At 43.7% G+C, this 72,089-nt stretch overlaps 1 protein-coding gene across 1 annotated transcript; it reads left to right on the forward strand.

Moving 5' to 3' along the window:
- Window positions 1-1,371: 1,371 nt before the first annotated feature.
- ETV3 (ETS variant transcription factor 3) lies at window positions 1,372-40,035 on the forward strand. The gene is made up of 5 exons (XM_040333844.1): window positions 1,372-1,515; window positions 17,064-17,127; window positions 20,001-20,238; window positions 35,498-35,613; window positions 38,606-40,035. Exons 2-5 carry the CDS (start codon window positions 17,082-17,084, stop codon window positions 39,784-39,786), a joined length of 1,581 nt encoding a protein of 526 aa, XP_040189778.1. The 5' UTR covers window positions 1,372-1,515; window positions 17,064-17,081; the 3' UTR covers window positions 39,787-40,035.
- Window positions 40,036-72,089: the final 32,054 nt, after the last annotated feature.

Consider the following 72,089-nt stretch of genomic DNA (forward strand, 5'->3'; position numbering starts at 1 on the left):
CATACTGCCCCCATCATACCCTCTGCACTCCTCCTCTCCTGTACATACTGCCCCAGCATACCCTCTGCACTCCTCCTCTCCTGTACATACTGCCCCCATCATACCCTCTGCACTCCTCCTCCTCTCCTGTACATACTGCCCCAGCATACCCTCTGCACTCCTCCTCCTCCTCTCCTGTACATACTGCCCCATCATACCCTCTGCACTTCTCTTCTCCTGTACACACTGCCCCCATCATACCCGCTGCACTCCTCCTCTCCTGTACATACTGCCCCCATCATACTCTCTGCACTCCTCCTATCCTGTACATACTGCCCCCATCATACCCTCTGCACTCCTCCTCTCCTGTACATACTGCCCCCATCATACCCTCTGCACTCCTCCTCCTCTCCTGTACATACTGCCCCCATCATACCCTCTGCACTCCTCCTCTCCTGTACATAATGCGTAGTGGGTGGATCTTCAGGGAAGTGAGTGTGGTAATTAATTAATAGCTGTGCTGCAAAGTGTCCCTGGAATTTTTTTTCAAATGTTGGCAACTATGCCAGAACCTGTGTAATTACTATGTGTTCGGGTTTAAAGGGATGAGGTGGCAACCCTAACCCGGACACATGATTCAAAACCCAGACTGTCGGGTAAATCCTGGACAGGTGGCAACCCTAGCTGTGGCGGGTGAAATCCTTGCTCTCTATAAAAAGCAGCAGACGGTCCAACACGCTGCTGGACCCCTTCAAAGAGACTACTGCTTCCATACTGTAGCTACAGGCAGGGGCAGGTTTCTTCAGCTCTTTTAAGGCTTTGCGTTTTCGTTTTATTCCCTTAAAATGTACCTACCCGACTTCGAATGAAAGTTTTATTGTTCTTTGGTAAATTATTAGATTTTTTTACTTTTTAGACCAATGTTTTACTTCACATTCATTGGAGGGAAGACACTCTCCTTCTGGGGGTGACTGGGGACCCCCATCACCTCACAGACTATATTTGTTTCTTGCCATTGCTCAAAATGGCGCCAACGCGGCATTTACTGGCAGACATTCTAGTGCCCTCACGTGCCGTTCTGCCACGCCCCCGTGTTTGCGTTACGCACTCAGACGTCACCCAAAAAGGGAGGGATCCCCTCGCTAAAGCACCTATGAAGGGGGGGGATTTCTCGGTGACGTGACCTATAACGAAAGCCAAGGTGGGAGGTAAGAAGCGAGGCGGGGGCGGGAAGATTCGCGTGACGCAAAGCTAGTTTTGTGGGAGAAGAAGGTGGAGCTTCGGACGGGAGCGCGTTTGAACGTCCTGACGTCCACGGCGTGTGTTTTGGAGACGTGATGCGTAGTAGGCGGGGCCTGCGGGTGATTTTGCGTTTTCAAGGCTACGTCCGCCCGCGGAGGGAGGGGCGGAAGCGTCAACCGGAAGTTGGATTAATAAGGCGGCTGGTACTTCCTGCTCACTCGTATGAGGAGACTGGAGGCGGCCGAGGAAGGAGGAGAAGAAGCGGAGAAGCTGTGATCGGAGCGGCTGCCACTGGTAGGTGCCTGTGTGTACACCGTGCCATGTACATTCCTTCCACAGACCGGAGCGGACAGGCCTCACCCTCCTGCGGGCCTCAGCACCCCTCCGGCCCGGACCAGCCCAGCACTGGAGATATGTGGCCCATACCAGGGCTCTGTGGAGTCAGCCTGCCCTCATTGCGGTGTATAGGGCTTCACCCTGCTGATACAGCCCACCCTGGGGCCCCTTGGAGGCTCCTCTCTTCCCCCAAAATGCAGAATCTCCGCCCCCTAGGGGCCCGTGAGCCTCACCTGTGTAAACATCTGGACTCTGGAGTGAAGTGCTTGATTTCTATTGGAGGAGACTGTATTGTGGTGTGACAGTCGGGGGGACTTGCCGGGTACAGCCTGCTTTACACTTGGGGGGACCGGTGGGGGTAACAGACAGCTGAGCTATGACTGTGGCGCCCCTCGCAGGCCGGGTTCACTTCTGCGCACTGTTTTTGTTGTGCTGCGTTTTTATGCGATCTTCACACTTGTTTTTAGGCGCACTGCCATTGGTCCCCCCCCTGTACCGAGCTGTACTGTCTGCCTTTTTTGTTAAGCGCGGCGCACGCTGTCGGCGCTATATAAATCTTGAACAACAATAAAACTGAGCGTAAAATAAAAAACGCACCAGAGATGCGGCATGCTGGTCTTGGAATGCGCTTTTGTGAAAATGTGCGTTGTAATACTCTTCAATGGTAGCGTGCCAAAAAATAAATTAAAAATAAAGTGTAAAAAATACTCCACGCCAAAGACGCGGCGCATTCACGTAAAGCTGCAAAGGCAGACGCAGTGTGTTGTGCCCGTCCCTGCAATAGTGACCCCCCCCCCCCCCCCAAAACTAATGAGTGTTTAATAGGTTTGTACAAATGTTACTATGTCTCCAAAATAGGTGATTTATGGAAAACATTTTGTTTACTATAAATGGTGGCGGTCATAGATATATAGATAGATATAGATAGATAGATATATCTATATATTGTGGTTGGCTGATCGGACACTTAACAAACCATGACACTTTTGTGAACCAGTGACATTACAGTGATCAGTGTAAAATATGCACCATTATTGTACTAATGACACTGGCAGGGAAGGGGTTAACAGGGGTGATCGAAGGGTTAACTGTTATAACTGTATGGGGGGCGGGGCTCACTGGGGAAATGCAGAGATTTGTCATCCTGCATTGCATGAAGACAGGATCTGTGTGATCTCTCCTGTCATCGGAACAGAGATTTGCTTTTATTTACACAGGCAGATCCCCCGTTCTGTCGCTGCGGGGAACGATTGTAGGTTGGACGTCGAGTCCACTGGACCCGCTGATTGGCTAACCAGCTGGCCAATGGAAGCGCACGCCCACAGATTGCCGCGTGCCGAGCCCTGGGTACACCTATGGCGAATTTGCCCAGCCGAACCAACCGGCTGCAGTTTAACGGCGGCAAGTGGTTTTCGTAAATGAGGCCGTCCTGCAACTGCATGCAATCACTGATGTGGCCTTTAAGGCCCCATGCACACGAGACGCTGGTAAACTCGAGTTCAGAGGCATTTGCGCATTTTTTTCGACTGCCCCTGAACACATTTAATGTTATCCTATGTGTCCATGCACACATTCACGTTTTTGGCGTTTTCAAGCAGTTGAGTTTAGGCTAGTTTTTCAGACGCAAAATTTTGGGTTCAGACGCAAACGTTTTTGCGTTTCAAAGCTTTTGGAGGGTCTACAATGTCTGTTATGAACGCTGATAGCCGCAAATGCAGCAAAACGCGGCTTTTTGCCTTTGAAAACTTGAGTTTACATGTGTTTGCATTTGCTTCTCGTGTGCATGGGGCCTAAGGGGGTTAAAACAGTGAGGAGCTGATATCCAGTATCCACTCCTAGCTGTGTCAGCCACCCTCTGAAGTGCTGTCATGGATTGCTCTTCAGAGGGGGGATGTTGGTGTAAATGACACCTAGAGAGAGAGATGACGGTCAGGAGAGTCGGGCACAGCAGGGGGCTGTAGTGTATCAGTCAGGTGGTATGGGCTGCTTGTTTATAGGTTTCGGAAGTACAACTATTATTGTTATCATCATTCTGCACATGTTGTATAGCGCGAACGGGTTGCACATAACGTCTCCCTCAGATGGGGGATCAAGTCGGTCCTCTGTGCGGATGTGTGTGACCACCTCAGACCTGCAGGCAGTCCATAGAAGTGGATGCACAAAGATTACCAGGCCCAGATCCGTTCACCGCCTCTTGCCTGCATGTCAAAGGGCCCGTGGTGTTTGTGCTGCATGTGCATTGAGTTCTATGGGCTGCTTACACACATCTCCGAGGTGGGGGGGCTCTGTACAGAGGACTGGAATAATTTTCTTATCTGAATGAGCCCTAAGTGAGCACAACAGCTGCAGTTCAATACTAGAGGTTATATGGACCCTACTGTATTGTCGCCATGCCCATTGAGGAGTTTGGCAGCCCATAACATTCATCTTTATTTAACCAACTGATGTGGGGGGGGGGGTAGGGGGTCCCTGTGTGTGTGTGTGTGTGTGTGTGTGTGTGTGTTAGAAATGGAGCAGGGTGCCCTCTGTGATACTCCCTTCTATATCTCCTGCTGTATTGAAGACCCTGTGATGATGGTGATGACAGGCTCTCTGCAGAGTGAGGAAAGATGGAATTTATTTAGCATAACATTGATCAGGACTGGACAGATCTCAACAGGCGGGCCTCAAAAATGCCAGGATTTTTTTATTTAAATTTTTTTGCTCCATTGGCATTTTGTGAACCTCAAAAATGCTTTTTTTAATTTCTTTTTATTGATGTGTTTTGCATTGAAACATACAAAGTATTGCACCTGGACTGCCCAGCAGAGCTTGGTGCCAAACACAGCAATGGCAGTTTTATTGGTTGGCTCCTAAATTGTAGAATGTCTTCCCCTGGAATAAGAGGGGCTTCTACCTGCGTGGTGTCTATGGAAGTAAATATCTTTTGGGGGGGCTGCAAATTGTTGCAAGGTGTGTATGGAGAGGATGCTTCTCCCCATCCTATGTATGAAAGTAGAAGACCTGGAATGTCCCGTGTTGTGTTTGGTGGGGGGTTTGAGCTCTGGGTATCTTTTGATGTTGATCTTGTATTATGGTGTGCCTGAGCGCACAGGATTTTGCTGACATGTTTTTGGAATAGGATGCTGATGCGGATTGTAATGTCTGCTTATGAGTGTGCTGCAGCTCTATTTATAAATGTATTCCGAACTAAAAGTTCCATTATGCCAACTCTACAACAGATGGAAGAACAGGCGATGCTCATAGAGCTGCAAGCTCGGGACACATCACTGAATCATCTCGGATAAAACTCTGGCACTTTGTGGTACATCTCCCAACATACCTGATATTTATCGCCATGTCTGTTCATGTACCCGCCATGGCTGATGAAATACCACTGAATGGTGACATGCACAGATTTTTTTTTTTCCACCAATATTTTTTCATTTGCTGTAACCACAAGCGCCAGTATGTCAGTAATGCCTGGTGGGACTTGTTGCACATTGTATTTCCATACTTTGAATGTTTTTTGATTTGTTGTTTTCATAAATTATTTGCTCTTGTTCCATCATATGTGATACTATATTTCCATATAGTCCAGTATCCAGTATGTTTCCTGCATTAAAGTGGAGGTTCACCCAAAAACTTAATTTTTAACATTAGATTGAGGCTCATTTTGTGAAGGGGAATCGGGTGTTTTTTTTTTTAAATCGAAGCAGTACTTACCGTTTTAGAGAGCGATCTTCTCCGCTGCTTCCGGGTATGGGCTGCGGCACTGGGCGTTCCTATTTGATTGACAGGCTTCCGACGGTCGCATACATCGCGTCACGATTTTCCGAAAGTAGCCGAACGTCGGTGCGCATTTGCCGTATAGAGCCGCACCGACGTTCGGCTTCTTTCGGCTACTCGTGACGCGATGTATGCGACTGTCGGAAGCCTGTCAATCAAATAGGAACGCCCAGTCCCGCAGCCCATACCCGGAAGCGGCGGAGAAGATCGCTCTCTAAAACCGCAAGTACTGCTTCGATTTTTAAAAAAAACACCCAATTCCCCTTGACAAAATGAGCCTCAATCTAATGTTAAAAATAAAATTTCCAGGTGAACTCCCGCTTTAATCTTAAGTATGGTTCTGTGACCCCTATTTTTTTGCATCCTCTGTGGAACTGGCTTTGCGATGTTGGATCTTACACCTGCATCAGTATTTCTCAACTTTCTAAACCTAGAGCAGTGGTTGTCAACTCCTGTCCTCAGGACCCACTAACAGGCCAGATGTCAAGTATTACTTTGGGGAGATGCAGGTGAGAATACTGCGATCGCTGAGCAGCAAATGATCTCACCTGCCATGTACTTCAGCTATTTTGCAAACCTGGTCTGTTGCTGGGTCCTGAGGACAGGAGTTGAGAACCACTGCCATTAAGGAACCCTCTGAATATGTTTAAGATCTTACAGTAGGGCTTAGATTGCAACCTTTAGCCCTGGTTCACACTGCTGCGACTTATTATACGACCTGTGACACATAGTCGCTGAGGCTAACAAAAAAGGTCAAGTTGCAGTGACCGTTTCCTGCGCTTTTGGTGTGACTTGCGTGCCATGTTGCAAAAGTTGAAAGCAAGTGGCCTCACCCGAGCCTTACATGCGGCTAAAATAGATCTTTGACCCTGGAACTATGTTGGTACCACCAAATCGGATTTTATTTGGCCACATCTCAAGGAAACTCTTGCAACTTATAACCTCAAAATGTTATCTGTAGTTGGTTACTGAGGCAAAATATAGAAAATGTACGTGGTAAGAAGAGTTTAATATCACTTTAGTGTGTATGCAGTTTTGTATGGTGTGGTTATCACTTGTATGCAATTGTAGCCACCTTTTTGTGTTTTTGTTTCCCAATCTATTGATTTTGGGAAGTGTAAGGGAGAGTCTCTCTATACTCCTTATTTACTGAAAATAGGGGACTGAGCTGGTCAGACGCATTGTCTGTGGCATAGGGAAGGTACTTGTTTCATTAACATTTTTATAGACTACAGACCAAAGTAGATTTGTTTGTTGTGTGTCTGCAATATAAAGGAATGTTGCTGATTTCTCTAAGACTTGCAGAGGGGATGTGTTTTTGTTTTGTTTCAGTTGCTAATTTCCTCTAGCGAGTTTTTTTGTTTTGCCTGACTGATTAGGTGATTTTATGGTTCTTCTCTTCCTTGTTGCATGCCTCTGATAAGATGTTACTTTCACAGCTGTTTGACATTACAAGTCTTTGCAGCGGCTTTCATAATCGGTCAGAAAAGTTCTAGGATCTAAACTGACATTAATGTGGTTCTTGTATTTGTTCTGTCCTTGATTTTCACTTACTTTAATTACTTTAATTATAGGTATCATTTAACTTATAAAATTAACATATTTACATAATGTAGTGTAAACTGTTTTTTGGTGCATTTTTTTTTTTTTTTTTAATGCTTACCCTGACAATGAATTCTTATTTGCTCCCGATTTGTTCTGTTAAGCCCTGGTTCACACTGGGCTGCAGGAGTGAAGCCGTGCGAGTTCAGCTGAACTAGCACGATTTCACTCCCGCCGGCAGTCCCGATTTCGGCCGCGTTTTAAGAGACATCTTTGCAGGTTTCTGCACAGATGTCTATGTAAATCGCGGCCCGAAATCGCAAAAAGTAGTACAGGAACTACTTTTTGAAATTGGTGCGGCGTCGCACCGATTAGGACAGTGTCATTGGCGGCAAATGCCGCCGATTTGAGATGCGATTTCACATGTGAAATCGCATCTCAAATCGAAGGAAATCGTACCCAGTGTGAACCTGGGCTTAGTGTTCATTAAGTCACCTGCTACAAAGTGTAGCGGCTGGCTTTTAATAAACAGATGCTTACCTCCTCCACGGTCCAGCGACTCACCCACCCCTCCAGCCGACGCCTCCATAGTGTGGGCACCTGACCATGACGGCTTTCGGCTTTACGGCCGGGCACTCATTGTGCATGCACGAGTTGCGCTGCGTTCTGAGTGGACAGGCGATCTTCTGGGACCTGTCGCGTGTCCCTGAAGATCGCCTAAAGGAAGGGGCTCTGGGTGGAAGGAGGAAGTGGGACAGGAAGTCCCACACCTACCGAAGCCCCCCCCCCCCCCCAAAAAAAAAACTTACACGGCATGTAAGGGGGCGAGGAGTGCTTAAAGAGGAAGTTCCATTTTTGTGTGGATCTCCACTTTAATGATACTTTTAAGTGGTTTGCTACAGTATGTCTACAGGACAGGTGAACGGAGAAGTCCAGACTAAGCTTGTCGCCATCCTGACAATGACAGTCTGGATCCGCCAGGTGCCTGGACTGACACCCATCCTAGCCTCTCAGCGAGCCACTGAGAACCTGAGACTGCCCACCCCCGCCCCTCCACAGCTCAGCGCTCCAGTGAGGAGGAGCAAAGTGAAGAGCTGCTGATTGACGGTCAGCAGCTCTCTCCTCAGGGGAGCTGTGAGAACCAAGCCATCAGTGATATTCATTTGCTCAGTGTAGAGGCAGCATCCACCTAGGTAAGTATGATGGAGGAACAAAACCCAAAGCCATGTAAAAAAAAAAAAAGGTGATCCTGCCTGTGCCGCACTCTTATCAGTTACATTGTTCCAGCTATATGAAAAAAACTATAGAACTCCTCTCCTCTATTATAGAGGAGAGGGAGGTGTTTGTAGTCCAAAACAGGAGATCAGCTTCGGGTGACAACGCTGCTGCTCCATAGATGGATGTGTAAGTGTTGTCACTCTAGGACAAGGAGTATTTCACAGGCAGTTTTACCAGGTGACAAGGGGGGAGGGTTTGATGAAAGCTAATGCAGCTGCAATATGTTACCTTTTTTTGCTTGGGACACGGATGCACATGCATACTCAATTGGACAGAATGGGTTTATTCCCCAACAAATTGCTTTTTTCATCAGTGAGAGGTTACTGCCTGTGGCACACCCAACCTTGGTAGGCAAAATCATGCAAGTATGTACAACAATCGGGCATGAAATCGATCACTAGGCCAAAGAACAGCTCATGTACAGCCAGCTGCATTCTGCTGTTGGCAGATGTGTTTTTAGATGACAGGTAAAGCGGCACAACAATCCTCTTTTATGGCCAACCTGCTGTCCACTTCCAGGTGTCACTTTGTTTTTCACTACAGGCCCACTGTGGAGTGTTGGTGGCATTTCTTCTATTAACTTGGTGTATGTTGAGGGGAAACATTTTCTGGAATTCCTGCCCTCCTTCACATAACACAGCTCTGAATTTTAGAAGCGTACAGTGTCAGCCCTGCCTACTCTTGTTTCCGATGAACAGAGACCCCTTATCTCCTCCCTCCTCTCCATAACCCTTCTTTGTGCACCGAGAACATGGGACGTCCTCAGACTATACCAAAAACACCTCACACATCAACAGACTTCAAAATATCGGGAGCAAATAAGTTCTACGTTGGGATTTACATATACTTTATATATACTTTATACCTGAGCCGAGTTACAGCTCCCTGTCCACATTCAGACGTGGAGCCATGGCTGGGCCCTGCTTCACCCCCTGTCTCCATTGGCTCATGACTTTGACAGCAGCTGGAGCCAATGACACTTTGCTGCTGTCTCGGCCAATGTGAAGGGAGCGTCCCAGGCAGCCGAGTTGCTCATACAACATCGCTGGATTGAGATGGGGCCCAGGTAAGTATTAGAGGGGCTGGGGGGGGGGGGTCGCTGCTGCACATAGAATGCTTAATGTATAGAATGCACTAAGATAAAAAAAATCTGCCCTTTTAACCACTTAAAGTGGAGGTTCCATCAAAAAAACAATTTTGCTTTAAACTGTAGCTTACGACTAAAGTTTTTTTTTTTTTTTTTTTTCCCCTCATCTGGAAATGCCTGTTGCTATGCGGTCCCACAAAATCTGCCTTTGAAAGCACCTAGGATTCTGACATCATCTCCCTCTAATGCTCCTGGGAAATGTGTCATCATTTCCCAGGATGCAGTGCGCTGTCCAAATATCACTCCCCATCCAAGACTTCCAGGAAGTAAGTGCTTGTAGGCTTTACAATGCCCACAAGCAAAATGACAACGGTGTAGATATAGTTTTATAAAGTATCTTTTTTGAATATCTATGCGGATCGGCGGCGGATTGTAAAATAGTAAGGGACCGGATTTATATTATAAAAACGCAGGATGAAAGGACATGCATTTAAAAAAATGCTAATTGTGGTTGGACCAAAATGATTTACCCCCTTAATGACCAGGCCATTTTTTTATATACACCACTGTCGCTTTTAACTGACAATTGCACGTTCATGTGCACACGGGAGCCACTGTTCATGGCACAGGGCTCGCAAAGAACTGCACCCGTGGCTGTTTCTTCAGAGCCAATGTGCCAGTGATGTCCATGACTGCATGCAAAGTAAATATTTCCTAAACAATGCATGTTTAGGAGATGTTTACACTACCTATAGGTAAGCCTATAGGAGGGTCACCAGCAGAGGAAGTTTACTTCCTTGTTTAATAAATAAAACACGTTCTACTTGCCCGCCCCCCACAGGATTTTACTGACAGAATCGGGAGCCAATGACTCCTGCTGCTCTCAGTATAACCCGTGAATGCTGGAAGAGGAGCTACCAGCGGGGACAGCCCTGGATTAAGAGAGGTGGCAGGTAAGTTTGGGGGGGGGGGGGCGGCACACAGACCTGGGAATGTTTTTACCGGATTGCATTATGGTAACAAACCCTTTTCCTATAGAACTCCATTAAATGAGAATGCCTTGCAAAACTTTTTGTTTTTTGAGCAGTGGGTAGGGATGGCTTTGACCTCATCTGTGGCAGTTCAGCTGCTACAGAAAAATGTTTTTTTTTTTTTTTTTAAATCAGAAAAATGGTTTATTGTGCCAAAAAATAAAATTCAGATACAAACAATATAGATCTACATACATGAGAAGTGTACAGAATACCAGTACATGAAGACAAGTTCCTTACACACTGTAGCACTGAGGCACAAGAAATATACATAAACCAGATATTTTTTAAAACTAAAGCAGCAAAGTGTCGGGTGGGCGATAAACCGCCTCGCCCCCCATTAAATCAAACCTTAGGCCAACGGGCCACATCTGAGATTCTGCCTTCCACAGTCTGCCCGGATATTCATAATTGCTGCCCATCAGTAATGCAAACTCTCATATCCAAAGTATAATGCCCATTGAAGTATAGAGTACCATATACAAACAGAGTCTAGACCCGGGGGGAGAACATCACCTACATCTGCAACAACCGAGTCATAATTAGTCTCGGAGGTGCCAATCCAGGTGTCTCCAACCAGGGCTGCCAAATGGATGTAAATTTTTTAGAGGCATTTCTGTGCTGATATGTATAATGTTCCCTTACAATAATAAGGTTCACTTGGTCTATCCATTGTTTCTTGGTTGGAACATGTGGGGACAACCAGAATCTAGCTATTTGTTTCCTTGCTAGGTATAAAAGCCTGATCACTGCAATATTTACCGGAGGAGGGTATACCTCTTCGTCTACTGCACCCAATATACATACTATGGGGTCCAATGGGACCCTGACCTGGAACACCGAGGAAACAACCTCAGTGACACTCCTCCAGAACCGGTGCAGTTTGGGGCAGCGCCACATTAGGTGAATAAGCGATCCCTCCTCCCCGCAATGTTTGGGACACAAAGAGGAGTCCCTCCTTCCCCAACGGAACAATTGAATGGGTGTGCGGTAGACCCTGTGCAACAGAAACAGGTGAGACAGTCTATGCGATTGTGAAACTGAGGTCAAAGGACCTGCCTGTAAACAGGATTCCCATGTCTCCCCGTCAATGTCCCCCAGGTCCTCCGCCCAGCCCCTTCTACATGGTAAAGTCGCTGAATTCTGTATGGATGACAAAAGGGTGGAGTATATCTGAGAAATCATTCCTTTTTTATCTTTGCCAGTGAATACATCTGTGAGCAGCCTATGACTGGTTAGTTGAAGGACAGAAAGCCGACCCTGGGCCTGAAGGGCGTGCCTGAGCTGCAGGTATCTGTAAAATTGGTGTCTAGGTAGATCAAATTCATTTTGTAGGTCCTGAAACGACTTGAGTATATTGTTATGGTAGATCTGGGCAATATTTTGAATCCCCGCCGTTTTCCAAGACATGAAGCCCTCAAGCCTGAGGACTTCTATCAAATTCAGGTTGTCCCACAGAGGAGTGTCCGCTAAAAATCCCGAGATACCCAAAGTTGATTTAACCATGGCCCACAGCTTACCCAAGAGGATCACCGTGGGCGCCGCCCGTGGCAGATGCGGAAAACCCGCCTCCAGACACGCCAAAACCGACGCATCCCCGGATCCCACTCGTAACAGCGTGTCAATGGAGTCCTTATTGTTTACCCGTCCCATGCCACACAGATGCTGTAATTGGGAGGCCAAAAAGTAGAATTTAGGATTGGGAACCGCTGCCCCCCCTTGGTCTTTGTCATATTGCAATGTGGACAGTCGAATGCGAGCAACCTTCTTTTTCCAGATCAGTGATCGAAACAGGGAGTCTATCCTGGTAAACCAGCGACGAGGTATCCATTGAGGGGAATTGTGCATGATGTATAATAGTTGGGGACCCCATACCATTTTAATTAAATTAATTCGTCCTATCACTGATAACGGGAGTTTACACCAGGTATTACATGTTGATTGCAAACGTTTGAAAAGGGGCAAAAGATTTTCCTCTAAATATTTCTGTGGGTTGGCTGATACTTGGACTCCCAAGTATTTGAAAGAATTAACCACCTGTAGGGACCCTGCAACAGAAAAATGTTTACAGGTAGTTGGGGAGGGATACATACCCCTGGGGGCATTCCCATTGCTTCTGTTCATGTAATCTCTCATCAGGAACGCATCAATAAAAAGCTGGGTTTGTACCTGTCTCCAGCCAAAACATTGTGTTCTGGTAGAGTGTCATATAGGCATTTGTATTTTATTTTTCTCCTTGTGCTTTGGCCACCTGGCTTCTGCAATTTGTACAGCATTACAATAGAAGGCACAATCACAAGAAGAGGATGTGAGCTGTGATTGAGGGATGCTGGCACGAAACCATTTTCTGTTCTTCACATTTGATCATTTTTGTCATTGTCTTTAAAGTTCAGTTATTTCCTGTTTGTGGCTTACATAGCTTCAAATAACAAACCTCGGCAACTAATCATTTGTAGCTAAACGCTCCTAGTAGCAGCTTTTGAGCATTTTTGTCTTTTTTTTTTTTTTTGGCTTCCGAATCTTTAGAATATAAAACTCTTAATCAAGCATTGTCTTTTACTAAAGCATTTTGTTCAAAACTCTGCAGCTGGACAGGCAGTGACCTTTCAGTAAATTGCTGATGTATCATCATTGGGTAATGAGGGTGCAGACTTCTTCGGGTCTCTGTATGGGATATGTGAAAGTATGGCTTCCTTCTTTCTTTTTGGCTTCCTTCTTTCTTTTTGGCTTCCTTCTTTCTTTTTGGCTTCCTTCTTTCTTTTTGGCTTCCTCCCTTTCCCAAATGCAGTCTGTTCATAACTGAGCATTGTAAACTGTGTTTACGATGTCTCAGTTTATGAATGGAGAGGAGCCACTGTCTCCTCTTCATTCATCATCAGTGCAGCTGAGGCTACAGAGAGAGGGACTGGGGAATCTGGTATCCTCAGTCCCTTTCCCTCTTTCAAAGGCGAGATGTCGGGGGTCTATTTAGACCAACAGGGCGAATAGATTAAATAAACAATTTTTAATAAATATTTAAAAGTTAAAATGTGAAGAAAAAGAACAAAGGCTCCATCCACTACCCCCTTCCAACAAAAAAATAAAACTTTGTAAAAACAAATACAAATTTTTATAATTAAAAATAAACTGACATAGTCCACGTGTCATGAGTGCTGCATAGTAGTTCCACTGTCGCATGACATTAAAAAGAAGTATCAGTACTTGTACTCGGTCCTAAAGTGGTATCAGTGCAACGCTAATGAAAGGAACAAACTATTTGTAATGTATACCGCAAGTTGAAACCATTAAAGAGAACCGGTCATCAGATTACTTGACTCAAGGAAACATGCTTGATATGCCATGTACTTTTACTATGATCTGATGGTGTTCTGTTCGTCGTTCTGCCTGGTGTCCCAGCATGATCTATGGTTAGAAGGCTTTTTTTTTTTTCATTAAAAGCAACCATGTCATGTCTTTAAAAAGGTCTTTGACATACAGCATTTTTTAAAGTGGTTATAAACCTCCAGACATGAAATATGAATAAAGCGTATCTCTCTATAGTGTGTTCTTGACTCAATTAAGAGTGCCAAGTGTCATTTCTGTGTGCTGCTTCATTCCTCTATCAGCATGAATCCTTTTTTTTTTTTTTTTTTTTTTTTTTTTTTTCTGGCAAGTTTTCCTGACACCAGGAGAGAAAAAATTACAGGGAAGGACTCTCCAGCAAATTGACAGCCTCAGCCCTGTACATGTATGGAGGGGGTGTGTCTCTTTCCACCAATCGGCTCGCAGAGCTATGGGGACGGGTGAAGGAGATTTTTTTCCTTCAGTCTCGTTCCCAGTCAGCAGCCGAACGGTCCCGATCTCCTCCGCCGCTACCGACGGCTCCGCATGGAATCCGCCGCGGAGACCGCCGTTATCGTTAACAGAACCGCTGACACTAAAGATGGATACCTCGGTTGTGGCAGCAGCTGCTGCCGTTACATCCATCTTTAAAGTTAGGCCGTATAAAGACGTACGGCGGTTTGGAAGTGGTTAAAGCAGACTTGACGAAGGTCATTGCCATTAAATATCTCCTGAGCTTACCAAGTTCCTCCTTGGTTGCTCCTATTAAAATGGCATTCATTGGTTGTACTGGAGTTCTGGCACCCCCCCCCTGGTGGGCCAGAGCCTTCACATTATCTGCATTATAGTACACCTTGAGTTTTGAGAAAACTGACACTAATGAAAAATGCAAGGATTCAAGCAAAGAGCTGGAGATGCATGCTCTATGGACCTATGCAGATACATCGATAATGTGCAACATCCTGTACATGTTCTTGGTGAGACTTGATTCCTGGCACTAAACTCCTAGATGGGTCCTTCTGTGAGATAATAAAACATTTTCTAGTGCTGCTGTGAGGTCATGGCTTGATTGGTAATCTGTTTGTCACCACAAGCTGAAGGGGGGGGGTGGGATGTGAGGGTGGACGGCACAATGCTTTTTGCAGCTATAACCACAAGGAAGGAAATGCGTAAGCCATTTCCTTTTGTTTGTGAGACAAAAGGGTCACCCACAGATCTCTCGGCTTGATTTTCTCACCTGTGTAGTGGGGGTTCGAGTGCAGAACTTGTGTGTTTGTGGCAGACTCTATTGTTTCTAGACTTCGGTTGTTTTTCCTTGTATTCCAGTCTAAAGTGGAAGTGTATGAAGGCATGGGTGTAAGATGGAAAGACAGTGACAGTAAAATTCCATAAACAAAGTTAGGCTATGATGCTATGGGAAGATGATTGTGGGTGAGCAGAAGCACTGGAGTTTAATGGATGATGAAGCTCATTTTATTGCCTTACCAACCAGTCATACTGTCCAGACTTGATTGTGAGGATCTAAAAGTAACCAAATGTGTGTTTGTTGGTGGGATTGATAGATAAAATCTCTTTCACTTTCACAGAGCTTTTTTTAAATCATTCTTTCAGAGCTTGCTAATAGCAGGATTGTGTTATCTCTAATGCTAGCCATACAGGCTGACTGGGAGACATTTATTGGCTTCCTCCATTTTGCGCTAAACTGCATGGATGAAGGAGGTTTCACTGTTTTTTTTTTTTTGTGAGCTGGTGCCATCTGGTGGTGAGCCGTTGGTATTACAAGTTATTACCACCAGATGTGTAAGCTGGCGCCATCTGGTGGTGGCCGTTGGTATTACAAGTTAAGCATTACAAGTTAAACAGCAATTCTAATGTCATTTTTCACTATTTTCACTGCCATCTTTTTCCCTCTAATTAGAACCCCCAAACATTATATATATTTTTTATCCTAACACCCTAGAGAATAAAATGGCGATCGTTGCAATACTTTCTGTCACGCCGTATTTGCGCAGCGGTCTTACAAGCGCAATTTTTTTTGGGAAAAAATTACACTTTTTTTAATTAAAAAAATAAGACAACAGTAAAGTTTTCCCCATTTTTTTTTTAATATTATGAAAGATAAGGTTACGCCGAGTAAATTGATACCCAACATGTCACGCTTCAAAATTGCGTTTGAACACCGTTTACATATGTGGGCGCTGCTCACGTATGTGTTCGCTTCTGCGCGCAAGCTCGTCGGGACGGGGTGCGTTTTCTGGCTCCTAACTTTTTTAGCTGGCTCCTAGATTCCAAGAAAATTTGTCAACCCTGGTGTAAGGGTCCTGCATGATTTTGGTCTGAATGCGATGCAAATTCAGCCATACGATCTGCATGGCTGAATTTGCATTGAACAGATATCGCATGTGATCTGTGCGGGAAGTATAACGTCACACGTGTGAACCAGCACTTAAGGTTATTTGTAGTTGACAGTTGACCCCCCCCCCCCCGCAGCTGAATGAATACCCAGATAACTGCATCTGATTTGGCTACACTCACCTTTCAGCCGGCAACTTTCCACTCTGCTTCTTCCCTTTTTAGGCCCCATTCACACAGGGAGATCAGCTGCATGCCCTGTGCAGGGCCATGTTTTACTAGCACAGATGTTGCACGCAACCTTGTAGCGACAGTTCCATAAATGGCGGCTGCACAGATACAGCTGCTATGTCCCAGTGTGACCTCTGTGCTGGTGCGGGACCCTGAACACATGCTGGGTGTGTTTGTGGCTGTGTATTGACATGAATGTCAAATTGGGGTTGATTTACTAAAACTGGCGCATGCAGCCTTTTTTTCTCCCCCCCCCCCCCCCCCCAAAGCTTAATTGAACAAGCTGAAGTTAGAAGCTGATTGGCTGCCATGGACCACTGGACCAGATTTTACACAGTTTTTATAACCACTACTGAGACCCAATGGCCTTGCAGCCCATATGTCCCAATAGATGTCTATGGGACTGCTGGCATTGGGATGCATGCAACAGCTGTGTATCACCCTGCCTGTAAAAGACTACACTGCATGGGACACACAGCTAATTTCCCCCGGGTGAATGTGGCCCCTAATAGAAGTTTGTCAGGTGGTGCTTATTAGGCAACCCATGACTCAAATTTTTGTTGATTCAGCAGAAATCTGCCAAATTTCAATTGTGCAAAGCAGGCTTTAGCATACTTTTTTTTTTTTTTTTTCAATGCCAACTGGCTTCTAAAATTTTAGCTGACTTACACCAGCCCACCAAAATATTGCCCATGCCCACTTTTTTTCCATGGGAGCTGTGCTCCTTTGCCAACACTTATTATTTTTTTTTTTTCTCATATGCTGGAGATAAATGGCTGCATACTGCTGTGTATGTGAAAGTAGTTATGAAGTTGTTTGTTCATGTCATGTGCTTATGTAGCTATTTTTGTTTGTTTTGTCAATTTTTTATGTTTTCCTTTTTCTTGTGTTTACAGTCAGCAGGAAGAGGAACGATGAAAACTGGTTGCAGTATGGTGGAAAAATCTAAAGGAGGGGGTGGTAAGTTGCATTTCTTTTCCTGTAGTAAAGAGTAGGCCAAGGTGTAAGTTGTCATTTCTATACTGTAATTTACTAGTTAGAATGACCCGCATTTGTTTACTGTCTGTAGAAACCCTGCGGACATCGTGACCTCTGTAAAATAACCTGTAATTATGTCCATTGAAGAGACGGTTGGGGCTGCAGGTGTCTTGTGCAAAAATGTGTCAGAATTTAAAGTTGTTTTGTATGTTTAACCCCAATTTTCTTACTATTGGTGCATTCTGGTGTTTACATACAACCATACTCTGAGACATATGTAGACTGACATTTCTTGGAATGGCTTGTCATGGCCATCTGTGGCTTCGATACTTTAAGTCGCAGACCTAGATTAGTTCTCTTTAAAAAAAAAAAGCTAGTTTCCTGGGTGTCATGATGATGTGGTTTTAGTGCTTTCTGACTATCCAGGTATAGAGATAAATGAAAGTCAGAAATTTCTGGATTTTTTTTATTTGCTGCATACTTGTTTTTGATTCAGGAGTATTGCAGTGGCAGACTCCATAATGCTACTTTCACACCAGCAGCTTGGTGAGCTTCATTTTGACAGGTCACCAGCGGCTGCAGCTATTCGCGGCTCTCTGCAGAGCCAGCAGAGTGCACCGCAGGTAATCACCGGCTGTGTGGATTGCTGCAAATGCCTGCAGCCACCGGCGACCTATCATGGCGTATTAGGCTGGCAGACACTAAGAACTGCAGCAGAAATCTTGTTATTACCACTACAATTTGCACCACCCCTATTCGCTGGTGTTAATGTAGCCTTTTACTCTAGCAGCAGGTGTAGTAAGGTTAGAAAAATAACCTTACAAAATCTGTTTCTCTTTTTTGTCCATTGACTGACACGGCTTCCTTCAATCTTGACAAAGTGGGTTATGTTCCGTCTATTAGAAGAGGTCCTCTCCTATGAACAGGAACGTACCCCACATGTCAAGATTTAAGGTGCTGTGTCCGTCCATGGACGACTGAGAAGGATTTTACGGTGAGTACAAAAAATCCTATTTTCTCTTTTCGTCCATGGAAGGACACGGCTCCTTAAATCTTGACATGTGGGTTACGTTCCTGTTCATAGGAGAGGACCTCTCCTAATAGACGGAACATAACCCACTTTGTCAAGATTTAAGGAAGCTGTGTGTGTCCATGGACGACAGAGAAATGTATTGTACGGTGAGTAAAAAAATCCTATTTTTCACAATCATTACTGACCCCGGACTCTGAAAGCACCTCAGAAGTGTTTAGTTTAGCATTGGTGCCTAGTGTAGGGTTGGTTCACTTAAATTTTTAAGAATGTATTCATAATGCAGAATCTACTTTAACAGCAACTGTGTGTACCTGTGCTCCTCCACCGCTTTTTGGTTTTTGTGTGCTTTCTTGCTGGATATTTCCGCACGTTGCCTCTTTTATGCTTTCGTTTTAATCTTCTCTTCCAGTATGTCTCCTTGCTCTGTTTCACTGTCTTTGATGGTGCAGCCTGGTGTTGGTGATCGCACTTTCATTTGTATCTTTTAGACCACAAATGTGATTTCATTAGTCATTACCAGAGCTACACAAATGAGGTATCCAGTCATTCTGTTCTGTCACATGATACTGGTTGGACTTTAATGGGGTTGTCTGCTCTTTAGAAATTTTGAGGTAAAGGTGCCTTTGCACATCAGGCTTTTTCTAGCTGTTAGATTAGGGAACGTCCTTCTGTGTATTGGCACCTTCGTTACCTTAGCTGAGCTTCCTTGGGTCCATTGGCTGGTATGAATTTTCCAGGATGTTTTTATTGTTTCTCTGGTGGTTAGTGGTCACAGGTGTGGCACATTGGATAGGTAGAAAGGGATAGAAGGCAGAAATACTTCAGTATCTGAACCAGACTACAGAAGCCCTGTTCTACTACTAGCCTCAGCTTGCCTATAGGAATAGGTAACCTCTGCTGTGGGGACTCTACGAATCCAAAGAGGCATTGTAAGACTCTTTGACAGCCACAGGCTTGACTCCCAGAAACGTGGTGGGATTTCTAGTTTTCAGGTGCAGTGCGGAGGTTCCCTACCCCTGGCCTAGAATTTTCAACCTGTCCAGTTGAAGTCACTATTTGTGCAGGATGACTTCAGTCTTCTAACCTCCAAAGCCCCATTCATCTTGCAACAAGTTGATTTTGAGCATTTTGTAAGAACTGGGTGCCTCAAAGTATCAGAAAGTTTTTTTTTTTTTGTTTTTTTTTTCCTTTTAACCGCAACAGGGAAAGCCATTTTTTTCAGATCCGTAGCAAGCACTCTGGGTTCATTCTTTTGTTCTCTCAATACATTGTGGGAAAATGAAAATATAGCTGCTTTGCAGAGTGCATTCTTCAGACTCTTCAAGTTACTGTGGTCCATATTTACGAAATCGCAGTCAGATCAGTATCCATGATGAAATCACTGGCCCTGTGAAGCCTGTTTGTCATATAGAGCTGTTTTACTTTATATATTGTTCATGTAAATTGTTGCTTTGTTCATCCAGATTCTGTGTTTAACAGCGCACCCTTAATGTCATACTTACCCCTCAGTGTATAATTCAGTTGTATGTACTTGACACTCTTCAGTCTTCTGTTGCTGGGGGGCATTGTCTGCAGGCAGTGTCTCCATGTTCTACTTATGTGTAAGTTGGTGCTTTTGTCTAATGCTGGCAATTCTAATCTATCTCTGCTCTTCTCTATTTTTTCCTTGTGTGTGTGTTCTGCTTAAATGTGTTTTTTCTTTTTAGTTCCCCATGTTTCTGTCTGATCATTTCTTTTGCAGTCATTTGTCCTGTGCATTTTTTTTTTTTTTTTTTTTTTTTTTTCTTTTTATCATTTATTTGATTTCTTTGAAAATCTTCAGGTTATCACTTCCCTGACTGGGCATACAAGGCAGAATCGAGCCCAGGCTCTCGTCAGATCCAGCTATGGCACTTCATCTTGGAGCTGCTGCAAAAAGAAGAGTTCCGCAATGTCATCGCCTGGCAGCAGGGGGAGTATGGCGAGTTTGTCATCAAGGACCCCGATGAAGTGGCCAGGCTGTGGGGCCGGCGGAAATGTAAACCCCAGATGAACTATGACAAACTGAGCCGGGCACTCAGGTGAGAAATGTGAGAAGGGGTGTTTTTTAAGCTTCCTTTAAGCTGAACTCTGGCAAAACTGAAAGTTCTCCCTTGCAGTGGGACTACCTCCTCAGTCCCAATGCATGGCTCATAGCCCTGATGCTGAGGCACAGTCCACAGTATAGGAACTCCCATCTGCCGGAGGAGCTGAGGTTTGGGGGGGAAAAAGTGCTTTTCTGTCCTCTAGAAAGCAACAAGCAGTCAGACTGTGCCTGCACTTCATGGGTCAACTGCTTGTTTTTGTCTAGGGGATTGGGGAAAAGCTTATACTCACCCGATCCTCCACGCCCCCTTCAAGCGGCACTCTCCCCACAATCCAGTGGTGGCTCGTACCTGATAACATCATGTTCAGAGCAGGTCTATGGGTGTGATGACATCAGCAACTCTCCGACCACAGGGGGCAGGAGTCACAAGGACCCATCTTATGCAGAGAGGATTAGGTAAGAGTTTTTTTGGGGAAGGAGTTTGGCTTTAATCCATGCAGTGTCATTAGAGCCCCACTACAAGGTAGAACTTGTGCTTTTTACCCTGAATTGGACTTTAAAAGACACTGTCACCTTAGTCATACAAAGCAAATGGACAGGAGCTCTGCCAAAGGCCTCCTAACCCCAACCCCCATATTCTCCTTACCGGCGCTCCCTCGCCAACTCCTGTTCCAGTGACCTGCACTAAAATGACTGCTGTTGGTGAGCTGAGGATGATGTCCTTTCTAGACTCAAACAATGATGCAGTGAAAGAGGACACACGATTCTCCTTACCTGGAAGTGCCTGGTCTTGTGAAGGAGTGATGAGCGGCTTGGGAACAATGGTAGGGTGCGTACAAGATGGGGGACCCTTTGCAAGAGACATTGTCGCTTTGCCCTGTGTGAAAGTGTCTTTTTAAACCTCTACCTTCCACTTTTGAGGGATAAATATTGTGAGTGGTGGGAAATCATTATCCTATATCTTTTATGGCTTGCATGAAATTCTTAGAATAAAAACGTTGCATAATGTGGCCCTGTGCTCATAGTGTTGGTATAAAGCTATGTTGATATGGCCATCCCATTAATGAGTGTAATTTTAAGAGGTGAAATATTTGCAGTTTAATAAAATGCTTTTGGAGTAAAAATCTAAAGATGGCTTTCTATTTAGGATGCATTAATCATTTAGTTTATTCGGCATGCAGTGGAGCTTAGTTATGTAACATGAGTCTGTATATCCTGCAATATTAAAATTTTTGGTAAACGCATTCAATGAATGCAAGCCGAGAGAACATGCACTGCATTGATGCATTCACGCAATGGGGTTGATTTACTAAAGGCAAATCCACTCTGCACTAAAAGTGCGGTCACTGTAGATCTGAAAGGGACATGCAAGGAAAATAAAAAATGGCATTTTAGCATGCACAGGATTGGATGATAAAATCGGCAGAGCTTTTCCCTTATTTCAGATCTTTCCCTTAGAGCTACAGCGACTGCACTTTCAAGTGGATTTGCCTTTTGTAACTAACCCTCAGTGTCACAGTAACTATGAGATAAACCAAAGTTCAGGAATATTCCTTTATTCCTTTATTCCATTATTTTGCAAATCTATGTACATTACAAACTGTATGAATCGGTTCTGATATCACTGTTTTACTAACCGGACATCTTATTACTCTAAATAGGAAACCTTAATTTTGTTATTAAAGATTCTAATTACCAGCAAGAATAAGTCCTTACATTTAAAAACCCCCTGTCATTTCAGATCCATCATGGCAGCCCCTGTTAGCGGGCATCCACTCACCTGCTGCCGCCACGTCCCTCACCTTGTTACTGCTGCGTCACCAGCGATCCCAATGGGACTGTCGGTGAGTCAACAGCGGGTCAGAGGAGGAGCGGATGTGGGGCAGAGATGAGTCTTTTAAAAATTATGATTTAAATCAATCGAGCCTTTTTTACAAGTGATTAAAGCGGTTCTCCACCCTAAAGTGGAGTCCCGCTGATCGGAACCCTCCCCCCCTCCGGTGTCACATTTGACACCTTTCAGGGGGGAGGGGGGTGCAGATACCTGTCTAAAGACAGGTATTTGCACCCACTTCCGGCCCGGCATTCACAGGCAAAAGACGGGCATTCAGTCACATCCCGTCGCCCCCCGTTGTGTGCTGGGAACACTCGGCTCCCAGCACACAGCGGGAGCCAATCGGCGGGCGCGGCGCGACTCGCGCATGCGCCGTAGGGAACCGGGCAGTGAAGCCGCAGCGCTTCACTTCCTGGTTTCCTCAGCGTGGATGGCGGGGGGAGCAGCAGAGAGACGAGCGATCGCTCGTCCTCTGCTGCGATCGGCGCTGGACTCCAGGACAGGTAAGTGTCCTAATATTAAAAGTCAGCAGCTGCAGTATTTGTAGCTGCTGGCTTTTAATATTTTTTTCCCATGGCACATCCGCTTTAAGATTGACTTGATTTAAATCGAATCCACTATGGTATTGACATAAACTATACAGTGCCCAGGAACCCTAAAACATTTGGTTGCTATTGTTATGCAAAAGTCAACAAGCTCCTGTGGTAAAGAACTCGGCCATGCCTCTCGGTGCGGCTTCTTATTCTAGTTATTTGTCAAAAGGGTTGCTTTGCATGTCACACTTCTATTGGTTACATTGAGGGCTTTTGTTGGTTGTTACAAGCATTAATGACCAGTGTGTGGAACTAACGTGTCTGGGCAAGAGTCTAAATTATAGCTGTACAAGCAAAAAGCTTGGTAATGCGTTCTTGTATGTTCAGCACAAAGCACACATGGGTACCCACCTGATCACCACTTTTGCCACCTAGGTCATGTTGTCCCTGGGTTTTTAGGTTTCTGCTTTACATTGATGTTTAATAGTTCTTGGGCCTGCAGACAGTATTGGCTGAGGCTGCCCGCACATTCTTTATTAGCACATGCCTTACTTGGGTTTTGTTACTTATTTGAAGTGGTATAAATGGTTGGGATGGGGGAGTGTCGGGATTTTATTACCATTTGGGGAGAATCCCTTCACTTCCTGTGTGATTACTGAAAAAGGAAGTGAACAGACTTATTGGTGGACATGTGCACACTGAAATATTTTTGTTTCGGATTTTTTTTCCTCCGAAAAATAAATTTTAGTTACTCCCTAAATTCGTATTTATTTTGTTAAATGCATCTGTCGAATCTGTCATTGAAGGCTTATGGTGTCTGTCGGATGTTCTTAGATTCGACAAAGCGGCTAAACTGCTCGATGCCGCGATCATACATTTCCAGGCGAATGCTCCGCCCACAAGCTATATTCTAATGTTTTATGACTAGTAGTAATAGAAAATAATAGTCAACCAACATTAAAATTCTTCTATAGCCTATGGGACAAAACAAATGCACATGTCTAGTGGACTTGGACAACAATAAATCCCTGGTAGAGGTTTTTAATCCCCAGTGTGTCTGGCATTCTACACTTGAACGTTGCTTCTTGTATGTCGTAACGCTGCCTTATAACATTCTAATCTTATAATGAGATGTTATTGACATACCAGGACTCCAATGACACAGGCCAGAACAGTCTAATATTACACAATTGTAATCGTGCTTCCTGATTTCATCCAGAGGTTCCTGAATAGACACTTGCTTCTGGACCTGACTGCAGAATAATTTGGATAAAGTGAAGCCATGTGGTGTTCGGGTTCCTTTTTCCAAGCAATGCCGTAGCTGCTAGATTTTTATTTTTCGCAATACAGTTGGAGTAAAAGCAGAAAGGAATATTTCTTGGCTGATCAGCCTCCCTACTCTAAAGTTCAAAATGATACTGCAAGATTGGGTGAGAAGTATTGAAATCTTATCTTGTTGCGTTTCTTTCAGTTTATCTCAAGCGGAGATTGGCTATAAGTGCATGGGAAGAATCTGCATCCTCCTATGGGCACAATGTACTAGTTATTTTTTTATTATGTTTGGTTAGTGCAGTGTTTCTCAATTCCAGTCCTCAGGCCCCCCCAACAGGTCAGGTTTTCAGGATTTCCCTCAGATGAAAAGGCTGTGGTGATTACTAAGGCTGGGTTCACACTACTACACTACTTTCATCCTACTTTGCTCTGTGTTCAATGTTTCCCTATGAGAGCGTCTTGTAGCGTCCTACACAAGTCGGTCCGACTTTGAAAATGCTCCCTGTACTACTTTTGGTCCTACATTGATCCTACTTCAGGCCCATTGAATATCATTGAAGTCGGACCAAAGTAGTATCCTGTTCATGAAAGTAGGATGGATGTAGGACCAATGTAGGATAAATGTAGGACCAATGTAGCAGAGCAAAGTAGGATGAAAGTAGTGTGAACCCAGCCTCAGGCAGTGAAACTGATCAAATCACCTGTGCAAAATAATGGAAATCCTGAAAACCTGACCTGTTGGGGGGGGGGGGGGGGGGGCCTGAGGACTGGAATTGAGAAACACTGGGTTAGTGCAATGTTTGGCTTTTTACATTCCACAAAGTTCCTGTACTGTCTGTGTCTAAGCTCGAGAACAAAAATGTAATGGATAGCAGTTTACCAGGCATAACCTGACAATAGTCCATACCAGTTCACTAGTGCGATGCTAGACATTGCATGTGATTCACACCGCATTGCTGTGCAGATCACATGTAGTGGCTGAAATCGCATTTACACCAAAATGGTGCAGGACCCTTTTTTTCTTTTTTGGGCCAAACTAGAATCGGATCGCATGTGTGTTCACACCTATGCTGTCCGATTCCTTCAGTCCGCACTGTGAACCGAACTGGGGGTGTCATTAACTTTACATTGACACCAGCGCTTCGCAGTAATCTGTGCGTGCCACTGTGTGATTTAAGGTGCGAACCGAGCCTGAAAGTGTTTATAAAGGCAGAAGGTGTGGTTTTCTCTTTATTTTATTCACACTGGAGTGTTTTTTGCAGGGGCGCCGCTATAACAGCGGTAAAGCGCTGCTAAAACTGCTTCACTGCCCCAGTGTGAAAGGGCTCTTAATGTATTCTATGCATTAAGATCACACCCTGTGTGGCAGCCCCCCTTAATACTAACCTGTGCCTCGGTTGTCTGGGACTCTCCCTCCTGATTGGCCTGAATGGCTGAGACAGCGTCAGTCAGTTGGCAAATCAGGAGAGGGCGAGGCCGAACTGTCTGAATGGAGACAAGTTGTGGCTTGGGTGCCCCATAGCAAGCTTCTTGCTGGGGAAGGGGGGGCCCTAGAGAGGAGGGAGGGACCCGAGAAGAGGATCATTTGGGCTGTTCCGTTTAGTGGTTCTGCACAGAACAGGTGAATATAAAGTTTATTTTCATACAAAAATAACAAGACTTTACAATCTGTTTAAAGCGGAGTTCCACCCACATAAAAGTCAGCAGTTAAAAAGTGTAGCTGCTGACTTGTATTAATCGAACACTCGCCTGTCCCAGGTTCCAGTGATGTGAGCGTATGAAAGCCACGCTCGTCTCCCCCCTCCTCTGTCTATCGTGGCCGTGGCTTTACAGCCGGACAGTTATCTGGGATTGCTGAGGGGGGGGGGGGGTAGCTGAACTTTCTTCCGGAGCCCCGGGAGGAAGTGGTAGCTGAAACCCTCTAAAAAGAGGGTTTTTGCCCCCCCCCTCCAAAAAAAAACCATGCCAAATGTGGAATGTCAAGGGGGTCACCTGCTCTTAAAGTGGAAGTTCCATTTTCGGATGGAACTCAACTTTAAGTTATGAAATTGCACAAATGGGAGATTGGAATGTACAGTAGTTCATTAAAAATTACAGTTATTGGGAAGTGCTGATGCTGCCTCAGCAGAAGGTCCTAAGCTGGCAAACTGCAGTGTGGTTGTGTTGTCTGGACTGCAGTGCAGGCCCAGTTTTAAGAGGAACTGATCCCTGGAAGCTGTGCCCAATAAATAAAACACTGTTTGGACAGAGGGGCCATGTTGGTTAAGGAAGAGGTTTGCTTCCTATTGCCAGAACAATTCTCTTGATCAATGGGTGTAGTCTGACAAAGGGGAAATTGCCCCACTATCAGTCAGTCCCCCCATCCGTATAGTGTGTTTGGGGAACCAAGTAATTATTTTTTCTCTCAATTAGCATGTTGGCCGAAAGAGTTTTACTTGTGTATGGCACTCCCCAGCACTCCCTAATATTTACCCGAGCCCCATCTCTATCCAGCTATGTCCACTAGTCCCTCACTCTGTGACTCTTCCTCCTGATTGGCTGAGACACAGCAGCAGCACCATTGGCGGATGTCGGCCAATCTGGAGAGAGGTGGCGAGGCTGAACGGCTGCTGTGTCTGAATAGACACGGAGCTGTGACTTGGCTCGGGTGCCCCTATAGCAATCTGATTGCTGTGGGGGCACTCAACCAGGGGGAGGGACCAGGAGCTGCGAAGAGGGACCTGTTACCAATATTTACAGTGTTCTCCTGGCTGGGACGGCTCTCCAACACCCTACCCCCACTGACTGTGTTGCCGGGGGGATTTAAGCTGTTTTCTTTCCTGCAACCAGTAAGACAGAAAATGGCCCCCTCTGTAGCCGGCTGTTCTGTGTTTTGAAAAATAGCTTTTTTAGAAAGCTGATCACAGGACCTTGAATTAATCAGACATAATGACACTGGGTGGGTCTTCAGGCTAAATTCCTTGTACAGGTGTCAGATTTTAAGTATATTCTCTGTTCACAGTGTTCTATTCATGAGATCTCACATCTATTTAAAGAGATTTGCTTTGAAATGGAGGAGCAGCTGAATATAACTTTTATGTGGGAGCTGTTGTGTGTGTTCAGTATACGTTCACATTGGGATTGTGACCTTCTCATCTGAATAGTACTAGGTCTGAGGAGACCCTCGTGCTGGATTTAATGCTTTAATAATGGAAGCAGCAATGCTTGCCCAATGTAACTACTTTTAGCGAGGCTTTACTGTCGTTTTAGCGGTGCATTTTGGCCGCTAGTGGGGCACTTTTAACCCCCGCTAGCCAATGACAAGGGGTTCAAAGCGCTGCTGCCACCTCAATGTCGGAGTACACACCGCTCCCGCACCACCCCAAAAATGCTGCTTGCAGGACTTTTTTTTTTTTATTTTTTTTCCTGTCCGAGCGCACCACCCTGGTATGAAAGCACTCAGACTTTCAACCTGGGGCTACAGAAGAGGCAGTTAACGGGCACTTTTCAGGCGCTAGTTTTAGCACAAATGCCTGTAAAACACATCGGTATGGAGGGGAAATCTGTCAGTGGGGAAGCCTATTAGGTCGACGAATTGGTGTGAATTTCCCCTTATTTTGGAAAGATTTCCTGTTGTGTAACCAGGATGGGAAGTGTGGGGAAACCTTCCTGGCGGGAAAACCCTTAAAGGGGTTGTAAAGGTGCAATTTCTTTATTTTTTATTTTTTCCTAAATAGCTTCCTTTACCTTAGTGCAGTCCTCCTTCACTTACCTCATCCTTCCATTTTGCTTTTAAATTTTCTTATTTCTTCTGAGAAATCCTCACTTCCTGTTCTTCTGTCTGTAACTCCACACAGTAATGCAAGGCTTTCTCCCTGGTGTGCCGTGCTCACCCCTCCCTTGGACTACAGGAGAGTCAGGACGCTCTCTACGTTGCAGATAGAGAAAGGAGCTGTGTTAGTGGGCATCCTGACTCTCCAGTAGTCCAAGGGAGGGGGCGAGCACGACACTCCACACCAGGGAGAAAGCCTTGCATTACTGTGTGGAGTTACAGGAAGTGAGGATTTCTCAGAAGAAATAAGGACATTTTAAAAGCAAAATGGAAGGATGAGGTAAGTGAAGGAGGACTGCACTAAGGTAAAGGAAGCCATTTAGGGGGAAAAAATATTGTACCTTTACAACCCCTTTAAAGCATTTCTTGCTCTAAAAATATAAAAAAAAGCCACTACAGAATAGGCCACCTCATATGTGCCTATAGGACAGATGATCTGGTGGGAAATACCACAGGTGACCAGCTTGTAAAAGCTACCATGTGGGTGGTGCTGTGATTTTGATATAAGCTCCAGTTTAATACAGGATAGATCTGTTTTGACCGTTCCTCATTTTTGAGGGGGTGTGGCCAAGCATAGGAAGCAGTATTTAGATAAGTACATGGATATCTGACAGTGGACACCACAAGAGAATTTTGTGATGGTCCAAAGCTGGGCAAGAAAAAAAAAATCTATTGATTTCACCATTCATGCTAAACATCATGGATAGAAGAGTCTCCTGCCAGCTATTGTATCCGGGCTACCGCTGTACCCGCAGCTGCCTCAATACCTGAACAATGACTGCATCTGATAGGATGTCGTTACTGTTCAGTGGATAAACTTCCAACTGGCTCGGTCAATTTTTACATCCTTTGTCAAGTTGTTTGGTGCTTCAGCCCATCTGTGGGTACTTTTTTTTTTTTTTTTTTTTTTTTTTTTTTACTTTTATCTGCAACTGATTGGGGTTTAACCACTTAAGCCCCGGACCATTATGCAGGTAAAGGACCTGGCCCCTTTTTGCGATTCGGCACTGCGTCGCTTTAACTGACAATTGCGCGGTCGTGCGAAGTGGCTACCAAACAAAATCGACGTTGTGTGTGTTCCCCCCCACCCCAAATAGAGCTTTCTTTTGGTGTTTGATCACCTCTGCGGTTTTTATTTTTTGCACTATAAACACAAATAGAGTGACAATTTTGAAAAAAATTCAATATTTTTTACTTTTTGCTAGAACAAATATCCCCAAAAAATATTAAACAAATTTTTTTCCTCAGTTTAGGCCGATATGTAGAATACGTATTTTTGGTAAAAAAAAAAAATCGCAATAAGCGTATATTGATTGGTTTGCCCAAAAGTTATAGCGTTTACAAAATAAAGAATAGTTTTTTATGCCATTTTTTTATTTATCGATTTTTTTTTTTTTTTTTTTTTTTTTTTTTTTTTTTTTTTTCGTGACTGCGACATGGTGGACACATCGGACACTTGACACTTTTTTGTGACCATTGTCAGTTTCACAGCGAAAAGTGCTATAAAAATGCACTGATTATTGTGAAAATTACACTGGAAGTGAAGGGGTTAACCAGGAGGGGGTGCTGTAGGGGTTAAGTGTGCCCTAAGGGAGTGTTCTTACTGTGGGGGGGCGCGGCTGTGCATGTGATGTCAGTGACAGCCACACTAGTAAGAACGGGAAGAGGTTTTTTTACACTCACCTCTCCCCGTTCTTCCTCTGTGACCCGATCGCAGGGACCCCGGTAGCGATCGGATCCGCGGATCCCGCGGTCGCGGAGAACAGGACCCACGGCCGGGCTCTTAAAGGCGACGTACAGGTACGTGCCTGTGCCCAGCCATGCTCTTCTGCTGACGTATATCGGTTAAGCCGGCCAGAGTTTCCTCGAATCACAGCCGGTTCAGCAGGGACTGGCTGATTGTACCCAAGTCGATCCATCGGTTGTCTGGGTACTGCCAGCATGTCTAATTTCTAGCATTGATTTTTGCCAGCGGATATTGTCCCTAGCAATAATCTTTCTGTTCTCCCTGCAGGGACGGCTGCCTGCGCTTATTGACTGATGGGGGAACATCAGAAAATCACTTAATCTGTGGCCTGCCTTACTATCTGCATTTTAGAAAGGCACTCAATGGAATGAATTACTGATTTTTCCAGATAAAATCGGGTTGAATACAAGCGTTTTCTCCATCCAATCCTATTTGGTACCTATGCTTCCTCCCTAAGCCTCCTCCACAGCCACCTGTGCAGTCTCTTTTTCACAGGCAACAAACATCCTTTTACTTGGATGTTGTACAGCAGTCGTGACTCCAAAGCAGAGAAGCGCATGCATTTATTTTATTTTTATTTAATTCTGATACATTTCCTCCCACTGACTTTGCATGTATCGTGTCCATATTGGAAAGGACGTAGGAAGGTGTGTTTTTTTTTTTTTTTTTTTTTTTTAACTGGTTGGTGTCGGCAAGTAGAGGAATTTGCTGCAGGCTGCCTTGGGTATCATATATTCTATTCAGTTGTAAGTATAAGTTTCGACACTCCTGGTCAAATTTCTTTTTTTTGGACAAAGGGAAACATATTTAATGTGTCCCCTGCAGGGAAACAAACGTACACATGAAACACATCTGCATATAGTATTTAAGCTCTATAACAGATTAGAGGGAGTAAAACCTGAAATGTACAAAGCCTTGTCAGTACTCAGTAACGGCCTTTTGAGGCTAGAGTCCATTCACGCTTTTCGCGTTTTTCTTTTTTCCTCTGGGGGTTAAACAGTTTAAAATGTTGACATGAATTGGCTGCCTTAATACAGCGTGTAGTAATGCACTAAGTGATGTACCCGTATCTCACAAAAGTGAGTACACCCCTAACAACATTTTTTGTAAATATTTTATTTCTTTTCATGTAACAACACCTGAAGAAATTACTTTGCTATCATGTAAAGTAGTGGGTGTACAGCTTGTATAACAGTGTATGTTTGCTGTCCCCTCAAAATAACTTGCCACACTGCCAATGTCTAAACCACTGGCAACAAAAGTATATACACCCCTAAGTGAAAATGTCCAAATTGGGCCCAAAGTGTCAATATTTTGTGTGGCCACCATTATTTTCCAGCACTGCCTTAACCCTCTTGGGCATGGAGTTCACCAGAGCTTCACAGGTTGCCACAGAGTCCTTCTACTCCTCCATGACGAGCTGTTGGAGACCTTGCCCTTCTCCACCTTCCATTTGAGGACAACCCACAGATGCTCCAATAGGGTTTAGGTCTGGATGCTTGGTCAGTCCATCACCTTTAGCAAGGCAGTGGTCATCTTGGAGGTGTGTTTGGTGTCATTATTATGTTGCGCCCAGTCTCTGAAGGGAAGGGGGATTATGCTCTGCTTCAGTATGTCACAGTACATGTTGGCATTCATGGTTCCCTCAATGAACTGTAGCTCCCCAGTGCCGGCAGCACTCATGCAGCTCCAGACCATGACACTCCCAACACCATGCTTGACTGTAGGCAAGACACACTTTGTACTTCTCAGCTGGTTGCCGCCACACACTCTTGACGCCATCTGAACCAAATACATTTTATCTTTGTCTCATCAGACCACAGGACATTAGTCCTTAGGCCCCTTTCACATTGGGGCGTTTTTCATGCGGTACAGCGCTAAAAATAGCGCTGCTATACCGCATGAAAAATAATGCCCTGTAGTCTTCAATGTGAAAGCCCGAAGGCTTTCACACTGAAGCGGTGTGCTAGCAGGAACGCTCCAAAAGTCCTGCTAGCTGCATCTTTATCACGGTATAGGAGCGGTGTGTTCACCGCTCCTATACCGCGCCTTCCCATTGAAATCAATGGGAAAGCGCGGTATTAACCCTTTTTTGGCCGCTAGCGGGGGTTAAAACCTCGCCGCTAGCGCCCGAATATCGCGGTAAACACGATGGTATAGCCGCGCTACAAATAGCGCGGCTATACCGTCACTGCGGCTCGACGCTGCAATGTGAAAGCAGCCTTAGTCTGTGTGTCTTCAGCAAACTGTCTGCAGACTTTCTTGTACATCATCTTTAGCAGAGGCTTCCTTCTGTGACGACAGCCATGCAGACCAATTTAATGCAGTGTGTGGCGTATGGTCTGAGCCCTGACAGGCTCTTTCGCCACCCCTTCAACCTCTGCAGCAATGCTGGCAGCACTCATACGTCTATTTCACGAAGACAACCTCTGGATATGACTCTGACCACCTGTACTCAACTTCTTTGGTCGACCATGGCGAGGCCTGTTCTGAGTGGAACCTGTCCTGTTAAACCGCTGTATGGTCTTGGCCACCACTCCATGTGACAGTGCCCTTACATGGGGGTTGCCATTCCAGCACAAGCATGTGCGTTGGGTACCCTGAAGTTTACTGGCTGCATGCTTGGTCCACATGCTTTTGTTTTGTCAGTAGTGAACCATGAATAAGGATGAAGTCTTGGAACTTGCATCTTTAAAATCACGCAGCTCTCATTCTGCTCTATCAAAGTATTATGGGAAATGTACTGTGTAACAGACTTTGTTTTTCCTGCAGGCTGTTTTCTGTGTCTATAGCGTGAAAAGCAATAGACCGGATTTGGCTGTGTGTATGAAGCTGCACGAGTGCTGTCTAAGCAGCCTCTGGCCTCTCTAATCACAAATGTTTACAGCTGATAGCAGCATCCGTGTCACAGCCATGAGGACAGGACACTTCCTCTATCTCTCCCTCTTCCTTACAGTACAAGCTGGCTAGCCTTGGTATCTGTCTTGCGTACCATGGGCGTTGTGGACTTTGTCTTTACAGTGTAGATAATGCATTCAGTTACATCAGAGTTCAGTGTGCTAGGAGTCGAGAGCACCTCCCCACTGACTTGTTGGCCCTGTATTCAAATATATTTGCTTCTTGAGAGTGTCTATTGAACTATTTGGAATTATCCCCACAATACAGCGCTTAAAGTATTCATACCACATGAATTTTTCCCCCAAAAATTTCATGTTACAACCAAAAACGTTAATGTATTTTGTTGGAATTTTATGTAATAAACCAACACAGTGGCACATAATTGTGAAGTGGAAGGAAAATGATTAATGGTTTAAAAAAATATATACGGTATATATTTTTTTTAATCTGAAGTGTGGCGTGCATTTGTATTTGGCCCCCTTTACTCTGATACCCCTAATTAAAATCTAGTGGAACCAATTGCCTTCAGTAGTCACCTAATTAGTAAATAGAGTCCATCTGTGTGCAATTTAATCCAAGTATAAATACAGCTGTTCTGTGAAGGAAGCCCTTGTAGGTTTGTTAGAGAACAAAAAGGCCAAGGGATACTGTTGTGAAACAGTTGTAAACCCTCTCTGCCAAGTTGCACCTACAGGTAAGCCTAGATTAAGGCTTACCTGTAGGTGTTTGCAATATCTCCTAAACCTGCACGGTTTAGGAGAGATTTGCCAAAAATACACCGTTGTAGACAATGGCACAGAGAATGCCGGTTTTATTAATGGGACTTGACAGCCGGAGGGGGGGACCAGGATGGCTTCGATCTAAGGTAAGTAATGCATAATGAGATAGTATGGTAGTCATACTAGCTCATTATGCCTTTTGTCTTGCAGGTGTTTTTTCTTTTTTTTGGGGGGTTTACAAACGCTTTAAGGCAGGGTTGGGTTACAAAAAAAAAAATCCAATAGCAATAATCAGAGAAGCAGCCAAGGGGCCCATGGTAACTGGAGTAGTTGCAAAGATCCACAGCTCAGGTGGGAGAATCTGCCCACAGGACAAATAGCCGTGCTCTCCACAAATCTGCCCTTTATGGAAGAGTTGAAAGGGAGCCATAGGAAGTCCCGTTTGTGAGGAGCCATGTGGGGGGGGGGGGGACACGGTAAAGAAGATGAGGCCAAAAACCTTTTTGACCTAAGAGTAAAACAATATGGGGGGTTATTTACTAAAGGCAAATCCACTTTGCACTACAAGTGCACTTGGAAATGCAGTCGCTGTAGATCTCAGGGGAAGATCTGAAATGAGGGGGAAGCACTGCTGTTATCCAATCATGTGGAATCTAAAATGCGGTTTATTCTCCTTGCATGTCCTCCTCAGATCTACAGCGACTACACTTTTAAGTGCACTTGTAGTGCAGTGGATTTACCTTTAGTAAATAACCCCCTATGTGTGGCTGGAAATTAACACAGCACATCACCCTGACCACACCATCCCCACTGTGAAACATGATGGTGATGTTTTTCCACAGCAGGGACAGGGAAGCTGATCAGTTGTATGGAGCCAAATACAGGACAATCTTGGAAGAAAACCTGTTAGTCTGCCAAAGACTTGAGACTGGGGCGGAGGTTCACCTTTCATCAGGGCAACGATCCTAAACATACAGCCAGAGCTACAATGGAATGGTTTGGATCAAAGCATATTCATGTGTTCGAATGGCCCAATCAAAGTCCAGAACTAAATCCAATTGAGAATCTGATGCAAGACCTTAATTGCAGTTCAGACGCTCTCCATCCAATCTGACAGACATGAGCTATTTTGCAAAGTAGAATGGGCAAAAATGTCCCTTTCTAGATGTGCAAAGCTGGTAGAGACTTTCCCAAAAAGACTTGCAGCTGTAATTGCAGGAAAAGGTGGTTCTACAAAGTATTTACGGGGCGCTATACAAATATACCCCCCACTTTTCACACATGGTATTTGTGAACAAATTTGAAAAAACATAAAAATATAATTCTTCCACTTCACAATTCTGTTCCACTTTGTGTTGGTCTATCACATAAATTCCCAATAACTAAATTTTTTAGTTTTTTTTTTTTTGTAACATGACAAAAATGTGGAAAGTTTTTTTCTTTTCAAGGCACAGTAAAGTACAAATCCACACAAACTGGCAGCTTGGCAATCGGCGATGGAGACCCTGTCGGAGCAGTCACCCCTTGAATGTGGATTGCAGTCATTTCATGTTTTGCTTTAAGGAATAAGTTCCTTTTAAATAAATGCACATTTTATTTTGGAGCCTGCAGAGCGTTGCACCTGTCATCGGCAGATGACAGTGCAATGTCCAGCTCCTGTAGGCTCTGTACCTCGTACGGACAGGCAGTTAACTTGGAGTAGAAATATCAACTGACTATGAGTGTTCACCAGCACCCTCGCAGCTCTCTGAAAAATGCAAGTTCCTTATGATGGGGGGGGGGGGGGGGGGAGCTGATAACACAAGTGGCAGGAGTTCTGTTCTCAAACACCCCCCTGATGTTGAGATGGCAACATATTTTTTATTTATTTTTTTATTTGGTGGCAGTTTTAGAAAATGGTGACTACTGAGTTGAAAGCTAAAGGTCACTTTTTTAATAAAGTATAATCAGTGTGTACATTTTTATGGTCTGACTTTGGGGTTTTTTTTTTGTAAAAGTGCGTTTTCTTTGTAGGATGCAATGTATGCCCCTCTGTTCCTGGGCACAAGCTTTTTCCAAAGTTGGCTTGGGAGCCTTCGTTGTGCTATACGTGAGCACCTCCATTTTTCTGTAGGGGGTTATATCTTCTCCTTGCTAGGCCTGGTAATGAGCACTGAACACTCATTTGGCCCGTCTAGATTACAAGTCCCAGGTAAATTTTAACTTGGGCTTATTTTGGCACTTATCCAATATTGGTCAGAAATCGTTTTGGTAAAGGTGAGGATATTATACCAAAATATTTTATATATATATATATTTCCCCTACGGCCGTCATCAAAAGCCATGTTTACTGTGTTTACGATATTATCCTCGTACCACTGGATAACGTTGTACCACTATGGAAAAGTTGTTTGATCTAATTTTATTTTTTCTGTTTGCTTACATGTTCATAATTTTTCAGATATTATTACAATAAAAGGATCCTGCATAAAACAAAGGGGAAGAGGTTCACCTATAAATTCAACTTCAACAAACTGGTCATGCCCAATTATCCTTTCATCAACATCAGACCAAATGGTAAACCTGCACATTTTTGTTATCAATGTGACATTTCAAAGAATATTTTAATGCTATTTCTCCATTTTATTTATTTCCTTGCTTTTTAGTGTGTGTGTGTGTGTGTGTGTGTGTGTGTGTGTGTGTGTGTGTGTGTGTGTGTGTGTGTGTGTGTGTGTGTGTGTGTGTGTGTGTGTGTGTGTGTGTGTGTGTGTGTGTGTGTGTGTGTGTGTGTGTGTGTGTGTGTGTGTGTGTGTGTGTATATATATATATATATATATATATATATATATATATATATATATATATATATATATATATATATATATATATATATATATATATATATATATATAATCATTTTTTGTCTATGGTTATCCATATTAAGAAATGTCTGCTTTATAGAATCTATACAGAGTGTCAGATGGAGTACAATGAGAATCCTATGAGTAGATTACTAGAAGGTACACAGATAAAGATGTGGGAATGCAGTAAGATGTAGAAAGGGAGTTGAATACGTAGATTGTGATGCATAAAAGCACTTTCATGTGGGTAGCAATACTAATGTAGAGAAATAAAATGAACGCTGTTGGTAAGCCACACTTTATGAAAATCTGCTGAGGTTCCACAGTACACTTAGGATTTACAGTTATTGCCGTGCTACCCCTTTACAAGATTACCTCCTTCCTATTATTTTTACCTAGGAAGCCTGAGTCTGTCCTACATAATCTACGTAGTTGAGCAATGTACTTCTCTTTTTCTGTAAAAGTGTTTAGGTCTGGAGGAATTTCCCTACTGCATTTCTGAGTATATGAATTTTGTTCTCAGAAGCAGACAGGGATTCTTGATTCTGGGTAAAAAGTTATTTTAGTGGTTTGTGATGAAGCAGTTTTTGGGTTAAAACGTGTCATAAAATCTGAGGACTCTAGGTGAGGTTGTGGTGCCCCCCCCCTTTTTATTTTTTTTGTGTTTTTATTTTATTTTATTTTTTTTGCAATATACAAAGGCGAAATGCCAGAAAAAAATCATAAAAACCTACAAACCTATCCACATTGGTGTCGGTTGTGGTGCTCAATGAGTGCACACCTTTTTTTGCTCGAGGCATGCACAATTGTCGAGTACGTGTAGAATGGTGTGGCTTTTTTTTGCCCCACGGAAACACAATGTGTAAGAGGAGGAATTCTGTTTGAACAGCAGCTGGAGGAGGTGACACAAAGGAAATTCTCGTTGACTGTTGCAGCTAAAATTCATAGGATCTGACTTTCACCCGGGCTGTGAGTTCAGTATCACAGCACTGTCAGTGTTTGTAGATCTGTTCTGTACCCGGTAAATCACACTATATAGGATGTTGCCACCTAAGACAACTTTAAAAAAAAAAACTGTCACCAGACCACTCGCAACAACCATCTTCCAAACGGCTTAATGTATTTAATGTGGATTGTTTACCTGTCAAACCTGCTTTTGTGTAGTTATCCAAAAAGAGGCAGCTACTAAGCTGTCACTTATAACACTCTATTATTCCTCTTTGCTCCTCCCTCAGCTGCTATATAAAGGGTTATATAGAGGAGAGGTGCAGGCCTGCACAGACAGTGATTAGACACTCTCTGAAGAGAGGGTCATGATGTGCTAGGAGGAAGGGCTCTATATTGGACTAATGCTTTTTGAAGTGTCAATTCTCTAGCACACTTGTTTCCAAACTGTGGCCCTTTTCTTGCCCTTTATACAGCCCTTGGGGCACTATTCCTTCCACTGACACAAACCATGAGCTGCCATTCCTTCCACTGGTACCAATGATGGGGGACTAGTCATTTATCTGCCACCAAAGATGGCACACTATTCCTCCCACTGAAGCCAACAATGGAGCACTTTTCCTCTCAACAATGCCAATGATGGGACACTAATCATTCTAGCTAGCATATGCATAGACCTGTCAATAAAATGTTTAAAATCCTTAGCCTGCCTGTCCTCCAATGGCTAAGACCTGTGCTAACATGCACCCCCCCCCCCCCCCCCCCAGTACAGCTCTTTACAAGGACAATCAACTGTTCTTACTCTGCCTCATGCAGAAATACACCCCCCCCCTTACAGTCTCCACCCCACCTTATGCTGCGGAAAACGGAGTATGTGATCACATATAACAATTAAAGGTAATATTTTATGTAAAATAACATCAAAACCTCAATGACCAGTAGGACATTGTTCTGTAGCAGAAGTTTTGTGACTAACAAACAACCTATATTTGTATTTTGTGTATAGCAGATATAGTTTAAAGTGTCACCATTTTCTGGAAAAGTAAAACCTGTCTCTTCCTCCAAATGCATTGTGAGGCACCTGCACCACTCGCTTTTCAGACTGATCCAGGTGTAAATGAGCCCCTAATGTTTGCCTGTCTCACTGCCAGCACTGTTGTACTTCAAGTTGAAGGAGTTCCATGTGATGCTTCCAGAGTGTTTAATGATGTGGTGGTCCTTGCTGTATCCCTTCATTGTGTCCATATGGGCTGGCAGAGGAAACCACAGAGCACAGCATCATTTGCACTACATGAAGTGACCTTTTTGGGAAAGTTTAATTCTTCAACCTAAATAGTTCATCATCAGTGCAGCATCAGGACAGGTGTGCGATGCTTTCTTTTTAGGAAGGGTTTTAAAAATTCATTGTAAATAACTTTGAGTACGGTCACTTGAAATACAGAGGCTGTTACTGTTGCTCTCATTTTTAAAATTATAGATGCCTGACTATCTCTGCCATTAATACTTTGAGCCTCACACCTGGACCAAGCATGCAGCTGGTTAAGCTAGAAAGCAATTGGAACATGCATGTTCTGCATGCTTGTTAGAGCCAGACAGTGTGTGTGTGTGTGTGTGTGTGTGTGTGTAATTTTTCAGATGTCAGTAGTTGCTTTTGCAGGCTGCCTTGTTATGAGTAAGCATCATTGTCAGGATGCCCAAAGTTTTCATTTTTTTTTTTTTTTTTTTTTTTTTTTTTTTGACTGATGATCCTTCTTGTTTTGCAGGTGGTGTTCCTCAGAGTGCTCCGCCAGTTCCTTCAGCCTCCTCCCACTTTCACTTTTCTTCTCTGGACTCCCCTAATGAAGATGCCCACGTCAGTCGTTTCTCTGGGAGCTCCACAGCACAGTCCAGCCGTGAATCCTTGAATGATATTGGTGAACGCAAGCAGATGCCTTCAGAACCTGAAGACTTGCACTCAGAATGGCGCCGCACCGCAGACCTGATGTCCTCGCGAAACACAATTGGCCCTGGCACCCATGGCCTTCAGAAGCATAAATCTGAACTCATGCTTCCAGTGTTCCCAATGCCTGGGATGTATGCAGATCCCCACAGTCCTTTTTCCATCTCTCCTCTTACAGGACGTGGGGGCTTGCTTAATATGCCTCTCTCCCCGGCCTTGTCTTTGACTCCAACAGTCTTTTCTTACAGTCCCTCCCCTGGACTGAGCCCAGCGTTTCAGAGTGGCAGCTGCTTTAACTTCAATCCTGAAGAGATGAAACACTACCTGCAGGCTCAGGCTTGCTCTGTATTTAACCTCCACCTTAGTCCACGGACTATGCCAAGAATGCCCAGCTTCATGATGCCACCACCCCATCGCCCTTATCCTCCTGAGGAGCAACAAGCATTCCCTATCAAGCTGCAGCCTCCTCCAATGGGACGGAAGAATAGAGAGCAGCCCCAAACCCCAGAGGGTATGAGGCCTCTTCCTCCACAAATTCCCTTGCCACCAGTGAAGGTGGAGCCAGTGTCTGACGACGACGAGGCCATGTCTGAGGCGGAAGAAGAATTTTCAGACCAGGAAGATTTTGAGAGCGATGAAGAAGAGAAACCTTCTCCAATACCAGATGCTGAGAAGGACAGGCATACTTTTATCAAACCTGCTGCCCCTTCCTGGCTTAATTTCCCCTCAGTTTCACCTCAAGTTAACTACCCCAAGGAGGGTACAGAACAACCAGCGGAGGCTGGAGACAAGGCGGCTAAGGACACTTCTACTAATACTGTTGTGGTAGAAAAGAAGGAGGACTCTTTGCCCCCCAAATTTCGCCTTAAACGCCTTTGGAACGGAGAGCGACAAGCGGAAGGCGTTGAGGAACGAGAGTGCCGAAAAGTCAGCTGCATCATCAGTGGCTTGCGTGTTACTGACCTTCCGACTGAAACAAAGGCTGTCGCTGCCACTGACTCCTAGTACTGGAACATGTATTTTATATAAATATATCTATTTTTTTATTTTGTAATCTCAATGTAGCATTGCTGCAGAAAGGTTGAGGTTAAAGGTTTGGTTGTATTAATTCCTGGACTTCGCTGACATTGCAGGTGATGCTTATGTATATTATCATTTTTTTTTTTTTTTTTTTTTTTTTCAAAGGAAAGATTTCCCACTCGAGGTGGGAGGGGGTAGGTTTAAATTCAACAACCCATATCTTTGTTTGCTAGATGGGGGGGGGGGGGGGATTAAAAATACTTTTACACTTGGTTTGTTGTGGTGAATACTCTCCAATGATTAACTTAGGAGTATGCAATTTAGAGTGTAGTTATTTTGCACTCATATTTTTTCAGTTTTAAATTCAGGATTTCGGGTTTTCAAACACTCCCTTGGTTTTTAACGTACCTTGCATTTTGGTGTAAACCTGACACTACAACAGCTTGTAGGGGCTCCACAACAGGGTGGCATTTAACATAAATTCAGTCCTGTTCCCCTGTGATGTCGTCGGCACAATTTTTTTTTATTTTTTATTTCTTTTACTTAAAACAGCAGTACTTTGCTAACTTCTCAAATGATTGTACTACCTCTTGTTCAGCTGAGCCAATTGGAATGAGGGTGAAGTTTTGTTGTGCTTGCCTAGCATTTTATTGAGGTTTGTGTCATAGTTTTTAAAGGCTCTTCTCAAGTTGTGATTCATGACAAACTTCAGGATGTGTAACTTTGTGGCTTGGTGACCTACAGGAAGCAGACTCGAGAGAATGCAGGAAGTCGAGGGATGTTAAACAAAGACTCTTGAGTTGCTGGTCATAGTCGCTTAGTCTGCTGCCTCCTTTTAGCAGAAGTCCGCTTGTGTTTCCTCTTTGATGCTTGGAACATTCCTGATGATAAATCCCAGCCAAAAACCAAAGCTTTAAATATTAAAACTTTCTAAGCCGGTGATATAGATAACATACCTAGTTGTATCATCAAGGATCCCATTGTAAACCTATATGCCAAGTGATTAACTTAACTACATGACCACCAAAAGATTTACACACCCCTCTTCGTGACAGGGCATTTATTGCTATTCAGCGCTGCTTTACCTGGTAATTGCACAGTCATGCAACACTGTACACAAATTAAAAAATATATATTTTATTTTTTCCACACACGTAGAGCTTTCTTTAGGTGGCATTTGATCACTGCAGTTTTTTATTATATAAATGAAGAAAGACACCAAATATCTTATTGTGTTTTCAACTTTTGTAATTAAAAAAAAAAAAAAAGTCTTCATAAATTTAGGTCAAAATTTATTGCAAGTCTTTTTGGAAAGAAAAAAAAAATACCAATAAGTATATATTGATTGGTTTCTGTGAAGTATATAGCTTCTACGTCTATGTATGTTATGCATCTTCAGAGGCTATTCTGTAATGGCAGTGATCAACAACTTAGTGTGACTATGATAGTGGGGCAGGCAATCTGGTGTCAGACACTGGCTGGGAGGTTCACTGACACTGAGGTCGCTAGTGACACTAATACAATGATCCGTGATAATATTGTACACTGACACTGTACTAACACCACCTGGGAAGGGGCTAACATCTAGGGGTGATCAAGGGGCTAACGATGTGGAAAATGTGCTGCTTTTTCTTCCTGTTTTTCAGGAAGAAGAAACAGGCAGATCGCAGTTCACATTTCTGTGTTTTTGTGATTGGACACAGCCGTTCAGCTGACTTTAGCCAAAATCTGCTGCTGTGTCCAATTTGCAGCTCTGGTCGGCAGTGGGCTTCCCAAACCCAGAAGCCAGTCGGCAATGTGCATGTACTTTGTCTGACTTGCCTGTGCTGCCCTTCCACAGTAAAACTACTGTTGGTGGCAATCCCAACGCAAGCTATTTACAGTTCTATTGCGTATTTGTTTTAGGTCCTGGTACCCACATTTTCAGATGGGTACTAGACTGATGGCAGTTTTGGTACCTGCCAGGCATTTAGATTAAAAATGACAGATGGTGGCCCAGGATGGTACGTCATCGAGTGGCCACGTTCAATTGTGTACATGTCATAATGACACTGCAGAAGTTCTACTTGGGCAGTCCATCTGGAGTTGGCTTGTTCTTCGCTCACTTGAAGTGCTGCATTTGCTAAAGATTCTTGCACTTCTGACCATTCTGGATGTCTCTGATGGCCGCATGTGTGCTGTTCTGCCACTTCTACATTTCTACTGGGTTCCTGCAGAGCTGTAGCCAAGTAGTGGCCTTTGAGTAAGTCCAGTGTCCAGCAGGAGCAGATGCACCCTGTCTGAAGAGTCTTCAGCCATTAAAAAACCAGAGATTAAACTTTGGAGCCAACCCCTGACATACTGGTATTAAAGGTGCGTGTGCGTTTTGCGGGGTGGTTTGTTTAGAATTCCCTTTTTTGGTTGGAAACGAGACGGTATCAGATTTTTTTTTTTTTTTTCTTTTTTATTCTGCATACATTGTTTAACAAGTAGAGCATGCTGCATTTTTCTTCTGTATGGAATGCGTCAAAAATGCATATGTCCTCAGCTGAGATGAAGAAAACAAAGGAGAAAACCAAACGTAAAACTTGCATGCAGAAACACATCTGGAACGCAGAAAATGTGGTGTGAACTGGCCCTTAAGGTTTTTCTATCCTCAGTTAATATTCTGGAAATGCTGATAATCCTTAAACTTTCTTCACTCATCAAGGTGATCTCTTCAGTTTGTGACCTTCCTGGCATTTAAACCTCCCCCTATGGCTTTTCTAGTCACTAAAATCCAGTTAGAATGACATGGACTTTGAGGTAGGTGTTAGCTGAAGTACATAATCCAAGGTGCGATTAATAAACCTGAACCTTCTTTAGACAGGTTTTAAAATGAGTAGCATATGATGTTAGTTATGGACTTTTTTTTATAAGGCAAAGTTCAGGAAGTAAGAGTCGTTTCTCTGTGCAGTCTAAACCAGCTTTGGTTTCTCTTATTGTGTGTTTTTTTGAGAGCTTAAATCATTGAGTGTCAGAGAAACAAGGCGTGACTTTGATATTCCCCACCATATTTATGTTCTCAATGAGTTCATGTTTGTTCTCTATGAAAAGGGCGCTTGTCCTCACCTTGGGTAAAATCTCTCAGCAGTTTTGCGTTGAGTGGGATGCGGTGATCTGTTATTTTTGTAGCAAGACTTGTATTAATAATGTAACCTAGTTTGATAGGAAGTACGTTCAGATTCCGTTAATGATCTTTCATGTGGAGTGGAAAAGTGAAAGCTCTGCTCATCGGCCTCCCTTTTGGTGGGGGGTACTGTTTTTTGACCGGTACCCATCCCCCACTTCCAAGAGCTCTCACTGCGTCGATCACTTAAAGTTCTGACCACCCTCCTTCCGACAAGCCATTCAGAAAGTGCAGTGCGCTTCACACATGCGCAGTAGGGAATGGCTTCACTGCCAGGTTCCCTTCCTACAAATGGCGGCGGCAGCACCCAAAAGTCGATGGCTACATCGACTGGATTCCAGGACAGGTAAGTGTCCTAATAAGTCGGCAGGTACAGTATGCCAAATGCCCCCAGAGCAAGCTGATCGGTATAGGGGCACTTAAGCATGCTCACTCCTGAGCCCAGCAAAAATAAGTCTCCACATCAATGATTGGTGAGCGACCATATATTTCCTTTTTTTGGGGGATATTTATTTACACTTTAAGACATGTTTCAGAGTGTAGAAGCTGGTCTTCTCTAAATCTGTGCAGCGCTGGACTTAACTAGCTGATGGGAGTTGTAGTGTAAATACTTGTAGCTACTGACCCAGCTCCAAAAGTATTCTCCTGCTGAAACTATATATATATATATATATATATATATATATATTATAATTTTTTTTCTCTATAAAAGCTCCATTACCTTTTACAGAGTCTGGGTGTGAAATTCACCGAAAACGTTTTTCATTTAAAGATTAGTGAACAAAAAGAAATGGGACACCTTCCCTCTGGGGCTGTCAGTATCTTTAGCATCTTTAATTCCCCAGAGTAATTTCAGTTTCCTACTGTCATATCCAAGAATGCGGTCTAACCCGTTGCCCAGGCTGTACACCTTACAGCGCACTCTGCATTTACAGTGAATCGTAATTTCTTGCAAACTGAAGAGTTTTCCTGTGGATGTGACTTTGATCTTTATGAGTCATAAGTTCAGCTTTGAGTCTGTTCCTGCAACCTATCTTTTGTGCTGTTTAATGTGAAACTTGGAAGAAGTCGTGACCAAGTGAAAACCTTGAAACAACTGAAATCCTGCGCATTCACCAAATAAGGAAGCCTCGTTAGTAATGAGATTTTTGTTTTGAACATAATGAAAAAACGCACATCTAGGAAGCAGATTTCAAACGTATCCACTAGCCCTGTGTACCTTTTTTTTTTTTTTTTTTTTTATCCATTTGGTTTGTCTGGAAAGCACAGTAGTGCCCAAGTGTATTAAAGCGGATGTGCCATGGGAACAAAATATTAAAAGTCAGCAGCTACAAATACTGCAGCTGCTGACTTTTAATATTAGGACACTTACCTGTCCTGGAGTCCAGCGCCGATCGCAGCAGAGCACGAGCGATCGCTCGTCACTCTGCTGCTCCCCCCTCCATCCACGGTGAGGGAACCAGGAAGTGAAGCGCTGCGGCTTCACTGCCCGGTTCCCTACGGCGCATGCGCGAGTCGCGCTGCGCCCGCCGATTGGCTCACACGCTGTGTGCTGGGAGCCGAGTGTTCCCAGCACACAACGGGCGACAGACGGGATGTGACGGAATGCCCGTCTTTCGCCCGTATCGTGTGGCCGGAAGTGGGTGCAAATACCTGTCTTTAGACAGGTGTCTGCACCCCCCTCCCCCCTGAAAGGTGTCAAATGTGACACCGGAGGGGGGGAGGGTTCCGATCAGCGGGACTCCACTTTAGGGTGGAGGACCGCTTTAAGCTTCTGGTGCTGTTGCTATGGATTGTCCACTCAAGATGGTTCAAGTCAGTTATGCCAGTCTGTGTGGTGGCTTGGCGATCTGACCTGTAATTTTCTGGTCAATAGGTATTCCTTCCACTTGATCCAAATACATTGAGATCAGGCAAGAACCTTCTCTTGTGTATACGGCAGTGCTCCCCACCTCTCCTTCAATGGGCCATGTTTGTATAACCTTTCGGCGATCAAAATTTGTACTAAAAATCTCCTTATGAGCAGTCGTCGCGTAGTAATATAATTTTTACAAGAACCTAAAAGACCTAAGCCCAAGTTTAATCATCCTTTATATACAGAACCCTCTTTACACAGTTGATCTAAAGGAAAACGTATTTTGTTCCAACCGAGGGAAAGAATCCTGATTTATTTTTTTTATTTTTTCCTAAGGCAATCAGACTTTCCCTGAATCCTGGATGGATTCCATGAATCTTTGATCAATGGTCTCTAAACTCACCCGGGCCCCTTTGCTTGCCTCTATCCAGTCCTTGGGGCACTATTTCATTCACGGACACCAACGAAGGGGCATTGTTTTGTCCAGTAATGCCAACAATAGGGCACAAATTCTCCCAGTGACGCCAACGATGGGGAACAATTCCTTTTGCTGACATCAAAGATGGGGCTTTGTTTACGTACTGATGCGGGGACATTTTCTACTACAGCCCGGGCCCCCCCTTAATTCTGAGGGGTGGTAAACTGGCCCTTTTGTTTAGAAAGTTGCAGACCCCTGCCTTGAATCGTGGATGCATTCCATGGATCGTGGATTAATTCTATGGATGGATTCAGTGGATCATGCATTAATATCCTGCTCATTTGGGCCATACTTATTAATTATTTTTTTCCTGTGAAAGTCGCTTGTAGTAATTCAAAATTGGTACTTTAAATCTTTTGGACTTCCAGTTCTCCTACCTTTTTTTAGATATAGTATATGCTCTTCTTTTTTTTAAGAAGGTAATCGTTTGGTTATTTTAGAATGCTGTGTTTTTCTTGCTGGAATACCTGCCTTATCTAATGGCCCAGGGGGGGTATTTTACATCTCCTTTCTCAAGTTCCTAGAATTTTAAAATAACAATGGACGTATAAAATGGTCACCCTGTATTTATGTCTACGGTTTCCTTCCTGTGGTATGCCTGGTGGTAAAAGTACCAACAAAACTGCTCCTGTTGTGTGGCTCAGCCAGTTTATTTGGACAAACTTGTTTTTTTTTTTTTTTCTGCTAAAAGTACTGCTGTGTTAACCTTTGAAAGAAACCCTCAACTTTGGGTTGGTTTTTTTTTGTGGGGGGACAGGGGCTGTTTCTTCCCTCACAACTGATTTTTATTTTGGTAACCGTTAAAATGTAGACCCTTTTTGCATGGAAGCTGCTCCTTTTTTTGGCCAATATTTTTTTTTTTTTTTTTTTCTCTCTCTCTCTCTCTCTCTCCCCCCTCTCTCTCTCCCCCCCTCTCTCTCTCCCCCCTCTCTCTCTCCCCCCCTCTCTCTCTCTCTCCTCTCTCTCTCTCTCCTCTCTCTCTCTCTCTCTCTCTCTCTCTCTCTCTCTCTCCATTGGCCGAAACCATTGACTTCCTAGTGGCGGATGGGGGTATTTTACAGAAAGCTCAATATCCATTCTTTTTCCCAAGTGCCAGGTATAGGTAGATGCTGCTTTTTGACAGGTGTAGCTTGCTATTGTATAATAACGTGTGTTTTTTTTAAATTTTAGTTCAACTTGATATTAACATTAAGTTATATATTTACACTTTTTTTTTTCTAACTTAGGAGGGGTTTAAAAGCAGCAGACCTCTGTGTACAGAAGGTGGGGGAGCCCTCTGTGTGTACAGAAGGTGGGACTTGCACTTCATCCTAATGTGTTGTATTGTTTTGAAAATCTCAGGGCCTTGTACACTGGACCAGCCAGTAATGGGCCAGATTGTATTGCCGTAGGTGCGGGAAGACTCCATGCCCAAAAGTAACCTTGTACCGAACAAAGAGCCCCTCCTAGTGTTAAAAAGTTGCTCTTGCAACAGTTTAAAATGTGTTGGGGAAATGTCCTTGTAACCCTTATACTAAAGCGGAAGGTGAATTTGTTTCATCTCCAGACAAGTGCCAAATATTTTAAGGAATGGTAATGTAATGCATGGTAACACGACCTGTTTATTTGTATGTATGGAATGATTTAACACTAAATGTACTCGGCTAAATTCAATGGAGGCATTGTGTACAAGTGTTTTTGTTATTTTGTTTGTTTTTTATGAACCCTTTTTCCTTTAACAGACTTGGTTAGCTTTTGGACCTAACTGTTTGTTTTTTTTTGGGCTAGTCGATTAAATGTTTGCTTTGTTTTCTATTCTGCAGATAAATTTTAATTGCAAGGGACTGTTGTCCTATTGCAAAAAATCTTAATGAAATTATTTTTAGAAATGTATTTTTACATTGAACGCTATCTCTTGTGGCATCCAGTGGGTCAAGCCTCGTAATGCTCATAAAAAAATAAAGTATAGTTTTATATGTAATCTGGAGCACCCTCTATTATATTTTTGACATATTTTTTATTTGGAGGGGGGGGTGAGATGATGTACGATGGCTGTTGACCAAATACTGTTTTTTAAATTGGGTTTATTTCTTGAATCTTAAAAAATAAAAATTGGTGTACATGACTCTTATGAAAATCAGGTTAGTAAATGAGGTTCTGAAGGGCATGTTGAAGTGGCCTTAGCACTTGGATAATTCTTCTTTGACAGTTGTGGTGGCAGTTTGGTCTGTAACTTTTAGAGCTGACCATAGATAATGACACATTTGTGAGCTTGTCATCCACTATAGATCTAAGAAACCTAAAATGGAAATGTCCTTTTCAGCAACCTACCGTTTTAAAATCACTTTAGGGTCTTTGATCAATCAAACAAATTAATTTTGGGGGGGAAACGGTGTAATGCCAACTAAAAGGCCTTTTTGTGGTTCAACCCAATTTTCTAATTTTTTTTAAAGCCAACCCTTCATTTAGATGGAGTAGGAGATTTATTTCCTTTTTTTATACTCTTGGTCTGTAGACTCTACAGGAAGTGAGAATATCTTTCCCGTGTGAGGCGTATGCCCTCTTAGAAAGTTGTCACAGGAAAAAAGCATCCCCGTTGGAAGATATTCCAGTTCTGATGGCAACTCAAAAGTTTGGATTTACCTTCAGTTTCATTCCCAGTAACATTGGTGATCAGATCAATTGGAGTATCTTCTGAACAGGGACATCACTAAAAACCTGATGGTGGTTCTCTCATGGTGGGTTACATTAAGCATTGTTTGATGAAATCCCTGTCTCACTCCTGTCCAGCCCACACAAGGATCTCTATGAAAAACTGGAATAAATTAAACTAATTTAACATGGAAGCCCACCTACAGCAGCTGCTTGACGAGGTAGAGCCCCCTTGTGGCAGGCTGGCAGCATTACATATATCCATCTGCATTTGTGTATTGCCTCCAAACACTTAGCCGATTGTTGCTATTGTAATTCCAACATTGCATTGTATTACTTTGTTTTAATTTTATATCTAGAACTATTTTAGTGGTAAAATGATTTTGTTTTTCTTCTTTTTCCCCTTCCCCCTTATGTTCCGGGGTGTTCAGCGTTGCTACAGGGGAGATGACTAATATTGTTTTGTCCGCCTCCCTCGCCAGATTGAGGTGGGCGTCTTGTGTACATAACTGTATACTAGCTGATCTGTGCAGTGCCTTTAGACGTTCCAATTTCTATAAAGTCTTCAAAAAAACACAACTTTTTTGGCATATATATTATATATATGATGTAATGTTATATAGAAATATATGTATAATATACATATTTTTCCCAGGGGTATGTGATAGCTCTGTATTTTGTATAAAATTTGAAAGTTAAGTATTTTACCTCAAATTTTATGATTTTAAAAAGTAAATAAAAATTCCCTTTTAATTAAGAATGTGGTTCTTGTTTGCTTTCTCTCCCTTTTTTTTTTTTTTTTTTTTTTTTTTTTTTTTTTTCTCTCTCCACCGGCAGTTCTTTGGGCTCATTTAGGTGCAAGTTTACATTAAAATAGCTTGCGCAAGTCAGATTCAAAAGAAGCACAATATGGCCAAATGTATCCGTGGCTACCTGACATTACACCTATATGGGGTGGCAACCATGGACATGAATTTATAGTGCCTATTCAAGTCGGGTGATTGGTGCCGTGGTGGGGGTAGTTAAAAGCCCCAATCTCCCTCTTTAACTTTTAATTAAAGCACCTGACAGCCGTGGGAGGGAGAGGAGGAGAAGCGGCTGTAAAAAAATCTATACAGGGAGGTCGGTGCTTTTAACTGCCGCACCGATCACCTGTGAGGCTCCCCAGCCCCCCCCTGCTAAGCTTTAGGACACCTGGTCCTATACAACGGGTATCGGATTGGGCATCGGAGCATTTGCACGAGTGACCTCCTGTTTTAAGAAACCGGTGGTCAGTTGATTTCAGCTTTGTGACATGGTGTATTATCCTGCTGGAAGAGGCCATCAGTAGATGGGTACACTAGTCATTAAGGGATGGACACGGTCAACAACAATACTCAGGTAGGTTGTGTTTAAATGATGCTCAATTGGCACTAAGGGGCCCAAAGTGTGCGTAGAAAAATATCCCCCACACCATTACACCACCACCAGCCTGAACCTTTAATACAAGGCAGGATGGATCCATGCATTCATGTTTACACAAATTCTGACCCTACCATCTGAATGTCGCAACTAAAAGCCTGTGTGAACTGTAGCCTCAGTTTTCTGTTCTTGGATGATGGGTGACACCTGGTATGGTCTTCTGCTGTAGCTTGTATGCTTCAAGTTTCGTTGTGTGTTCAGAGCTGGTATTCTGCATATCTTTGGGGTAACGAGTGGTTATTTGGGTTACTGTTGCCTTTTCTGTCATCTCAAACCAGTCTGCACATTCTCCTCGGACATCAACAAGGCATTTTCGTCCACACAACTGCCGCTCCCTGGAGGTTTTCTTTTTCAGACCATTCTCTGTAAACCTGAGAGATGGTTGTTTCCGAAAATCCCAGTAGCTTTTTAAATAATCAGACCTGCCTGTGTGGTACCAACTGCCATGCCACGTTCAAAGTCACTTTAAATCCCCATTCTGATGCTCAGTTTGAAATTCAAGTTCTCTTCATGTCTAGATGCCTAAATGCATTGAGTTGCTGCTGTGACTTACTGGCCAACATTCAGTGTGCATATAAATAAATGGGGGCAGGGGTTAGGGAGATGACCCAAAACAAATTGAAATGTCTTTCTTCCAAAGGACAACTTGGCAAATCTTAACTAAAGGGTTTTAGCGCCACCTCCAGAAAGGGGACACTAGGCTAGAAAAACAAAGCACCACCTAGAGGCAGACCTTGCTGACAGCCACTCCCCCTTATCTGCCACAGGCAGCCTAATTTTTTATTTTATTTTTGCCTAGTGTCTAGGAGTAAAGACCTAGCTCCCTGTTGGGATTCTTGGTGCTGCAAGTTCAACTTTTTTTGTTTAATTTTTTTGTGAGCTGGGAGACAGACTAGTTAATATAGCTCTTAGTAATTACCCAGGTCAAGGTCATTAAGCGCATGCAGACCTATAGTTAAAAGGGGTTGGCTGCGAGGGCTGTCTAGAATTGTGGTGACCCCCTCCTCTTCTCGGTCTTCACTTACCTCTACTTGTCTACCTGTTTGCCTGTGTGGTGTTTCTCATGGTTTAATCACCCCTACCTGGGACGCCTCCTTCCCTCCCAGAAGTTATTTCACTACCTTCACCACCTGTGTCAGATGGTGACATTGGCAGTATGGGGGCTCCCTGCCAGTTCCCCCGAAGTAGAAAGTGGCTGGGTGTTGACTGGTGGCCATCATTTTAAAAGTGAAATATGTGAATTTGAGTGTTTAAAAAAAAAAAAAAAATTATATGCTGCATCTGTCCTCCTTCCAGCTACAACACTTAAAACCGAGCGATCAAAAACCGCCGGTTTCCTGTTTTTTAGAGAGCTAGTGACTGTCGAGCTCTCTGCTCTGCCCCCATCCCATGCTCATTGGAGAGCTGGGCTGTGGAGGGGGTGAAAGTGACTCGCTGTGCTTCTCCTTAAGTTCTGGCATCAGATGCTGGTCATGCTCCCTGAGTAGGTGAATGTGGCTGTAGATGGCTGCCGACGAACTTATGCGGTCACATGCCAGTGCCAATCATGGGGGGGAGGTTCATGCCGGTAGCCATCTTGGTAGAGCCTAAGCAGTCTATCCCCGCACCTGACTCAGTCACTGTATGGCGGTGTTTCCACCCAGTGTGTAGCTCCACACCCGACTTCCTGGCTGTTAGAGCACGGAATGCAGTTTGATCCTGGTGAGGCCACAGTGGTCTGGTGTCATGAGTCCTGCTAGGATCCCCCTTCTTTGCAGCAGTCAAATCTGTGGATGGTAGCTTTCTGTGCCTCGCCTTTATTCAGGTGGATAATGCCCTTATATTGTGGTGATTATGAAGTCGTGCATTAGCCTTTTAATGATCCAAAGGTTACTCCTCTGACCCTGTTTGGAACGTGTGGGGCTCTATGGTCACATTCCTATGGACACTCTTTCTTCAGTCTTGGAGATCTTTTGTCTCCTGTGTGGAAGTGCCATTTAAGGGCAAAGCTATGAAAAAAGGCTTGTCCTCACTTCATCTTCTGATGAATATGATATAAAGGTCAAGGCAAAGCGGATACTAGCCCTACCATTTCAGGTAGTGAGGAAAAAGTGATTATCCTCTAATGTGTTGACTGTTCTCCCTTAATGGCCATAAGCCGACCCTTTCCACCAAAGGTTTTTCTCTCCTGACTTTTTGATTTTATATATATATATATATATATATATATATATATATATATATATATATATATATATATATATATTCTCAAACACATTTGGTCCTAAAAATGGTTCCCAGTTCGTTACCCTTTTGAGGAGGCCCTTCTTAAAAAAAATTGACTACTCACCATCCCCCCCCAAGTGTAATCCAGCAATTACCAGATTAAACATAGTTGCTACTATGATTTCTGTAAAAGACTCGGCCGCTATTTGGATAGTATTCACTACAGTGTAAATGTTGGTGCTAAAGCTCAACCACTTGAAGCTTAATCTCGGTACGATTAGCATGTGTGACTTCACAGGTCTCACTGTTTACTGCTATTTCTGCCTAGAGCCCTTATATACTTTGGTAGGAGGATTTGCTACAAGATGATCTACACCAGTGGTTCTCAACTCTGACTCTATCGAACCAATGACTACTGACTCTTGCACGGTAACCCACTGCGACTTTGATATCCCAAACGGTGTATAAAATGCAATCACACTTCCTGATTAATTTCATGTCGTTTCTTTACTTAATCCTGTTTTTACTCATTGTAACAACTGTCATTTGCTAATACTATACTTTTTTTTTGGTCTCAAACTGAAATTTTTGGACTGTGGAAACAACAAAACAGGTGTCCCTATGTGAGTGACCATTTAGGCCTGGAGTGGCTGTAACTATAACCAATATTTTCAGAAGTCACTGTGTTCACTGGAATGGGTGTCCACATGTGAAGGCGTCTCCTCACCACCTGTTCCGGGAAAAGCATCTGCAACAGACCACCTTCCGCAGAGTGAATACACTAAGGCGGGGGGTAGTAAGGAACCAGTAGAACGTGGACAGGGCTTGTTGACCCAGGAAGCCCGGAGCATCAAATAGAATACAATGCAGAGGGACTACTTGTAAAGTTGGAGCTATAGTAGTGAGTTGAAATCTCGTAAGCCGATGCCTCCTCTGTAGCGCACCTCCTGTCCTATGTGGAGTGATACCAACCGCACTCCACCTCTTATTAAAAGAACAGAATCGTGCTAAACCTGTGAATCCAAAGTGTAAATCATAAACTGATCAATAAAAAAACACCACTGTTGAACAAAGGTATAAATGGAGAAAAATTCCATAAAAAAAAAAAAATCTGAAAACCATATGTGGTAAAATTATTCAATGTCCAAAAAAGGCAAAAGACATCCGTGTGTGTTTGAATTAACCACTTCGTTACCGAGCCTGTTTTTCAGATTCAGTGTTTACGAGACTAAAACAGTTTTTTTTTGCTAGAATATTACTTAAAACCCCCAAACATTATATATATATTTTTTTTGTCTAACACCCTAGAGAATAAAATGGCAGTCATTGCAATACTTTTTGTCACACCGTATTTGCGCAGCGGTCTTGCAAGCGCACTTTTTTTGGAAAAAATTCACTTTTTTAAATTAAAAAATAACACAACAATAAATTTGGCCCAATTTTTTTATATATTGTGAAAGATAATGTTACGCCGAGTAAAATGATACCCAACATGTCACGCTTAAAAATTGCGCCCGCTCGTGGCATGGCGTCAAACTTTTACCCTTAAAAATCTTGATAGGCGACGTTTAAAAAATTCTACAGGCTGCATTTTTTGAGTTAGAGTAGGCCTAGGGCTAGAATTATTGCTCTCACTCTAACGATCGCGGCGATACCTCACTTGTGTGGTTTGAATACCGGTTTCATATGTCGGCGCTACTCGCGTATACGTTCGCGTCTACGCGCGAGCTCGTCGGGACGGGGCTCTTTAAAAAAATGTTTTTTTGCTTTTCGCATTTATTTTTAATTTTACAATTTTTAACACTGAAATAAAAAAAAATAAAAAAATTATCACTTTTATTCCTATTACAAGGAATGTAAACATCCCTTGTAATAGAAAAAAGCATGACCGGTCCTCTTAAATATGAGATCTGGGGTCAAAAAGACCTCAGATCTCATATTTGGGCTTAAATGCAAAAAAAAAAAAAAAAATTTGGAAATGTCATTTTTTCAAATGACAAAAAAAAAATGTCTCTTTAAGAGGCTGGGCGGGACTGACGTTTTGACGTCACTTTCGCCCAGCAGAGCTATGGGGGACGGGCGAAGGAGATTTTTCCTTCAGTCTCGTCCCCGCTCAGCTGCCGGATGGTCGCGATCCCCTCCGCCGCTACCGACGGCTCCGGTAAGCGGCGGAGGGCGCGGGACAGCGGTGGGAGGGGGGGGGCCCCTCTCCCGCCACCGATAACGGCGAATTCGCCGCGGAGACCGCCGTTATCGTGTACAGGACCGTCGGCACTAAAGATGGATACCTCAGTTGTGGCAGCAGCTGCTGCCGTTACTGAGATATCCATCTTTAAAAACAGGACGTCATTTGACTATGGGCCAGTAACCAAGTGGTTAATGTGACATCCACCCGTGCACAACTTAATGAATAAAGTCCATCCATATATGTGAAGACCTCTCAATGCTAAAAAACTGTTGAATCCAGCACAAGTTTAGAAGGAATCACTTCTTACCAGATATCCGTGATCCCCTATTACAGAGGACCAAGGATAGCATGTAGTAACAGTGCAGCTTGTATCCACTGCACCCCGAGCGCACTCGCCACTATTCAGATCGCCTCATTGACATTCAGACCAATTGATGGATAAACGTGGCACATATAAAACATAAATGCTCCGCTAGTGTAAAACCTTTACATTTATTATAAAAAAAAGTAAAACAAAGCATCTCACTTGCAATAATTTCATCTGCTCTACGTGTTTCGCAAGAGAATTACGTCGTCCAGGGGCTCCACCTCCTATCCCAGCTAGCGATCACCAAAGTGGTGCCAGCAGCAAGAAAGTAGTGTCCGTGTGAAGCAATGCACTGGGCATAATATAGGGCCACTGTGCAAAACGAGCTGCTCAGTGGGGTTAGTATAACATGTTATTTGAAAAAAATTGTACACTGCTGCAGCTAAAGGGGGGGGGGTAGGGATTGGGGGGGGGGGCAGTAAAACTATGACTTGACTGGGTTTTACCGCCCCTCTAACTTTTTACGAGTGGCCGAGCACTAAGGGCGCTGCTGCTGAATGCAACTAAGGGCTCATTCACAAGTGCAACAGGCACTGCTGCTCCCCTGAAAAGTGATCTGAGTGCGTTTTGACAGGTGATGAGGCGATGTTGCCTCCTCACCCCCCATTTAAACCCATGATTGTCATGCAATTGTGACACGGTACTACGGCATCTAGAGGTTTAAACAAGGTGTGAGGAGGCAACACTGCCTGATCTTTGATTTCTCCCCTGTTGTTTAGATAGATATCCACCTCTGTAAGGTTGACTACCCCTGCACTAAGGTAAAGGGAGGAGGCCTCCTTCCCTGTCGATGACCGTTTGGGAGAAACGCAGCGTCGGGTGGAGTGAGTATCGCTGACGTCCCCATGCTCCCAGCTGATTGGTCGGAGCCGATGCTGGATAGATTTGCACTTGCTTCCTAAGCCTTAAAAACTTTGAAACCAGTAATGGTGCTGTGTTTTTAAAAGTTTCAGTTTGATTGGAATAAAGCACCAATTTTTAATCCTGGATTAATCGGTGGGAGACAACAGCAGGTTTGTTCCTGAGCTTCCATTAGAGGAGAGAACCCGGAGCAGCCACCTGGATCCAGTGACAGACATCCTAATCTCAGTGCCTGATTGATCCCTTTTTGGGGGTCCAACGGATCTGGTAAGCGGCCATCCATTTCTTTAAATGTGGGAATTTTGTTGCTTATAAGCTATTTGCTTATGTTATCTGCACTCATCCAGTTTTCCAAAGGAGGATTGAGATCATACTTGAGCCAGCGCATTGATGTTTTTGTGACAGGACTCATTCATTCATAGCACATGTTTTTTTTGGGATATGACCAAGGACACTTGATTTCATTTATTCATTTTTGCTATTTACAGAACACTTTATGCAATTTTTTGCCTTAATTTTTTTTGTAGCGCACCTTTTTTATGCACATATGTTTAAAGCCCAATATTGGGTTTCTCTGTATTAAGGTGCAGCACTGTCATTGTATTTTCATTTTTTTTATATATCACTATCACTTTTGTATTTTGTGTTCCAAGGGGATGGCGCGGATTGTCTTTGCCTTACATTGCAGGCCAGTATTAAACAGGATATGGAAGGATTGCTTGGACAATTAAAGCATACGCTTGAAAAACAGCTGAGTATGGTGGGATGTAGCCACTCTAGAAACTTATGTGAGAGAAAAGATGACACCCCGAAGGCTAAGATGGGACGTTCACCCCAATGACCATCTGAATGAACCCATTTTAACAGAAAAATGGTATCCGTTTTTCAACAAATGTGAAAGTGACCTACTACAAACCATTATAAAAAGACAGTTCAAACTAAGAGGGATAGAAATGCATATAGTGGAGCTACAGAATTTACTATTACCCTTTTATTAATAAAGCGGAATACAAGGAAAAAAAACGCAACTGCAGGAATCCATCAAAAAATTGGACATAGAAGTACAAACGAAGAAACCGAAAAAGATTAAACGAGACGTACTTGATTATAAAAACAACAAAGTATACAAATGGCAAAGTGAAGATGATATTTTTCCAGAAATAGATCAAGTATCTATAGAAGATCACTCCAGCGAAGATCTTGAGTTGGAGATTGAAGAAGGGAACGTCAGACCACGTTTGAGATTCGAGTTCACTCCAGAACCTGTACGCAGAATTCCATCGAGGTACAACAGTCAGACAGTATATAGGAGAGACAGGAGTCCGCATAACCAATATCAACAACCAGTTTATCCCAGGACCCCCAATACCCCCAGATTGAATATTCCTAGAAGACAAAGAACTCCACCTTATAGGAGAGGAGGAAGACCCACAATGTCACAACACCACGGGAGACCGAAATATAGGGAGCATAGGGGTTTTCCCAGGGCCGGCTTCCACGACAGACCACCAGGGCGATGGCAAGCCAAGGCCTCCTACAGGAATCCACACTGGAGGGGTCAAACCTGGAGACGGGGAGGAGGAACAGGTGGGGAAAATACACCCAGAGATGTACAAAGAGGACAAGAAACTGAAAGAATATCGTACACGCCCCCAACCTCAGGATACGAACATCAGACAGGGGAGAACCCAGGATTGGGAGAGAACCAATGGACCACAAGACTGGAACATAGAAAGGGGAGAAGGACTAGAGGGAAGGGAGGGGGGCAGAAGAAAAAGGCAAAGGGAGTATTAGGAGAAGGTATTTACAATCTGAGCAACGCCACATTCACAGATGAGTGGAAAGCTTTAGATCTAGGCCTGAAATTCACCCCAGACAAAACACTCAACCATTTCGAAACATATATTGACTTACAAAAATTTGTGAGAAAATTAAATCTGAAAATGCATTTTGCAACAAATGTGGATGATTGAATACCTGAAAAACCTACTTCTATGCAAACTGAACTAAAGAATAACTATTTTCAACCCTCATACCCCAGGCAATCAATGCCTGATGGCGTTTAAGAAAATGGTTGAACAAGATTTTAGACACATAAAACCTAAGGAAAACAAGGGAAAGAAACGTATGGAAAACTATCAAACAAATTGGGGACAAAAAAAGGAGTGGTTGTCAGACCAGCAGACAAAGGGGGAGGGCTGGTAATAAATACAACGTATTATGAAAATGAAATGGAAAATCTACTTAAAGTGGAGAATACCTACAAGAAGTTGAAAGGGAACCCTAAAGTGCTATACGATAAGAAATTGAGATCCTTTGTGAAAAAAGGATGAGATGTGACCATCCTGAACAAAAAGGAAGCAAAATACTTGGTGTCGGAATGAACAAAAACACCAGTGATCTATCAAGTTCCGAAAATTCACAAGAGGCAAACTAATCCGCCGGGAAGACCCATCATTAGCAGTATTAACTCTGTATTCTCCAGGTTGGGGGAGTACCTGGATCAGTTCCTGAAACCACTGGTCATGAAAGGGCGATCTCACTTAAAAGATAGCACACAACTAATAGAATTACAAGGCATCACAGGGGCAGAAAACTATCTGTTGGCCACCATTGATGTGGACTCTTTATATACTAGCATAATACAAAGGGATGGTCTGAAGGGTGTGGAAAAGGCCCTACATGAACTTACGGACATGAGACAAGAACAGATCTCTTATATTTTGGAAGAACTCAAGCTGGCCATGGAAGATAACCTTCTGGTATAAAGAATTTTATGTACAAACAAGAGGTGTAGCCATGGGGGCACGTTATGCCCCCAGTGTGGCGAATTTATTTATGGACATGTGGGAGCAGGAATACATCTACAATGACATACCCCAGATGAAACTATACAAAAGATACATCGATGATATCAAAATACCGTGGGATGGAACAGCTGAAACATTCATGCAAAATCTTGCAGATATGGCATTACGTTTACGGGAAAATGGCATGAAAACGGCATAGATTATCTGGATCTTCAAATTTTTAAGGATAAGGGGGAATTGTGCACCCAGACATTTTTCAAGAAAACGGATCGTAACGGGTATATACCCATAACAAGCTGCCACCATCCGAAATGGATGGGTGAACATCCCAAAAGGACAACTATTACGTATACGGAGAAATTGCCACAGGTTGGAAGATTTTGACACACAGGCAGACATCCTTAATCAAAAGATTTCGAGAAAAGGGCTACCAAAAACATCAGCTTCTCCAACTGAAGGAACAAATACGGAATGTAGATAGAAAAACCCTATTGCAGAAGAAAAACAAAAGGATATAGCTTTCATCACGAGGTATAGTAAACATCTACAGCTTGAAAGTATTTTGAAAAAATACTGGCCAATATTAAGAGGATAGAGTTTTAGCTAAGATTCTACCTCAGAAGCCTAATTTTAATTTACCGTAGGTGCTCCTACCTTAAGGAACCATCTAGTACACAATGTGGTTGATCCACCAAAAAAAGATGCCCAGAGTTGAAAGGATTTTACAGGTGCCAAAGATGCCTTCTATGCAAGACGATTAAAATTCAAGTTGCATGCCCTTAATAAAGAATTAGATCAAAGAACTCCTAACTTGTATTGGCACGCATGTCACTTATGTGGTGGAATGCCCCTGCAAGCTTCAATATGTGGGACGCACCACTAGACCCTTAAGTCAGGATATGAGAGCACAAAAACATTCGTAAAGGGTTCCCAAACCACAGCCTCTCTAAACACTTTAGTGATGTTCTTTAAAAGGACCCATCAGGAATGGTTTTTCATGCAGTAGACATAAAAGACCATTGGAGGGGTGGTAATAAGATCCAGGTGTCCCAGAACAAAACTCAATGTATATACAGGTTGGGGTCCCTAGCGCCAAGGGGCCTCAACCTGGATATAGATCTCAACTGCTTTATATCAAACTACTGATACCACCAATGCCCCAGTGCTATTTTTAAGGAACTTGTCCCATCATACCAATGTGATAGCAAATAGAGCAGTATTGCACTATGAATTTCTCCAACGGTAGCCATGTGTATTGCTTAGGCTGCACTTACCCCCTTATTTGTGAATGGAGTCCATCAGTGTGTAGAGATAGATTCAGATTGGACCTATCCCCCTCTAGTCTTTAAGAGGTTTTCTATATAGAGGATACCTATCCCACTATGCCAACCATTTAACAATTCACACCAAAGAGAACAAAGTATTATGTAATACCCTCAACAATAACTTGATACACCAATCGGTCTATCTTTAGTTTGCAGTTTAAGTATGTGCCCAGTGTCACAATATATTTTCAGACATGCTAATATTTAAGCGGGTAGGTGGATACATACGCGCATAATATTGATAGGGCTACCACCCCCCTTCTGTCACTCCTTATGACGGAGTGCCTTAAAATAATTTCCAGTACCAATATCGGATATTTTTGACATCCTTTATGAAATGGGCATTATTAATTAATATTAATTAAAATCAATTTTTCTTGCATTTACATTACTAATTTTTTTTAAATAGTTATAAAATTAACTTCTTCCATCCCTCTTGCCTATACCACTACACAGAGAACTTCTAGCAGTGATTGAACCCAATACACATATGCATATGACAATACATTGCATCAGTTTTCTTGTCCTCATAAACGATTATATTACTCAATATATTCCCTATCGTCCCAATTTTGCCACATTGTAACTTTTATAGTTTAACCACTTCCCGACCTCCTCATGTACATATACGTCAGCAGAATGGCACGGACAGGCACATGTACGTACCTGTACGTCCTCTGCTAGACGTGGGTGGGGGGTCCGATCGGGACCCCCCCCCCGTACATGCGGAGGTCGGGTCCGCTCGGGGAGCGATCCGGGACGACGGCGCGGCTATTTGTTTTTAGCCGCTCCGTCGCGATCGCTCCCCGGAGCTGAAGAACGGGGAGAGCCGTGTGTAAACACGGCTTCCCCGTGCTTCACTGTGGCGGCGCATCGATCGGGTGATTCCCTTTATAGGGAAGACCCGATCGATGATGTCATTCCTACAGCCACACCCCCCTACACTAGTAAACACACACAAAGTGAACACTAAATGTTACAGCGCCCCCTGTGTTTAACTCCCAAACTGCAACTGTCATTTTCACAATAAAGAATGCAATTTAAATGCATTTTTTGCTGTGAAAATGACAATGGTCCCAAAAATGTGTCAAAATTGTCCGAAGTGTCCGCCATTATGTCGCAGTCACGAAAAAAATCGTTGATCGCAGCCATTAGTAGTAAAAAAAATAAAAATGCAAAAAAACTATCCCCTATTTTGTAAACGCTATAAATTTTGCGCAAACCAACCGATAAACGATTATTGCGATTTTTTTTTTTTTACCAAAAATAGGTAGAAGAATACATATCGGCCTAAACTGAGGAAAAAAAAAATTATATATGTTTTTGGGGGATATTTATTACAGCAAAAAGTAAAAAATATTGCATTTTTTTCAAAATTGTCGCTCTCTTTTTGTTTATAGCGCAAAAAATAACCGCAGAGGTGATCAAATACCACCAAAAGAAAGCTCTATTTGTGGGGAAAAAAAGGACGCCAATTTTGTTTGGGAGCCACGTCGCACAACCGCGCAATTGTCTGTTAAAGCGACGCAGTCCCGAACTGTAAAAACCCCTTGGGTCTTTAGGCAGCAATATGGTCCGGGGCTTAAGTGGTTAATGTGTTTTAATATGTGGTTCAGTTTTACCGGGTAATATCTGGATTGCACAGCGGCATCTAGACTACTGTGTTCTGTAAGTTCCTTTTAATTTATCCACCAGGGGAAATCCTCACAGCAGAATTATATCACGCGTATGGCCAACTGCGTGCATATAATTTGATTTTAAGTAATCTCACATTGATACTAAATATTAGCGGCATCAATAATTAAAACAAGTTTGTCCAGCCCTTTACAGGTTTTGGGCAGTGAATGCGAGGCATCTATTATGTAGTAGATTTACTACGCCCACAGAGGAGGTATCTATATGCCGCCCAGCTATAAATTACGCTGGACGTGGATAGCTGTCGGCACCTTTGATAACGTCAAACAACGAAACGCGTCGGATGACCAGACAGCTGAGACGTTACACGTCATATCCGGTTTTGAGGAGTGTGACCGTGGAACGCACAAGCCGGCACACGGATACCACTTAGTTCTTGTTTTCGTTTTTAACTGTATCCCCAAATTTTTAGCTCACATTTTTTTTATTAAATTAGTTGGTGTAACATACCACTCTATGCGGGCCTCCTTTTATTCTGATTGGCCACACATTATTTTGACTCCCGCACCGGAATAACCTACCCTTGGTGGATGCTGACTGACGGCGGATCGCCCACAACCGGAGGTATACAATCACCCCACTGATCTGAGCCTAACACCCCCAGCCGGGGGACATCAATCTGGTGAGTGGGGATCCCATAAGGGGGGAGCACGAAAGTCACAAATTGAAGATTGAAGACCAGGAAATAATTACTTCACTAAGTCACATTTGTATGCATTGCACATGGACTTCCTGCTATTTGATCTTTATTAGCACCGGCCTATTGATCCGCGAATATAGGCTGTTCAGGACTTTTTTACATAATTGTCACGAAGGACCATTGTTCACTAAGGAATTGTAATCAATTTTATATTTTGCATATTGCACATGGTACTATATTTATTTGCAGCACAGACTCGTTTCCATCACATTTTGGATCCTATGAGCAACATATATTTAATTTTGTTAAGCACCAAGAGGGATAGTATTTTTATAGCCCTACCCTCATCAATTTGCAGCACATGGATTTTATCATCACTACTATTCCTGGCCAATCATTATAAGGGTTTACTTCTGACGGTATATAGGGTAGCTCTTATCTTAAATGAGCATCCCATCAGAGGTCACCCGACATTCGTATAACACATACCACACCCACACCACACAGGGTAGTGTTTACTATTGCTCCAAGTAACTCCGGCTGGTTTGGATTGCACTAACACACCAGCACTTTAAGCAGCGCCACCACCCCTTCTCCTTATTTCATTTCCAACCTAAACTCCTTGCTGGGTTTGTCAGGGGGGCAGCAGCTAACACACCTCAACCTTAGAGCGGATTACACTGTATTTTATTTGCTATTACAAGAAAGCCCACGGCTGACTCTAAAAATGTAAAAAAAAAGATGCCAGGGTGATGCCTGCAGCTGCAGGCATCATTCCGGGATAACCACCAAAAGTCGGGAAGTGGTTTAAAAAGATAGATTAAGAGAGGAAAACAGTGATCTTTATAACACCGAACTGGCCAAGAAGAACCTGGATGTCTAGAAGATGACCCCTGCCCTGTTTCCAACAAGTCAGATCTGCTATCTCTGGCCCATCTGTTCCATCCTGCGTCTCACTCTCTGACTTTAATGGCATGGCACTACAGTCCATTTAACATGGTTTACTATCAAACACAATCTGTAGTGCAAATCTGCAAATGGCAAAAAAGCACTAAAAAATGCATAGGTCTGAATCAGGCCTAATGCCGCGTACACACGATCGGAATTTCCAATCTAAAAAGTCTGACTTTTTCTATAGGAAATTCCGACCGTGTGTATGCCCCATCTGAGAAATTCCAATAAATTCCATCAGAGTTTAAACATGTTCTATTTTACTCCGATGCAATTCCATCGGAATTCCGATGTGCTTTTGGCTGGGCAAAAGCCTGATCGTGTGTATGCGGCATTAGATGACCTTTCCTGCAAAGTAGGCTTTTTGGTTGCTGTTACGTCTTTCAGATGTGTCTGATCTGGCTGCTCTCTCCTGTAAGGAACTATTTCTCATACTTCACGCGAACAAGATTGTCTTACGCCCAAGGCCCTCCTTTCTTTCCAAGGTTGTATTAGTTTTCCATTTTAGTGAAAATATTGTCCTACTATCCTTTATGTCCTGCTCCAACGCATCCAAAGGAAATCTCTTTTCATTGTCTGTCTGGATATAATCAAAGCCATTAGTCCACCTCAAAGCTTTGACTTCTACTATACAGATGGATTCCTTATTTCTTGTGTTGTCAGCACCTTACAAGGGACACCTTGCTTCCAAGTCCACCATAAGAGATTGATAAGAAATCTGATCGCTAGAGCTTAGACTCTCAAGGACAAATCTCCTCCTGTGCTTTTACGCACCCATTCCACCAAATTGGTTGGAGTCTCCTCTCACCTGGTACTTCGGCACCAGGTCTCTGTAGCCCAGTTGTGTTAATACTTTTTGAAAGTTCTACTGGTTGCAGATGCAGCCTTCAACCACAACATTTTTGCAGCGGTCCTCTGAAGTTGGGTTTGTTGAGCCTTGTTGTTGGGTGTGTTGTAATAGTTCTGTTTGTCAAGTTGTCACCCAGCCTTCTCATTCATTGCTTGCGGATGTCCCAAGGTCTTTGAATACTTTACTGTGTCCTGTACTGTATGATTAAGAAAAGATCATTTTGACTTCATGTACCTGTAAATTCCATATCTTGGTGTGCAGTCAAAGGCACAGGTCACCCTCCCTTCCATTCCTTGGTTTACACTGCATTAATTGCTATAAAACTAAGGACTCAGAGTGGGGTAACATTGTTAGATAACTTCCCAGTGGGCACATTGTGGAATGGCTCTGATATGCAAGAGTATTTGTAAAACATGCACTACTGACGGTACCTGAGACTGCTTAACGGCTTTCTGCTTGGCTTAGCATAATGACGGCCAGGCAGGAGCTCTTGTTCTGGGTGGATGTCTTATGACATCTTCCCAGAATCACCCCACAGGAGCAATCTGTCACTCGTTGTGTCCACCGGACACTGCGGATGACAAATCAGTGTACCGGCTCGCTGCTGGTACCATGTGATTGATGTGACCAATCACAGCATATCGCATGACAATTGTACACAATGGATGGCTTCCATTCATGCCATTCATTATGTACTCATGTTGATATCTGATTGGTTACAGTGATCATATGGTACAGACAGGGCCAATCACAGCCCATCTGTACCATGTGATTAACTGTGGCTAATCACAATAGTACACACTGAATAAATGGATTTCATTCAGAAAAAATGGTTGCCTATAACCACTATCGCCGCTATGAGCGATTATAGTGTATTAGAAATTAAAAATTACTGATCTCCTACCCAGAGTAATACAGTATAACTATGGTTATACTGTATTACTCTGCTCACATTATGTGAACAAAATGTAATAAACAAATATTTTAAAGTTTTTTTTTTTTTTTTTTTACATACTGTTACCAGGCAGTGTCCCTGATCACTGCCACACAAATTGTATATCGCTGTACCGCTCTGGTGACAGTACCATCTAAAAAAAATTAAAAGTAAAAAATAAATAAAAATGTTGTCCATACATCAGGATTGATCAATTTATATAATATAATATATATTATACACATACACACACATCAAAAAAATTAAACACTTTTGAATCAGAACTCCTGGGATATTGATCTGGTCAGTTAAGTAGCAGAGGGGGAGGGGTGTATACAGAGGGGGTTGTAAATCAGTTTCAGCTGCTTTGCTGTTAATTGAAATTAACAACAGGTGCACTAGATGGGCAACAATGAGACAACCTCCAAAACAGGAATGGGGTTTTTTTTTTGTGGTGTCTGACATTTTTTTTTCCCTACTCATCTTTTCTGACTCCTTTTCATTAGTTTTGCATTTGGCTAGAGTTAGTGTCACTACTGGTAGCATGAGGCGATACTTGGACCTCATAAAGGTTGCACAGGCAGTCCAACTACTCCACGATGGCACATCAATACGTGTCATTGTCAGGTCTCCCAGCACAGTCTCAAGAGCATGGAGGAGATTCCAGGAGACAGCCAGTTACTCTAGGAGTGCTGGACAGCCGTAGAAGGTCCTTAAACCATCAGCAGGACCGGTATCTGCTCCTTTGTGCAAGGAGAAACAGGATGAGCACTGCCAAAGCCCTACAAAATGACCTCCAGCAGGCCACTGGTGTGAATGTCTCTGACCAAACAATCAGAAATGGACTTCATGGGGGTGGCCTGAGGGCCAGACGTCCTCTAGTGTGCTCTGTGCTTATTGCCGGACACTGTTGAGCTCGATTGTCATTTTCCATTGAACACCAGAAATGGCAAGTCGCCACTGGTGCCCCATGCTTTCAACAGATGAGAACAGGTTCACCCTGAGCATATGTGAGATGTGAAATGGTCTGGAGAAGCTGCTGAGAACTTAATGCTGCCTGTAACGTCGTTCGGCATGATCGGTTTGGTGTGGGTCAGTGATGGTCTGGGGAGGCATATCCATGGAGGGACGCACATACCTCTACAGGCTACACAATGACACCCTGACTGCCATTAGGTATCAGGATGAAATCCTTGGACCCATTGACAGTGCAATTATATATTATATTGCTACTTCCGTGCCCAGACTTTGTGAAGTCATATCCGTTCTGGGTGGAGGGGTTTAGACATTGTTGCGATATGCGCCTTTGTATGACCTGCTGCAGGGACTGGGGCCTCTGCTGGTGCTGCTGGCCGGTTCTGGATTTCCTATTTCCGGCCACGGTAGTTGAACTGTAGCTGAGGTCTTGCCCCTATCCGAACCTGTCCCATCAGATGGCTCCCCTGACATCCCAGTTCGAGTTTTGTTCACTTTATTAGTTTAATTTTTGTCCATTATTTTATTTTTGAGATTCACTAAGCTGATTCCCACTCCTAACCAAATGTTTTATGTTAACTAGGCAGTGGTGTGCGGGGGCTGACCCTCGCGCCCTGCCCTCTCTTGTTGGTCCACGTTCCCCCCACGTAGGCTGTACCTTACTAGGTATATTTTCATTTTAGTAAATGGGAATGAGTCTCGGGGACCCCTCCCTTGTAGGGCGGACCCCGGGCCCATCCCCCTGTTGTGTTGGCATGGGGTTTTTGCCCCCTTGCTACCGTATGTAATGTGTGTTTGTTTTACTGCTCCTCACCGTTTCTCTTTTTCTTCCTTCTATCTTTTCTCTCTTGCTTGCATTTTTCTCACATGAACGGCCTCCTGCTCCACCCCCCGCGCTGCACCCGCCCCAGTGATAGGACACCCTCTCGCAAACGGATCCTCCGATGGCGTCACTTAAGGTACTTTCTTATAATGTTCCAGGTCTTTGCTCCCCATGTAAACTGTGGTGGGAACTGAAGAGGTCTGGGGCACAGGTGGTCCTTCTACAGGAAAGGCATTTTACCCCCCGATCACTGCCCAAACTCCCAACTCATTTATACAACTAATGGTTTTTGAGTAACTCACCGGACACTAAGTCTAAGGCCACAGCTATTGCCATGCATAAATCTTGCCCCTTCTAGGTTACTGAGAGCAGGGTAGACCCCTTGGGACGGTACGTTTTTTTTTTTAAAGGGTTCCGTTATGGGTCAGAAACTCACTGTGGCCACGATTTACGCCCCTAATTCGGGTCACCTTTCATTCCTTGACAGCACTCTAGATGGCCTGGCGGACTTTAGGGAAGGTTCTCTGGTCCTGGGGGGCAACTTTAATGTTAGCCCTGATCCACAGCTTGACACTTCCCGCAACCGACCTTCCCATTCACACGCTTTCCTTAGGCACTTTCATAGATCCCTCCAGACCCACCGTCTGTTTTATAGCTGGCGTGTACTACACCCCTCTGACAGAGACTACAGTTACTACTCGAAGGTCCATGATGTCTATACCCGTATAGACCTCATCTGTGTAGATCACCTAGCCCTAGAGGTGCTGCAGGCTTCGTCTATTGGGAATCTCACTATATCTGACCATGCCCCTGTGACGACTACATTGGCTTTGCAACCGGACGCCCATCGGGCTTGGTCGTGGAGGTTAAATGAGTCCTTGCTGGACGACGAGGTAGCTGTCTTGAAGTTGGCGGACGTTTTGTCCCACTACTTTCGAGAAAAAAATAACGGAGGGGTTGAGCAGGGGAATTGTTTGGGAGGGACACAAGGTGGTGGTGAGGGGTGAACTGATCTCCCAGGGATCTAGACTTAAAAAGGCCCAGCAGGCAGACTTCAACAGGGTGCTACAAGCCCTTCAAAAGGCTGAACTCAGACATAAACATACCGGTGACCCGTAGGCTTTGCGAGAGTTGAACGATATGAGAGAATTATTTTTGCGTTTGCTAGATCGCCAGGCACGTAAACAATTGCGCTACATGTCACATAAATACTATGAGCATGGCAATAAATGTGGCCGTATGCTCACTAGAGCTCTTGGGAATAAGCGTGCGCAAATGCTGGTACATAAGCTGTGCCTCCCCTCTGGGTTTCTTGCGGTCAGGTCCTCCCAAATAGCCTCCGGGTTTCATGATTATTATGCTGCCCTGTATGACCTAGGTTCGACGCGCTCCCCTGAGATTTGTGATACGACATTCGAACTTACTTGACGGCGTCTGGCCTTCCCCCGCTGACAGATGAGCAAAGTACCCAGCTAGAATCCCCTATTACCCCCGCTGAGATAGAGGCAACGGTGAAGTCTCTGCCCAATGGTAAGAGCCCTGGTCCTGACGGATTCATTAAAGCTTACTATAGACAATTCCTGCCTCTGCTGTCTGAGTCGATGTGTGGCTACTTCAACTCCATAGCAGACAGAAACGTCATTCCTAGTGAGGCGCTGCTGGCTCATATCTCAGTGATCCCCAAGGACGGAAAGGACCCGACTCTGCCCCAAAGTTGCAGACCCATATCCCTCCTTAATGTGGATGTAAAAATCTTAGCAAAGATCCTCGCCACCAGACAAACATCTGATCCTGCTAATTGTTCACCTTGACCAGAGGGGATTTGTTGCGGGCCGTGAAGCCTGAGACAATTCTGTCAGAGCTATACAGCTCATTCATTTTAAAACATATGTGCTGCGCTATTACCAACAATTGCTGCTGTAAATACAAATAATATAGACGATACCTCATATACACCCTTCTCAGGAGGTATCAATAAATGAATTAATCAAAGTGTGCAAAATAAGCGAAAATGAGTAATAAATACAATTCAAGTACAATTAAATGCCAAAGAAAGCCCCAAAAGAGAACTAAACGTCCCTATACACTCACACCTTGTGCGAGTGCTTATAAAAGAACAAAAATTAGTGACACACTAAATAAGGAAGTCTTATTGGCAGCTTAGGGATAATGCACACACAGGCTGATAGATTAGCCTGAAGGGGTCAGTCCCAAGTAAGCTTGATGGTGCTACACACGATGATATCAGGCAGCTAATGAATATCCATTCATCCGGAGATGTCAGCTCATGTAAAAAAGGAGACAAGACATAGTGCAAGACTGTATAGTAAAATGTGGCAGAAAGGTAATCAGTGCGGTAAACCACTCACGAAACCCCCGATCAATCACAGCATTCAGCGAGGCAGAAAATGGGATAAGCCGCTCAGCGTTGCGATCTCCTCATTCAGACGGATCTCCCGTCGATCGCGTCACTAGGCTCCTCCCCCACGCGTTACGTCACTAGGCACGTGACTTAGTCATGGGTTAACCAAGTGACCCTATCAGCCGAGCTTTTATCTGTGCTGGCTGTGGAGGAAAAAACTTGCGACGGAGGGATCAATCACATCATTGCTGACATATACCATAATCCATATAGTAAAGCATATTCATTTACAATGATATCCGACTTTAATTACATAATCCAAATATTTTATAAAAGACAATCCAATTTAAAAAGTAAAAGAATTAAAAAAGGAATTGTTTGGCAAGGACAAGGTCTATTTGCCCCCAGTGGTCAATGGAGCGCTATTACAAGGATTCCTCAATGGACATGGCTAAGCCCATATCAGAGAACCACACTCCCTCCAGTGGGTGTTAATAGAATTACATTTAGACAAAGTCATCAATTTCAAACAATACCATAAAAATAGAAAATGGCTAATGGGCCAATCTATACAGGTAAGTAGCAATCCCATTCTTGCTTAATACTCATTGGTGGGATGCATCCATTTCCACACATGTAATGTTATAAAGTGATATATTACTACCTTTTTTTTAAAAAATTGTATAATTACAACAGATAAAAGTATAAAATAATTTTTTTAAAAAGAATATATTTAAAAATATTTAAAAATATTAACCCATGATTAATAGTCCGCGATAAAGCAATTCAGGTCAAACTCAATATTTAAGCCATTAGGGGCTAGAGTGACCATCTCATGAATCCATCTGGATTCAGTTTTGCTTAGTTCTCGTACCTTGTGGCTACCCCTCCAATGGGGTGTATATTTATCTATTGCCCAGAATTGTAAGCCTTTGGGGTCTTTCTGGTGGCACTGTTCAAAATGCCTAGAGACGTTGTGTTTCGGGAAACCATTTTCTATGTTTTGCACATGTTCCCGAATACGTTTCCATAGCGGTCTTTTGGTGCGTCCCACGTACTGCAATAAACATGGACACTGCAGAACATAGACCACCCCCTCTGTTCTACATGTAATCAGATGTTTTATTTCGTACTCTCTTTTGGTTACATTGGATATAAACTTTGTGCATTTTTGGCCATTTTGGTTTGTTTTCTTGCATGCATAGCAACGTTTACACGGGAAGAACCCTTTCCCTTGCCAGAAGGTCAACAAACTAGATTTAGTTGGTGGGTCAGGGACATTTTTGGCCACTAAATCCCTCAAAGTGGGCGCTCTTCTATATACCACCCTAGGTACAACTGGTAATATACTTTGTAACTGCCTATCAGCTTTTAGGATAGGCCAATGTCTCTTAAAGATGGATTCAATTTGTTTATGCTGAACGTTGTAATTTAAAATAATAGGGAGTTCATGTTCTGATTTCTGAGGCTTTTCTTTATCTTTTATTAGGTCTGGTCTTGGAATATCTTGGACTTTCTTTATTTGATCTTGTATGAAGCACTGGTTATATCCTTTCTTGATGAACTTGGTGCCGATCATTTCAGCTTGTTCTAAAAATATTTGGGGGTCTGAACAATTTCTTTTGATTCGTATCATTTGGCCTTTCGGGATGTTTATCAACCAGGGCTCAAAATGGCAACTGTCCACTGGTATATAACTGTTGCGGTCCACCGGTTTAAAATAGGTTTTTGTGGTGATTTTTTGTGACTGTAATGAGATTTCAAGATCTAAAAACTGAATAATAGTTTCACTTATTGTGTACGTCAGTTTGATGTTTTTCACATTCTCATTAAGTTTGTCAAAAAACTGTTTTAATGAAGTATTATCACCTTTCCATATTATTATACAATCATCTATGTATCTCCGATACAATATAATAGCTCATTCATTGGGCTCGTGCTTCCCCGGACTACACCCCCCCCCCTGTATTTCATTCTTTCCACCAACGCGGAGAAAGCATTTGACCGGGTGGACTGGATCTACTTACGTGCCGTACTAGAAACTATGGGTCTCCGCACACACATGCTCGGACCCAAGTGCACAAGTTAAGGTTAATGGATTTCTTTCCCACAGATTCCCGATCAGAAATGGCACGAGACAGGGTTGTCCGCTATCACCTATCCTGTTTGCCTTGGTGCTAGAGCCTTTCTTACGCACCGTCCGGGGCTAATGTCAACATTAAAGGACTGACGGTGGGCCATACAGAGCATAAACTCTCGGCTTACGCTGATGATGTGCTATTTCACCTGACGGAGCCCCTGATCTCGTTGCCAAATCTGCTGCGGGAACTCAAAAATGTTGGGTCAATTTCTAAGTGTCGGCTGGCCCTGGCTCCCCCTGTGTCCCCATTGGCCCCTCTGGGCGGCTTTCTGTGGTTCCCACCGAGGGAGCAGACGGCCTTCTTTGGGCCATGGGTTGAGGATAGTAGCGCTAGCTGTGGTAAGCTTATGCGAGATGGTAAGCTTCTGCCCCTAGAGACACTTAGAAAACGGCACGGGACCTTCCCTATAGACTTTTGGCGCTATCGACAGCAACACCACTTTTTTGCGACCCATGGGGACTCAATCCAAGACACCTCTACACGCAGGGCCTTTGAACGCCTCCTTTACTGAAGAGGAACCAATCCCACATATGATCTCTGAACTCTATCGTTTGCTCAGCTTTGCGACTTCTACACAGAAACCCACTTTTGTCCGGACCTGGGAAAGGGACTTGGAAACGACTTTTACCCTTAGCCAGCTGACGCAACTATATCAATTTACCCGATCTAGCTCAATTGATTCCAAGACCCAGGAAACAAACTATAAATTGCTGTCGCGTTGGTACCGGGTGCCTGTAGACTTGGCTAGGATCTACCCTTCCATGTCAGACCGGTGCTGGAGGGGATGCGGCCACAGGGGTACACTCCTGCACATCTGGTGGGATTGTCCTGTGATCAGACCTTTCTGGTTAGACATACAGTCCTCCCAGATCAAGGCAATTCTGGACCTGGACGTTCCTTTCTCCCCGACCCACTTTCTGTTGCACATTCCTCCCCTGCCGGTGAGCCAGTATAGACGCAGTCTACTGCCACACCTTTTGAACGCAGCGAAATGGCTACTTCTTATATATTGGAAGCGCCCGCAGGTTCCCAGCAGGGAGGAATGGATCCGCAAGGTTGGTGGGATACGGGAGGCGGAGGACTGGATCGCCACCTGCAGGAATACTTGGGAGCGTTATTCTGGTCGGCCTGGACGGCGTATTTCTCGGACCCGGGACATGTCTCTTCCAGTCTGGATGTGGCATTGTTAGAATTGGCAGACCCCTCTCTTAAGCAAAAACCTCGGGCCCCATAGCCTGCTGCGGTACCCCCTCGGTTAAGCTGTTTTGACCTTCTTGGGTGGCCAGGGGAGACAGGCGGCTGTGACAGCCCTCATCCCCATTTTTCCCTTCTCTTTTTTTTTCTCAGCTGCTTAGAATGCGAGATGGTGGTGGCAAGCGGTGCGGGGGAGGAGCTGGACGTCTGACCTCAGGTATGTTCCTTCTGATTCTAATCCCTCTCTACTTCTTCTTTTCTTTCCCTTTCTCTCTCTCTCTCCCTCTCTCTTGTCTCCTTTGCCCTATTCTTATCTGCTTTTCTCCTTGAGACCTACTGACATTGAGAGACCTGGTAGCTGATGTGCCGGGAGAGTGGTGAGCACTGGGGGCCC

This window comes from Rana temporaria, chromosome 13 (genome assembly GCF_905171775.1).
Source record: "Rana temporaria chromosome 13, aRanTem1.1, whole genome shotgun sequence".
Lineage (NCBI taxonomy): Eukaryota > Metazoa > Chordata > Amphibia > Anura > Ranidae > Rana > Rana temporaria.

What these genes read in the sequence shown, in the direction of transcription:
- ETV3 (XM_040333844.1), top strand. Translation starts at nt 17,082, where the DNA reads ATGAAAACTGGTTGCAGTATGGTGGAAAAATCTAAAGGAGGGGGTG. An exon ending in AAAATCTAAAGGAGGGGGTG is followed by an intron (nt 17,128 to 20,000) that starts GTAAGTTGCATT and finishes GAAAATCTTCAG; the next exon opens with GTTATCACTTCCCTGACTGG. An exon ending in CATCAACATCAGACCAAATG is followed by an intron (nt 35,614 to 38,605) that starts GTAAACCTGCAC and finishes CTTGTTTTGCAG; the next exon opens with GTGGTGTTCCTCAGAGTGCT.